This window comes from Camelus dromedarius, chromosome 17 (genome assembly GCF_036321535.1).
Source record: "Camelus dromedarius isolate mCamDro1 chromosome 17, mCamDro1.pat, whole genome shotgun sequence".
In the NCBI taxonomy this organism is placed as follows: Eukaryota; Metazoa; Chordata; class Mammalia; order Artiodactyla; family Camelidae; genus Camelus; species Camelus dromedarius.
In genome coordinates, this window is record NC_087452.1 from 24327 (window position 1) to 82760 (window position 58434).

General features: G+C 50.8%; 1 protein-coding gene and 1 pseudogene across 1 annotated transcript; one reads left to right on the forward strand and one right to left on the reverse strand.

Annotated features, from left to right (window-relative positions):
• Nucleotides 1-10199: 10199 nt before the first annotated feature.
• Nucleotides 10200-11317, forward strand: LOC116158154 (polyadenylate-binding protein-interacting protein 1-like; annotated as a pseudogene).
• A 4355-nt stretch (nucleotides 11318-15672) lies between these two features.
• Nucleotides 15673-49684, reverse strand: CFAP100 (cilia and flagella associated protein 100). The gene is given in 14 exon segments (XM_064496143.1): nucleotides 15673-16697; nucleotides 17440-17533; nucleotides 18440-18645; nucleotides 19700-19835; nucleotides 30229-30380; nucleotides 30457-30505; nucleotides 33911-33974; nucleotides 34092-34390; nucleotides 34785-34865; nucleotides 35026-35189; nucleotides 35262-35329; nucleotides 36984-37170; nucleotides 39023-39123; nucleotides 49585-49684. Coding segments are annotated over 14 exon segments (1803 nt in total). The 5' UTR covers nucleotides 49673-49684; the 3' UTR covers nucleotides 15673-16583.
• Nucleotides 49685-58434: the final 8750 nt, after the last annotated feature.

A 58434-nucleotide genomic window follows, 5' to 3' on the forward strand; every position in this document is an offset into this window, starting at 1 on the left:
GAAAAATTTGTTTTCAACAAGTGGTGCCAGGCAATTGTCTATCCAGTGAATTTTTTTCATTTCCAAGAGAAATGAAATTGGACCCTTCCTTCATACCACTTGCAAAACTAACTCAAGATACAGAAAAAGCTTAAATTTAAAGAGTGGTAAAGTGACAATCAGCCCTCATCTGCTGATTCCACATTTGCAGAATCAGTCACCTTCAGATTAAAAAAATAATAATAATTTGAGAAATTTCCATAAAGAAAAACTTGAATTTGTGGCATGCCAGAAACTATTTAAATAACATTACATTTTCTTCACAATTATTTACATATCATTTACATTGTATTATTTATTATAAGTGATCTAGAGATGATTTTAAGTATACAGGAAGCTGTGCTTAGATTATTTGCAAATACTACACCATGTTATATAATGGACTTGAGCACCGACAGATATTTAGTATCCATGGGGCATCCTGGAACCAATACCTCACAGACAGGGAGGGAAGCTGCATAAACTCTCAAAGAAATAATGGGGATAAGTCACCACGACCTTGGATTTAGCAATTTCTTTAGATCTGATAGCAAACACAAGCAAGGAAAGAAAAAAATAAATTGCCTTTCCTCAAAATTAAAGACTTTGTACATCAAAGATGCTATCCAGAAACTGAAACAACAGCACACAAAATCAAATAAAACATTTGCACATTATATACTTGAAAAAATTTATCAAGAATATATCAAGAACTTTCACAACTCATAAAAAGACAAAACAAATCCATTTTTTAACATGGTAAAGGGACTTAAATGGACCCTTCTCTATATGTAAACAAAAAAAAGTACAGTATATTGTATATATGTATTTACATGCAATATAATTTATATGTGCAGTCAAACAGTAATAATTCTACCTAATAAAATGAAAAAGAAAAACACCAATAAATTTAAAAATTAAATACATTTTTTAAATAGACCCTTCTCCAGACAAGACAAATAGTCGACAAGCACATGAAAAGATGTTAAAAATCAGTCGTGATGGAAATGTAAATGAATACCATAATGCTGTCCCTCCCAAGCACACTGGAAGCCCTACAGTCAGGAAAACTAAAACAACAAATATTGGCAAAAATGTAGAGAAATTGAAACTTTTAAGAATTACTTGAAAAATTGGAAAATGGTGCAGCCCATGTTTCCAGTTTGTCATTTCCTCAAAATGATAAAAACATACAGTTACCTTATGATTCAACAACTCCACTCCTAGATATAGACCCCAAAACTTAAAAAACAGGTGTTCAAACAAAAAAAGGCACACAAATATTCACAGCAGCACTATGAGCAATGGCCCCAAAGGCAGAACAATTGAAATGTCCATCAAAGGCTAAACAGATAAACAAATATGGTGTATCCATAAACTGCCATGTTATTCTCCCATATAAAGGACTAAAATGGTGCAGCCATGGTGGAGAACCAGACAGGAGTTCCTCAAAACCTTACACATGGGGTTGACGTGTGATCCATCAATGCCACTTCAGGATATATGTTCAAAATTGTTGAAAGCAGGAACTGGAATAGAAATGGGTACACCCATATCCATGGCAGCACTAATCACAACAGCAAAAGGTGGAAACAACTCACCTGTCCATCAGCAGGTGAATGGATAAACTACATGTGGTGTACACACAGTGGGATACTGCACAGCCTTAAAAACTAAGGAAATTATGACACATGCTGCAACGTGAATAAATCTTGACATCACTATGCTAAGTGAAATAAGCCAGACACAGAAGGACAAACATTACAGGATTCCCCTTGTATAAGGCATCCAGAGAAGTCAAATGCGGAGATACAAAGAGTGTCACTGCCAGGGGCTGAGGGGAGTTCGTGTTTACTGGACACAGGGCTTCACTTGGGGAAAATGAGTAAGTTCTGGAGATGGACGGTGAGGCATCTGTACAACAATATGGATTTAGTTAATACATAGAACTGCATAGTTAAATGGTTTAAATGGTAAACGTTATCTTCTGTATTTTTAATGACAATGAAAAATGTGAATGAATCACGAATGATTCAACTTGGATAAAGATTGAAAACATTCGAAGTGAAAGGAGACACACAGAAGAGGCCACTCGGATCGTACTCATCTTGTGCGCTTTAAATCCATTAAGGGATGAAAAAGAGGGAAACTCTCAGTAATAGTTTCAGAAAAAGAAAACTGGCACAGAATGGAAAAAGGATTCCTATAAGTTGGGGCAAAGGGGAAGGCTGAAGTGGGTCTATGGCTGGGGTTACAAGGTGAACCATACAACCTCTTCACTTGGGGTTTATGTGCTGGTTCCCTGGGGGAGTATCCCAGAGTTAGGTAAAACCCACTGGAGTGTTCCATGTGAGGGGGCAAATGTGAGTACTGTGTAATGCTATTTAAAGTATTTTATATGCAACTTTATAACAAAACTTTATAAGAAACGTTGTTAGAAACTGTATTACTTTTGAAAACAACCATGTCAACACCACACCAAAAAAGCAGAGAAGACATCAGATTTCCCTATAGAGGCCCACCCTTAACGTGATCCAGTTCACCCAAAGTGCTGATGCTCGTCGCCCTTGCAGGAGTCCACACGTAACTTAGAGGCACTGTGGGAAGATTAGGAGCCGCTGTGTCTCAGGTGCTGTGGATGACCTGGACGGAGTACAAACAGGGTGACTTCTGATTTCTAGTTTTCCACATCAAACTATTAAAAAAAACTCTTAGAACTAATGAATCATTTCAGTAAAGCTACAAGGTACAAAATCAATACACAAAAATCAGTTGCCTTTCTATACATTAATAATGAAACATCAGAAAGAGACTTTTTTAAAATCCCATTTACAATTGCATCCCAAAAAATACCTAGCAATAAACTAAATCAAGGATGTGAAAGACCTGCACACTGAAAATTCTAAGACACTGAGGAAAGAAACTGAACAGACACAAATAAAGGGAAGGATACCCTCTGCTCATGGACAGAAAGAATTAATGTTGCTAAAATGTCCATTCTACCCACAGCAGTGCTCCAACTCAAAGCAAGCCTCGTCAAATCACTGTGCCCTCCACCAGAAAACAACAGAACGCTGTGAACTGGCTACACTTCAATAAAATAAAATGAACTTCAGTGGCATTTTTTCACAGAAACAGAACAAACATTCCTAACCTTCACGTGGAAACACAAAGGACCCTGAACAGCCAAAGAGATTCTACAAAAGGGGAATAGGCTGGAGGCATCTCCCTCCCTGACTTCACATGGAATTACAAAAGCACAGTCACCAAAACTTTGTGGAATTGGCACAACAGGGACATGGACCAGAGAGAGTCTGCAAACAAACCTACGGGGATGTGGTCAGTCAATTCACAAGAAAGGAGCCAGGAACCTGCACCGGGGGAATGACAGTCCCCTCGATGAATGATGCTGGGAAAACTGGACACCACACGGCAAAGGACACAGCACATTGTCTGCACAACACACAGAATCTGTAAAACCCACAGCTTCCCACATCCAGCCATTCCTCCCCCGGGGCCTCTGAGGAGGGCTTCCCCTCAGCCGTCAGCCCCTCACGGGAAGCTTCTCCTCACTTTCCCTCACTTTTCCTTCCTCCTCACCTTCCCTCAGTGCAGCACCTCCTGGTGGGTCCTGAGGAGACTGGGCTCCTGTCAGCGGGGACCTAACCCCCTGTTGTCCCGAAGCCCTGGCAGGTCCAGAGGAGATGCAGCCCCAGGCAGCTGCGCAGGACGCCAGATCCTCGGGCAGAGCGCACGCCCGTTCCCGCCGCAGGTGGGGGAGGCGGGCTCCGGGCCCGGCCAGCCAATGGGGAAGCGCGGGCCCAGCCGCCCTCACTGCCAGTGGAGGCCCCGCCCTGACAGCGGCTCTGCTCAGTCCTTTAAACTGGAAATTCAAACTGAAATAGAGCCAAATATCTGTAAATTCCCCCAGATACTTAGAAACAATCAATTGGAAGCCATATGGAATGAAGTGAATGGGGACACAAACTTTAAACCTTACACTCTTGTTTACTGAGCTTTCATGGTAACCTGCCATAAATGACTTCCTCCCTCCCCGAGGCCTCGCTTTTGTTTTTAGCTGAAGGTGTATTTAAGGTGATGCTTCTGGCCATTTCAGGGAGAGACTCAGTTTTCCTGGGTGTCTCCCCTGTATACAGGAGTATGCAAGTTATTAAACCTGTTTGTTCTTCTCCTGGTAATCTGTCTTATTAGGGGCTGGGAGGTTGCATCCCAGAACCTAGAAGGATAGAGGGAAAGCTGGTTTTCCTCCCATACACACGCAATGGAATTCTTCTCAGCAATAGATATTACACCATCAGCCCAGGGAAAGACACGGGGAAGTCTTACTAGTGATGCAGGACAACAGGTGTGGGGCATGAGGAGGGCCGTGTCCCAGGTCTCACTTGAGCCCCTGGGACATCTCCTGCCAAGTGTGGGTCCTTGGCTTCGCGCAGGAAAGAGTTCAAGAGTGAGCCACAGTTGAGCGAAGGTACATTTATTCAGAGAGATACATTGAAAGGCAAGAGAAAGGCCAAGAGGTGTGGGGCTTTGGTGCTCAGATTAAAATAGGTACACATTCCATAGACAGAATGAGGGCCCTCTCCGAAGAGAGAGAGAGGGGGGGGTAGCCGCAAGGTGCCGTGTTGCTGGTTTTTATGGGCTTGGTGGCTTCATATGCTAACCAGTGGAAGGACCAGTCTAAGGGGAAGGGCCTGGGATTCCCAGGAAGTTGGCCATTTCCCACCCTTTGACCTTTTGTGGCTAGCCTTGGGATGGCCATGGTGCCTGTGGGTGTGTTAATATATTACAATGGGCGTATCATGAAGCTCAGGATCTGTTGGAAGTTAAATCTCTCATCATCCTGAGCCTCAAGGCCTCCTGGGGGTTGAGTCTTCCACCGTGTTGACGTTAACTGCTGTGGCCTTCCTGGAGAGGCTGTGCCCGCCCCTCCCTGTCCCACTTGCATGTTACTAAGGGAAAGAATCCAGTCCGAGGAGGCTGCACACGGTAGGACCCTATTTACGACAATTATGGAAAAGGCAAAACTACGCATGTGAGCAGATCATGGGGTGGGGTCGGGGGGTGAAGTGTTCCATGTGAAACTTCAGCTGGTGTCACTATAAGTATGTCTAAGCCCACACCTTTGCACAGCCCAAAGGTCAATCGTAATCTATTCAAATTTAGCTGTTTAGGGTGTAGCAGCATCACAGGATGGAACATACAGGGTGACAGAATCTAACTGTATTAGAAATGGGTGTAAAAACTCAGTCGGTAGTGGGGCAAAGGGTGCTGACCTAAGTGAACTTTGGAAATGTACAGAATCATTCTGCAAAGGCAGAATGGACCACTGTTAACCTGTGGGCTTTGTATCATAGAGTTCTTTCCGGGGTGTAGTGGCTAACGATTCTGAAACCACTGTGAATGGAACCTGGAAAAGAGAAATGAGTTGATAAAGGGCAGGTGGTGGGAGCCAGGCTCCTCGCTGTGGGAATGGCAAGTCAGAGATGAGCAAGGGGAGGGCCTTGGCCCTCATACTCCTGGATCTGAGTTTCCTAGGTGGATGGCGTGGGGAGTGGACTGGCCAGGGGAAGGCACAGCTCTTTGCCCTGGGAAGGCCCTGCAGATGTAGGAACCTCACACCCCTTTCTTCCCCCCCATACCTGCTGGAAACACCCAGACCTGTGAAATCAGCCAATGCAGCTTTTCAGACATCCTCACCCAGAGGCAGCTAAGGGGACATGAGGGTCTCGCACCACCGCCAAGCTGTCCCAGAATCCAGGCCCTGGAGGGTGGAGCCAGGACGAGGTACCTTGATCTGTGACCAGCAGGTCAGAGCAAGGAAGAAGACCAGTTCTGAGGGCAAGGGTCTCCTGAAGACTGTGAGCCCAGTGCCCTGATGGGTCCATTCCCTATGGGAACCTGGGCGGGGCCTACAGTGGTTCTGTTTTCCACCTGAGCCCCTTGGATGAAGCCAGGGCAGAACTGGACTCAGGGACTTCCTGGTGGTGTTTCAAACTCTGACAAAGTGGCTTTATAAAGGAATAGGAGATTGAAGCTGATCACCTGACAGCCAATCCTCTCTGGTCTGAGCTGCTTCCATCAGGACCACAGTCCCCTGCATGGAGTCTGCTGTAACCCACCAGCCCCCACCTGGGCTCTCCCCTTCCTCCCTGGACCCCTCTCCCAGCCCAGATGCACCTGTCTAGGCACTGCATCCCCCTCTCACCTTGGGGATAACATGTCTGCTGTAACCCACCAGCCCCAACCTGGCCTCTCCTCTTCTTCCCTGGACCCCTCTCCCAGCCCAGATACACCTGTCTAGCCACTTTATCCCCCTCTCACCTTGAGGCTGACAGGCCCCTCACAGGGCTGTGATCCTGCCACTCCCCACACCCCAGGAGGCAGCCCCGCCTTCCCTGGTTGCTGAGCTGAGACACCAGGGGCTTCCCAGTCCCCCACTTTCCTTGTGCCCTGGTGACTGTCAGCTTTTTCTCCCAAAATCCCAGGTGGTGTTTTGCAGAAATTGACAACCAATCTAAAATTCATGTGGAAAAGGCAAGGAGCTCAGAATAGACCAAGGAATCCTGAAAAAGAAGAACAAATTTGGAGGTATGGAAAACCAGGCAGAATCCCATAGTTGGCATAAAGCCACTTTAAGCTGAAGATAACTGAGATTTAATAGATGCAGAAAAAAGCCTTCTTGGCACTCCCCTTATCTGAATAAAAGCAGAAACTTCTGAGGAATGACTACAGCTATCAATTACCTCATCAGAGCGGCTTCTGTTCCCAGGAGAGAGACCAAGAGCCAACCTACCATAAATGCCTTTGGTGGGATGTTCTAGGACCCGGAAGAAGAAGCAAAGATCACTCATCCATGCACAGACACAGATTTCGTGTGCAGACATAATAACATGGGTACAGGACCATGTAGACAACAGATTATGCTGCCATCAAGCCATCAGTCACTGCAGCAGGCCCCTCCCAAAGGTGCGCCCTGAGGGGAATTTAGGATAAAACAAACAAACAAACAAACAAACAGAAACAAAACAGGATACTGACCCTAGACTGTTAAAGTGCATATCAAAGGAATAATTTCAGTGAGCCCAGATTCTTGAATCTTCCCATACACAGAAAAACACTAAAATTCTTAACCTGAGATGTATGTTTTTCATTATTAGCAATAGTGTTTTGATGTTTGAATACTTTTTTTTTTTTTTCAGCGAATCTCTTACATCACCTGGCTCCTCCCTTACCTCTTTGGAACAGTTCCTCAGAGCTACACGAGGAGCTGTTTCCAGGCTATCGTCCTCAGCCATATCCCCAAATAAAACATAATTCCCAACTTCTAGGTTGTGCTTTCTTTCATTAGACACCTACAAACATGAGAATATCGAACGGGGCCTGGGGCTCCTTTCCAACACTTCCCAAACATGGTTCCACAGAGCACACAAGTGGAGAAGTATCGCCATCTGGACCATAATCAGCTTTCATTAACAATAAGAAGTGAGCCTCTCGCGCCTTTCCAGAGCTACGTCTTCCTCAGCCAGCATCCCGGCCCCTACCTTACTTCTGTATTGCCCTGTCCCTTGTGCTCACATTCCAGAGCTAGCACAAGACAGAAAAAGACAGCAGTACTGAGTCATTCACACTTTTCTTAAATTGAAATATAGTCCATCTACAATGTTTTGTCACTCTTGGGGCACAGCGTAATAGTTCAGTCATACATATACACACATATATTCCTTTTCATATTCTTTCCCATGATAGGTGACTGCAGGATATTGAATACAGCTCCCTGTGCTCTACAGTAGAACCTTGTTTTTTCATATATAATAGTTAGTATCTGCAAATCTCGAACTCCCAATTTATCCCTTTCCACCCCCTTTCCCCCACTTCATTTCTGTAAGTTTGTCTTCTATGTCTGTGTCTGTTTTTGTTTTGTAAGTAAGTTCATTTGTCTTTTTAAAAAATATTCCACATATAAGTGATATCATGTGGAATTTTTCTTTCTCTTTCTGACCCACTTCACTTACAATGATAATCTCCAGCTCCATCCCTGTTGCTGCAAATGGCACTATTGTATTTTGTTTGTGGCTGAGTAGTATCCCATTGTATAAATGTACCACAACTTCTTTAACAGCCATCTGTTGATGGACATTTAGGTTGTTTCCATGTCTTGGCTATTGTAAATAGTGCTGTTAAGAACGCTGGTGTGCAGGTGTCTTTTCAAGTTAAAGTTGTCTCTGGATATGTGCCCAGGAGTCATTCACACTTATTGGTGCCTGTAATGCTTGGGCCTGTGTTAGGCAATGGGCAGCCAGAGTCAAATTTTAGATAATTTGTACAATAAAGGGGCAGGTAATTTATATGATAAAGTAGACTATTGCTGCTACTTAACATTGTCTTCCCAAATCTAAGGTGACTCAAAGGTAAATAAGGAAACAAGTGGATGCTTTGGGAATGGAAGCAGAGAGCAAAGTGATATCTTTCTGTTGCTGTCTCTTCTTTTAAGTCAATAATTTCACTTTATAGGTGAGGAAATTGAAGCCAGAGAGAAGAAAATCTGCATGTAAGGTCCAAATCAGTGCGTTGAGATTTCTGATATAACTAGCCTGAGACTAGCCCATTGCCATCAGCAACTAGAAAGACGACCAAACATATGAAGCAAATGTTCTCAGAAACTGCACAGCAGGCAGAAAGGACTGTGACCCTTGAGGGGAGAGATATAAAATGGTCCTGCTGTGATGGTTTACATAGGCCCGCAAATTCCTTGATCATTTCTTCAAGAGGGAGAGCCTAATTCCTCTACCCTTGAGTGTGGGCTGCATTTGGAGTTTTGTATTTAGCAAACAAAAGCTCACATGACATAGCCAGAAATAGAAAGGAAAATGCTATATGATATCGCTTATATGTGGAATCTGGAAAAAAAAAGGGGGGGGGAGGGACACAAATGAACTTAATGACAAAACAGAAACAGGCTCACAGACATACACACAGAACAAACTTATGGTTACCAGGGGGTAAACGGGGTGGGAAGGGATAAATCAGGAGTTCAAAATCTGCACTTCTTGGGGAGTGATGGAAATGTTAGCTATCTTGACTGTAGTGGTGGTTTCGTGGGTGTGCACATCTATCAAAATTCATCAGACTGTACATTTGAAATATGTGTAGTTTGCTGTACAGGAACCATAGCACAGTCAAGGTGTTAAAAACTAAAAATAAAATAAATATTAAAAAGCATGTGATGTTTGAACTTTGGAGAACATGTCTAAGGCACAAGATATGCCTCCTTGCTGTCTCTCTCAGTTCACAGACTCTGGGGGATGCCTGGAGCCACACGCTGTGAGCACACTCAAGCAAACGCATGCAGGGAACCAGGAGGAACTGCCTTCCACCAGCAATAATGTACCAGGCAAAGGAGTAACACTCACCTTAGAGGCAGATCCTCCAGCACCAGATGATAATGATGACGATGACCTGGCTGCAACTTCATAAGAGGTAGTGGGTCAGAATCACCCAGCTAACCCCCTCCTGGATACTGAACCCACAGAAACTGTGAGAGAACATAGTGTTTGCTAAGTTGATAAACTGCATGGTAATTTGCTATGCAGCATTACATAATTCATACAAATTTTGGTACCCATAGCAGTGGGCTATTATAACTTAAAAACCTAAAATGTGAGAGTGGCTTTGATATCAGGCAGCGGGAGAAAGCGAAAAGGATTTCAGAAGCGTTAGTGAAAGCTTGACTTGGTGTGAACATACTATTAATAGAAGTCCATATTTTGAGGAGGCTGTTGTTGAGGACCTAAAGGAGAGTATCAAAAATTCTGACTACAAACTAGAGGAAAGAGGACCTTTGTTATGCAGTGTCAGAAAGTTTAGTAACACTGTTCCTACAGTAAGGTGGAAAGTTCAAAATGAGCCCAAGCATTGGGTGAACTAGCTAAGATTTCCAGAAAGTACTGAGTGTCTCCTAGTTGCTTCTTCCTTGCTGCTTAAACTAAATGGCAAAAAGGAGAGAGAGAGCTAAAAGAAGGACTATTGAACAAAGGGGGGGCCAGGGGATGTTTGGGGAATTCTCTGTCTCTCCAGATAACATAAAATGCTAAAATTTAGAAATGGACTATAAGCACTTCTCTCCAAGAACCACCTTGTAGGGGAGCCCTCCTGGGAGCAAGATGAGTTCACAGGTTGACACCTCACTGCAGAGCTCGGGGTCAGCACTGGCTAAGCCCCGGGTGGTTGTGGCTCCTTACTCGTGTCGAAGCAATTTGTCCCTCTGATTATACGGAATCCTATGAGGGTGGTTGTGAGGATTGTCCCACTCTATATGAATATGCCCAGGAATTTTTGAATCATCTTACAAACCATTTCATAGATTTGGAAACTGAAACTGAATGGTTTGCACAGACAGTGAATGGCTGTGTTACAACAGATGATGTTTTGCAAGAACACGGGGAAGTCATGTATCAACAGGCCATGTCTGTCTCAAATCCTCTTACATGAGAGCTAGCAATTGGCAACTTCCGGAGAGTGGCCGTTTCCACCAATTGCTACTTTAAAGATACCAGAATTAATATGAAGTTAAGGAACAAGCTGCAAAAAGAATGAGGTAACTCGACTGTACTCTTTTGTACTCTTCCTGGTAGAACTTTATCTTAACCTGGAGATCAAGGGAGCAAATGGACCAGGTTATGAGGCTGGTCTTCTTCAGGCTGCCTTCAGGGGTTGTTGGGTGTTCTTTTTTTCTAACCCTCTGCACAACAACTTAAATTGTGCAGTGCTGTTACTGAAGTTGACAGGGTCAGTTTGGAAGATGCTGGAAGGAAAAAGGAAAGACTGGCATGCAAGAAACTGAAAATGCCATCCTAGATGCAAATGGCCAGAGAGAGAAATCAGACACTCATGAAGCTTGCAGAACGCTGGTCGGGTAACTGGGGTGGAGCCCATGCACCTCAGCAGAGAAGCGGCACCTGAAGGTGAGACTATGCTATGCGTGAAGCGATGTTCTGCACATTTGGTGGCTCTCCTTTCCCTGAAGTTCATCCAGCTTGTCGGGAGAAATACTGAGAATGACTTGAAAGAGAAGACTTTTTTCCAGATTATGAAGAAAATGGAACAGATTTATCAGGGGCTGGTGATCCACACTTGGGTGATACTGATGATGAGATGGACTCAGAGATCGAAGAAACTTATGAACAGCTTGGCTTGGCATCAGAGCACAAGCAAAAACAGTAAAGCTAAATTTCAGCATATCAGTTTCATAAAGCTATTTAGCTTGTGGTGACTTAACAGAACACAGGAAAGCAAGAACATGTGTTACTCTCATACCAAGTCAAGGATGTTGAGTTATGTTGCTAATGCACACAACTTTAATTTTGTTTAACAGTATCTCCCCAAATAACCTTTATTACCTCCCCCTGAAAAAAGAACTCTAAACAAAGATGAAATGCAGGGCATGGTCAGGAAAACGTTTGAGTGGAAAGTCCTTTGTTAAGACAGCATACATATCAGAGTGGTGCCTTACAAAACACAGTCAGACAGAAAGCTCCTTTCACATAAGGAGTCCTAAGTAGCTAGTGAATATTTGTAAAGACTGTAGACTGTCAAGTTGATTTTAAAAACACATGCAATTCTGATTTTTTTCACAGCTATACGACTTCAGGACTTTTCATACAACAGGAAAGGCACAGGGAACATCAAAATGTCAAAATACCAGACTCGGTTGCCCCACGTTCATACCCCTGCCCCTCCCTCGAGCGGAACCCAATTACTCTGATCTAAGTTTCAGGAGGAAGCTGCATTGAGAAAAACACAAAGACTGATTACAACCAACTAGGCCCAAGACTACAGAGGATCTGACTTCCAGGCGACCTTGAGCCTTATTACACGCTCACTGTGATATAATAGCATGCTAACTGACACACCCAGCAGCACTGGGACAGTTGACAATTGCCATGACAACAACCCAAAACCCACACAAGGAGTGAAAAGGAGTTGCATCAGTGTCGAGTCCAACCACATCCCTGTTAAGTTACAAATACTCCTCCCACTCTTTCCAATCTCCACCCACCCAACCCTGAACAGACCCCAAGCTGTGCCCCTTCGCTTCAACCCTCCTATATATATTTGGTGTCTGCAACCGAATTGGGCTGAGAAGCTGATCTGCGAGCTGGGTTACCACTTTGCCAGTCTCTGGCCACTGAGTAAAGCTTGTGCTGCTCCTGTCTCAGCACCTGTCTCATTATTGGCTGCATGAACCTGATCAGAGAAAGAACCTCCCCGGCTGAGGGAGGTCCTGGCCCCCACTAGGACCAAGGCACAGGTCCAGTCAACCAATTCAGTAACAAACTGGAGGGAGAAGCAAGAGGGTGCCAGGCTGGAAAGGCCTTCCCACTCAGCAGAAGGGCTCTCAAGCCCTGGGGCTGGCAGGGAAGTCACAGAGGTTCAAAGATTAGGCTGGACAGAAACCTGGGGTTGAGACGCAAATGCCTCTGGCACCAGGTGGCCATCACTGACATGAGACCCCGGATGCCAGGGGAAAGGACTCAAGGCCCAACAGGAGCACACAGAGACAGTCTAGCCAGCAACTGGGGGAGTCCCCCAGCCTCAGTCTGCCCTGTGGAAACTGGGGACCAGCCCATGGCAAACGATTTGCCCAGACCACTGCAGGCCCGTGCTCCCACGTCCCGGTTTCCCACCTTCGAGGGAAAAAACGAGAGCAGGAAATGGTGGCGCCAGATTGGCCACCAACCAGGTAACAAACTACAGGCTCGGAAAAGACGCCTCCGCTACCAATGAACCAGGTTGGAATAGTGTGGTCCCTGGCTGCCTGGAAAACTCTGGGCATTGCAGTACAAGGCAGCGCTGAGGATTCTGGGTGCTATAGTCCAAGGATGGGGGCATGCCAAGGATTGTGGGTATGTAGCCCCCAGATGGGCGGGCACGCCGAGGATTCTGGGTACGTATTCCCTGGATGGGCGGGCATGCCAAGGATTCTGGATGCTGTAGTACCACGAAAAGGGACGCTGAGGATTCTGGGTGCTGTAGTACCAGGAAAAGGGAGGCCGAGGATTCTGGGTGCTGTTGTTGAGGGAGGACATTGAGGATTCTGGGTGCTGTAGTCCAAGGATGGGGGGGACACTGAGCATTCTGGGTGTGTAGTCCCTGGATGGGCGGGCACGCTGGGAATTCTGGGTCCTGTAGTCCCAGGAAGGGGGTGGGCGATACTGGGAATATACCAAGTGTCCTGCGTGCTGTAGTACCAGGATGGGCCACAGTGGGGAGCAGGTAACCTACCTAGACCTCTGGGTACTGCATCCCCAGGATGGGGCTGGGGCACCGAGGACTCTGGGTAGTGTAGTCCCAGGCCATGCATGGGATTCTGGGTGTTGCGCTCCCGGGCCCCTGGAAGCACTTTAGTCACCGGCCCTGTTTCCTGTCTGTTGCGCTGAGAAGCAGGACTCCTGACTCCTCTCTCCTGCGTGCTTTTCCTGCGGGGAAGGAGGGCTGTGCGAGGCTGACCCCGTGGCTGCGTGGGCGAGGCCTGGTGGGGTGGGAAGCGCTTGCAGGCCTCAGGCCCAGTATTTCTGCTGGGGCGGGGACAAGACTCCAAGAGCACACCAGGGAAAGGCGATGGGGTTGGCCACCACCGAGGGCCCCAGGTCAGAGGGCCACCCAGGCTCTATGTCCCCTGGCGGGGTGGAGGTGTGCAGCTGGGGAAGTCAGCGCTTGCGTTTTCTAGGACTGCTGAGGAACTGAGGCCCCTAGTGTGTTGCAGTAGCAGCTTCGCCTCAGGTGGGGGCGGAGGGTCCATTTGAAACCAGAAGTGGGCAGGGCACAGCCATTCAAGGAATGCCACAGCAATTAACATCAAAATGGCGCCTATCCCTCTTTGGAGACGGCCCACATTCTCTCTATGGAATGTGTACCTACTTTTAATCTGAGCACCCAACCCCCACACCTCATGGCCTTTCTCTTGCCTTTCAGTGTATCTCTCTGGATAAATCTACCTTCACTCAACTGTGGCTCGCTCTTGAATTCTTTCCTGCGTGAAGCCAAGGACCCACACTTGGCGGGGCACGTCCCAAGGGCTGAGCCGAAGCCTGGGACACAGCCCTTCTCATGCCCCACATCCCTTTTTCCTGCATCACATTGGCTACAGGTGGAGTGGACTAGGGCCAGAGCAATACCAGAGGGAGAGGGCGTTTACATCCCTGAGACCTGGGGACTGGATACGATTCAGCTTCCCTCTGGCTCTGAGGCTGCACATTTTGTTGTGGGACAAGGGGTTGTAACAGAGCAGGACACTATGGGGTGTTCTGGGGACAGACCCCCCCCAAACACACACACCCTCTGCTTTCCCTCCTCTCGGAAGTACCCAGATAATAGTGTCTGATGAACGTTCCTGAGTTATTTTAGAGATGCTGAAACCCCCAGCAAGTGGGAGAAGTAAACTACTTGATGACCATGAGCATGTAGCCGCCAGACCTACTGGCACCCAAAGAGTGATAATATTAACCCCTGTGACACAGTCCTGTTACCTGACCATCAACAAATCAGAATTGTGCACGAGCTGATCACAAACCCTGGGACTCCTCTCAAAAAAAAAAAAAAAAGAGAGACAGCCCAATCAAAAAATGGGCAGAAGACCTAAATAGACATTTCTCTAAAGAAGACTTACAGATGGCCAACAGACACATGAAAAAATGCTCAATATCGCTAATACCAGAGAAACGCAAATCAAAACCACAATGAGGTATCACCTTACACCAGTCAGAATGGCCGTCATTCAAAAGTCCACAAACAATAATTGCTAGGGAGGATGTGCAGAAAAGGGAACCCTGCTACACTGCTGGTGGGAAGGTAGTTTGGTGCAGCCACTGTGGAGGACTGTATGGAGGACCCTCAAAAAACTAAAAATAGATTTACCCTATGATCCAGCAATCCCACTCCTGGGCATATATCCAGAGGGAACTCTACTTAGAAAAGATACATGCACCCCAGTGTTCATAGCAGCACTATTTACAAGACATGGAAGCAACCTAAGTGTTCATTTACAGATGACTGGATAAAGAAGTTGTGGTATATTTATATAATGGAATACTACTCTGCCATAAATAAAAATGAAATAATGCCATTTGCTGCAACATGGATGGACCTAGAGATTATCATACTCAGTGAAGTCGGACAGAGAAAGACAAATATCATATGGTGTCACTTATATGTGGAACCAAAAAAAAAAAAATGATACAAACCAAAAACAAACTCATTTTCTTTACTGACATAGAAAACAAACTATGGTTACCAAAGGGGAAATGGCAGGGAGGGATAAATTAGGGGTTGGGGATTAACACACACACATTACTATATTTAAAATAGATAACAAGTTTCTACTGTACAGCACAGGGAACTATATTCAATTTCTTGCAATAGCATATAATGGAAAAGAATCTGAAAAGGAAATATATATATGTATGTATACAAAGAACTGAATCACTTTGCTGGACACCTGAAACTAACATTGTAAATCAACTACACATCAATGAAAGTTTTGATTTTTTTTTTAATGTGACAATACTGTAGAATAAGAGAAACATACTGCATCAAACTGGAAACCCAGAGGAAATGGTGATTTCTCAGTAAGAGCACACATTAACACAATGGACCCTAAAATAACATTACGCAAGCAGGCCTATGTGCCACCCAGGGACCTCTCCCCTAAGGGTTCTCCTCTCAGAGTTCTGGGTGTCCCTTCCTGGGGGAAAGACACAGGGACAGGGCTGTTCTGCAGATCCCCTGAGGTCCAGCCCCACCTGGTGTCCTCCTGTTCCCCAGCCATTCTCGCCCAGTGAGGACGCCATGCCAGATGGAGTCTCGGACTCTGTGCACGCACTGTGGGTTCTTCAACAACCACTCTTCCCACCTCCACTCTGCCACCCAGCCTCCACACCCCACCACTCACTCAACACCGTTCAGCTGTGCCTCCTGTGTGCACGTGACCACCACTGTTGACAGACGATGTGTGCAAAGGACCAGCCTCTCATAGACACTCTTTCTGAACAATCCGACTCCCACGCTTCAGAAGCACGTTCTCTAACACGTTCACTCTGGCACACTCACGGTCTGCAATTAATACTCCGCAGACACGTGTTCTGCTCCATTCGACTTACAGTTCTCACTCACCGTCTCTGAGCTACTCAAACATCCTCCCAAGAAGATGGAACTGGGGCCTGGCTGGAAGTGGGGCAGATTCCGACCTCACCTGGGGTAGAAATGTGATCTGTGCCCAGCTGGCTTTCGTCTCGGCAGCTGTTTGCGGGAAGGCCCACGGTGGCCCACCCCTCGGCGTCTGCTGGGCTCGAATGACCCATGGAAGGCTGATACACGGAGACTGGGCTCCTCCTTAGACAGGCTTCATGGCAGCGGGGAGACAGGGAGTTTATTTCACGAGCGAAGGCACAAGCAGTACGATGTGTGGGGGCGAAGCGATGGCCCGACCGGGGCCTATCTCTGCATCCCCACGGTCTGCCCTTCCAGGCAGCTGGGCTGGCAGCTGCAGGCTAAGTGAAGAAATACAGCTGCTCCTCCTCCTCCTTGTCCATCAGCCCGTGCTCAGACTTCTCCGCACTTCTCAGGGCGGGTGGCCGGGAGCGGCTCACCAGTCTCCTGCCTCTCTGCCAAAGGCGAGCCCGGTGAGCCTGCGCTCTGCTCTGGACACCCTGCCCCGAGCGTGCTGGGAGGCCGGGACTGGTGCTGTGGGGCCCCGTGAACCATCCCAGCCTCTCTGGTCACTCCTGCTCAGGCCGGGGCTGGGGCCAGAGCTGCGGTGCAGTGCTGGGGCATGTGTCTGTCAGGCCCGTAGAGCCTGCTCCTGGGTGCTGGCCCTGCACGAGTGTGTGTGAGGCAGGGGTGGCGCCTGGGAACACAGAAGGGGAACGTCAGGGCCCATCTCTCACCGTGGGGGTTATGGGGAGGAACCTGCAGTGTCCTTAATTTGTCCTCTGCGCCTGTGTTCAGGCTCAGGCCTGCCAGGGGCCAGCAGGCAAGTTGTGGAGTGGAGGCTTCAGGACACAGCAGTCAGGGGTCCCCTAGTGAGGGCAGTGAGCTTGGCCTGGGGTCTGCCTGGAGTGTAGGTGGGACTCGGGGGGGTGGGCTGACCCGCTGGTGCCGGCTCTCTGAGCGGAGGGCTCACATCTTGGCAGGGCTGGGAGGGCCCCCGGAAGGAGTAGGTCCTCAGGAGCCAGTGGGGGTGGCAAGCCCAGGAATGGGAGACGCTGCCCTACCCTGGCCTTGCTCTGATGGCCCCACCGGTCCCCAGAACCTCAGTAGTAGCACCTGCAGAGGAGGTGAGCCAGGCTCGGCTGCAGGCTGCCAGCCCCTCCCATCCCCTGTGCCTCCTCAGGCCACCCTGCCCACCTTCTTCTTGACCTCGGCCTGGGCCCGGGCCTGTGCCCGCTGCAAACGCTCCTCCTGCAGCTGCTTCTGCAACTTGACCTTCTCTTCCCGGAGCCTGGGTGGCAGTGGTGACAAAAGACAGATTAAGGGCTGGAGGCCCAGCGAAGGCTACCAACTCCACGGCTCCTTCCCACACAGCCCTCAGGCCATGGCCCTCCCCGCTCCCCTGCCAGGTCAGGGCCTTGCTTCTGACCCTGTTCCTTGGGGGTCCTGGCTCTGGGCTCATACCCCCAGGAGGCCCAAGTTCCTAGACCCCCATCCCTGGTCACTTGCTCTGGCTCCCCCATCATCGCCCTTGAAGGCCCGGCCCCTCCAAGGTCAGTAGTCCTGTGTCCTTCCCGTCTGTACTTGCGGGGTCCGAGGACACAGAGGAAGAGCCCTTGTGCATGTGGGACAGACATGGCTGTCTGTAGATGACCATGTCTCGGGACTCCGCTCGGACTAATGAGCCAGGCGGCCAGGAACTCGCCTGGGCCGCACTGGGCCTGTGGGGCTCCCCAGGCCTCCCCTCAGAGCCAGACCCCCACTGCTGACCTCGCCTCCCCTCAGCTGCTCCCTCCAGAGTGTGCACCTTCGCCCCCTCCCGGCCCTGGCAGTGCAGCCCCTCTCCCGCCCCACTCCAGCCGGGAGAGTGCCCGTTGCTGTCGCCTGTCCCAGGTGAGGCTGGCTCACTTTGGCTCCTGGGGTCCCTGGCACCACGTCAGGCCACACTCCAGAAGAGGGGCTTTCTCCACGGGGCTGAGTCTGGGCTCCCCAGTTGCCCCCAGACCCCTGGACTCTGCCTCTCATCATGGAGCACCAGGTTCCTGTCTCCAGTTGGGGAACTCTGAGGGCAGGACCACACTTGACCTCTGACCTCAGTGCCAGCCCAGAGCTGGGGCAGGGGTGTGGAGGGCACCTCACCCTCAGGGCCCTCCCACTGTGAGAAGCTGTGTGACCGGCAGGGCTGGCAGGGCCTCACCTCATACGCCGCTCCTTCTCCTTGGCCTTCTCTGCCTGCTCGATCCTGACCTGGGGCACTCGCTCCAGGCTCTCGAGCAGCTCATCCAGCTGGTGCTCAATGGTGGCCAGCATCTGCACGGTGCCCAGCCTGGACTCCTGCTGGCTGTCGACACAGTGCCGGTACACGTCCAGCACCTTGTGGTTCAGACTCTCCAGCAGCTTGTCCTGTGAGGCGGGCAGGCCTCCCTCCAGCGGGGCCGCGCAGGCCTGTGCCACCCCCACATCACAGCCTGCCGGAGCCCTCATGACAACTCGCCTGACCTCCCAGGGCCCTGCCCAGCACACAGTGGGCACTCGGAAAGTGTAGGGGAAATGACTCGGACACCTAGACTCTTCTTGACCAGAGTGTCTGACCCCTGGCCCTCTCACAGCCAGCCAGATCCTGGGTTCCAGCAAACCCACCGAAGCCCAGTCCCCTATTCTTTGGAGCCTTCTTTGTCCTGCCCCTGCACTGACCTCAGCTCCCCACAGGACCACGTGCTGTGACTGCTTTCTGTGTGGCCCTGGGCCCTGGGAGCTCCCCTCCCTCAGCCTGCTGTGACATTCAGAAAATACTTAACCCCACCTGTCCCACAGACTGGGCATGAGGATTACAAGACGAACGGCCGGCACAAAGGTTTGACAGGCACAGGGCACAGACAGTGCCCACTGACTTCTGCAGGAGGCAGGGGTGTGCTGGCCTGCTTTTAGGGCATCCCATGCACCTGGCCCTGTGCCCAGCACACAGCAGGTGCTCAGTAGGAATTTGAGTGAATTAGGAAGCTGGGTCCACCCCCTTGGCCCTCGGTGTGCTGCCCAGTCCTGGTCCTACTGCCCAGGACACATCCCCGGTCTCTGTGCCCTCAGAATTCTTTCACCTCCCAGCCTGGCTGAGGCTGTGCCTGCCTTCCTCCCGCCAGTCACTTCTGGACACACTGCGTGCGTTTAAGAAGCAGACGTGTTTGTTGAAGGGAGGGAGGAGGTGTGTCGGAGGGCTGCCTGTCCACAGAGCATGAATATATGGCTGGCTCTGTTTTGGGGCCAAGGGTCAGGCCCAGAGCCCGGACGGTGTTGAGGCACCATGTGCCTCGGGCCTTACTCTCCCACTGTCCGGGCTCTGTGCACTGGGGCTCCTCCTAGCAGGTGCCTGTGAGTGCCTCCCACCCTGCCCTGTGGCACCACATGCCCTCCACACCCACTGCCCACCAGCTACCATCCGCCTGTCTGTCTGGGGCCCTACCTCCTGATCGCCTTTGTACTCGCCAAAATGGAAGACACGGGCTTTGAGCTCCAGCTCGGCAGCTGTCTCCTCCTCCTTGGCGATGGCCGTCATCAGGGTGGTGATCCACTGCCTCAGCTGGTTGACCTCCCTGTCCCTGGATGGGGGACCAGCACTCTCTGAGCCTGCCGGCCCCAGCCGCATGCACGGGGGGGCAGAGGACTGGTGAGATGAGGCAGGACTGAAATGTAAGGTCTTTAACAATCCACACTAAAAAGAAAAACCCACTTTATCGAGGTGTATAATTCACCATAAAATTGTTTTAAAATGTACAATTCAGTCATTTTTAGTATATTCACCAGGTTGCACCATGATCTAACTTCAGAACATTTTCATCACCTGGAGAGAAACTCAGACTGGTTACTGGTCGGTCCCACTCTTCCCTCTCTTGTGTGTCTCTTCTGGACACCCCATAAGCCCAGAGCTACATGACACTGGTCCTTTTGTGTCTGGCTCTTTCCTTCAGCATAATGTTTTCAGGTCTGTCCACGCTGAAGTATGTGTCAGAGCGTCCTTCCTTTCTACGACCACATGACAGTCCACTGTACGGAGAGACCCCCTCAGCTGATAGACTCAACCATCAATGGACATTTGGGTGGTTTCTACCTTTTGGCTCTTGGGAATAATGCGCTATGGACACTTAGAGGCCGGCTTTTGTGAGGACATTTTCAATTCTCTTGGGTATATATTTAGGAATAGAATTGCAACAATCAATTTTTAAATGAAATAAAATATTAAAAGAATTTTTAAAAAATGTTTTCGCAATCATGGCAGACACTGACCATTGCATGTTGGGGCTTCCAGAGCAGGATTCCTGGCTCCTAGGGTTGGCATGGGTCCGTCCATGCGAGCAGCTGCATGCAAGCCCTGGCCAGAGTGAGCAGGGCATCGGCCACTCAGCTGGCAGTGCCTGGGAGGCCTCGAGGCGCCGGTCTCCCCAGCAGTGATTCTGGGGCTCTGCCCTTTGGCTGATGGAACCTACTGACATTTTCTCACTCTTAGGCATAGTGCCACAGGCTGCTGCTCCTTTGCCCACAGGGGCCCAGGGCCTGTCATATGCACTGCCACAGGGGTGCAGGCCTCAGCCCCACACCAGCTCCCCAGCGCAGGTCTCAGACTGTGGGGCCAAGGCTGGTCTGGCCAGCCCTCCTGAGCTCTCAGAGGTGGGTGGCCAGAGAGGCTACATGCTGCTCACAACCCCCTCACCCAGGCCTGGGCCTCTGGAGGGTGCATGCAGGTTGCCTGGACCAGTAACAGAGACCTGACCTCCCTCCAGCCCTGAGCACCCACCACAGGGGTGATGTGCTTGGGGTCAGCAGTGCATCTCCTAAGGGTAACAGGACTGAATTCAGCTCTCACTGAATTCCTCCATGACCAGTGCCTGGACTCGCCAGTGACCTTGTAGCTGACAGCTCGTTACCTGGACCAGGTTGGGGGGGGGGGTTAGATCATTGTCCTATTTCTTCTTCAATAACTGGGATAAAAAGATCACTTTTTCCCCACTAGTTCTCTTTAAATGTCAAATTGTTGGGTCACAGACTTTTCTCCTCAACCAGATCTCACTGCCAACCTGCAGGGCATGAAGAACACACTGCCCAGCACTGGTGCTCAGACCAGGGTCCACACCACCTGCATGTTTGTCAGAAAGCAGAATTCAGGCCTCACCCAGGACCTGACCAGGTAGAGACTTCACTTAACAAAACCCCCGGGGGCCCAGTGCACAGCATCTGAGGGGCACCCTGCTGCCAGAAAAGTGACGACACAGGGAGAAAACCTACAGGTTGAACGGGATTTAAAGACACGACCGACTGCAGAGTGTGATCTTATTTCAATTCTAATTCAGACTAATGGTTTAAAAACTCTAACCATTTATGGAATATGGACATTCAACATTAAGAATTACTTTTTAATGTGATGATGGTATTATGGCTAAGTTAAAGAGCCCTATTCTTTTTAGAGACACCTATTGAAATAATTAAAGACTAAATGACACAGTGCCTGGACTTTGTTTCAGAATAATAGGAAGATGGGGGAGTGGGTGGGTCAAGGGGAAAGACTGGCCATGGGTTGGTCACTGGTGAAGCTGGTGACTTTACACCACCTTCTCTACTTTTGTTTATGTTTATGTGTTTGAAATTTTCTTAGAGTTACTAGGCTGAATTGGAGAAGTTATAAATAGTTTTTTAAAAGGTAACAAGAAAGAGGATCCCTTCCTAAATACCTGGAGACATATAATCAGAAAGTTTACTGGACTAGTATTAAAAAAAGAGAGAGAAAAGCAAGCACCACCAAATGTGAATAAATAAAGGTCATTCAAAGACCAAGCTAAAGAGAAAGAGTTACCATATTCCTGCAGAAATAGCAGCAAAAAGGACAAAAATAAAGTATTTTGAGATAGAGGAAAATGGTGTAGTAGGAAGCACCAGAAATCTGTCTCCACACCTAGAAAACAGTTGCACTGGCAGAATCTGTGACGGAACTATTCTGTAGCTCTGGAGTCTGCTAAGGTTGTTCACAACTTCTAGGGAAGGACCTGGACATCAAATTGTGTTCATTTCTTTCCACTCCAGCTCTGAGCACAGTAACAGCCACCCATCCCCCAACTCCATCCCCATGGCAGCACCTGTGCGTATGTTCCTGGAACACCTCGCACACAGCTCACAGGAACCAGGGTGGGCCAAAAGGACCCTGTTCTCCAAATACTGGGATCTACGCTCTGATGGTTGACTGCTGCTTCTGGTCACAGAGGTGCAAAGAGACAGAGGTCATTGCTTCACCTATCTCCTTTGCTATAAGCCCCGCCCATTCTGGTGGACTTCACTTCCAGCGTATTTAAAGGACCAGAGCTCTCCCACAACACTTAATTTTTAGTCTTTTCCCTTTTTGAGAGCTAGACATTAAAGACCATGGACTTTCAAAAACAACTGTGTATATGGGAAAAATTAGAAAGTGACCATACAAGCCAAAGAAAAGTCTCAGAAAAGACCTGAGAAGACCTTAATTTCACACCTCAGGTTGATTCTCAGCATAAAGACTGCCTACAACAATTAAAAATAAATAAATACATAAACAAAAGTAACAACAAACAGAAAACTGGGGAAGAGACAGAGTCTGATCTCCAAAGCTACCACATTATTAGCTTCAAATATTCCGTGTTCACCAAAAATGCACAAAGAACACACAGAAACAAGAAAGCATGGCCTATTTACAGGAAACACAAACTGTTCCTAAAAATTAATATGGCAAGTATAGCACAAAGATTTTTTTAAAAACTGTGTTTAAAGATGCTCAAAGGGTTAAAGGAAGATGTGGAGAAAGTCAAGAAAATACTGTGTGAACAAAATGGAGATATCCATAAAGAGATAGAAAACTTAAAAGGAAATCAAAAAAGAAAATCTGGAGCTAAAAAGCACAATAATTGAAATAAAAAATTCCCTGGAGGGATTCAAAGGCAAATTTGAGCAGGGAGGAAAAACAATCAGTGATCTTGAAGACAGGATGATGGAAACTATGGAGGCTGGGGAACAGAAAGAAAAAGACTGAAGAAAAGCAAACAAAGCCTAAAGAACTTGTGGGACAACAACCCAAAGGACCAACATACACATTGTGGGAGTCCCAGAAGAAGAGAAAGATGTAGAGAAGATATTCGAAGAAATAATGGCTGAAAACTTTGCAAACTGGATGAATATAAACATTCAAGAAGCTCAAGGTACTCCAAGTATGAGGAAATCAAAGAGAACTATACCAAGACATATTATAACAAACTACCACAGGATATTCAAAAGCCAAAGAATCTTGAAAGCAGCAAGAGGAAAGCAAATCACCACAAAAAAAGGATCTCCAATAAGATTTTCAGCAGATTTCCCAGAAATTTTGGAGGCCCGAAGACAGCAGGCCAATATATTCAAAGTGCTCAAAGGAAAAAAAAGAAAAAAAGAAAAAACTCAACCATGAATCCTACATCTGGCAAAAGTGTCCTTTAAAAGTGAGGGAGAAATCAAGACATTCCTAGATAAGCAAAAGCTGAGGGAGTTCATGACCACTAGACCTGTCTTGCAAGAAGGGCCCAGGGGAGACCTGCCAGGTGAAATGAAAGGACACTAGATAGTAACTTTAGCATATGGAGAAATAAAGATCTCAATAAAGGTAAATACATGGGCAAGAACAAAAGCCAGTATTATTGTTAACAGTGGCTTGTAGTTGTACTTTTTGTTATCTACATGATTTAACAGACTAATACACTTAAAGAAAAAAAAAATAATTAGCATAAAAGCTAGTATTACTGTAACTTTTGGTTTGTAACTCCAAATCTTGCTTTCTACATAATTTAAGAGATGAATGCATATAAAAGAATTATTAATTTATGTTTTGGGGCACACAATGCATGAAAACATCAGCGACCAGAAGGGGTAGGGATAGAGCTGGAAAGGAGCAGGTTTGTATGTTACCGAAGCTAGGCTGGTATAGATTCAAATTTGAGTGTTATACCTTTGGGATGTTAAATGTAATCCCCACGGTAACCACAAAAAATAGCTATAGAACATACACAAAATGAAATGAGAAAAATTTAAATATTTCACTACAAAAAAATCAACTAAACACAAAGAAGACAGCAATGCTGGAAATGAGACCCCAAAAAAGTGATAAGGCATACAGAACACAAATAGCATGATGACAGAAGTAAGCCTTTCCTTATCAGTCATTTCTTTAAATTTGAATGGATTAAACTCTCTAATCAGAAGACAGAGATTGGCAGAAGGGATAAAAACACATGACCCGCTTTTGCACAGCTAAGGATACCATCAACAAAAAGAAAAGACAACTTACAGAATGGGAGAAAGTATTTGCAAATGAGGTGACTGACAAGAGACTAATTTCCAAAATATACAAATAGCTCATACACCTTAATATCAAAGAAACAAGCAACCCAATCCAAAAATGGGCAGACGACCTAAACAAGCAATTCTCCAATGAAGACATACAAATGGCCAACAGGCACATGAAAAAATGCTCAGCACTGCTATTGTCAGAGAAATGCAGATCAAAACTACAATGAGGTATCACCTCACATCAGCCAGAATGGCCATCACTGAAAGTCTATAAATGATAGATGCTGGAGAGGGTGTGGAGAACAGGGAACCCTCCTACGCTGTTGGTGGGAATGTACATTGGTGCAGCCACTATGGAGGTTCCGCTAAAAAAGTGAAAATAGACTTACCGCACGATCCAGCAATCCCACTCCTGGGCATATATCCAGAGAAAAATAAAATTCAAAAAGACACGTGCTCCCCAACGTTCACAGCAGCACTATTTACGATAGCCAAGACATGGAAACAACCCAAATGTCCATCAACAGATGACTGGATAAAGAAAATGTGTTACATTTATGCAATGGAACACTACCCAGCCATAAAAAATAATAAAATAATGCCATTTGCAGCAATATGGATGGACCTGAAGACTGTCATTCAAAGTGAAGTGGGCCAGAAAGAGAAAGAAAAATGCCATCATTTATATGAAGAATCTAAAAAATGGTAACATTAATAATGACACAAATGAGCTAATTATTATTTTGATTTCTTGAATATGTGTAAGCACACTTGACTGTCCTTTATGATTGGATTACCGCATTCTGTTGATTATTTTGTAGTTGGCTTTATTCCTTTGATAACTATGCAAGTTTAAAAAGCCAAAGATCTAACCTGTTCTTAGAAACAATAATTAGTACATATATGAAAACTAAAAAAGTACAGTATACTGCTTATATGTATTTACATGCAATATAATGTGTATGTGCAGTTGAACTGTAATCATTCCACATAATAAAACTGGAAGAAAAAAAAAAAAAAAACGACCCAACTAGATGCTATCTACTAGAGACTCACTTGAGGTCCAAAGACACAAGCAGGTTGAAAGTGAAAGGATGAAAAAGATATTCCATGCAAATACAAACAAGAGAACAGGAGCAGCTATACTAATACCAGACAGACTTTAAATCAGAAATGGTTATGAGAGACAAAGAAGAACATTATATATTAATACAAGGTTCACTACAGCAAGGAGACATAACAATAATAAACACTTACTTCCCTAATGACAGTCAAAATATATGAAGGAAAAAATGACGATACGGAAGGGAGAAACAGTTCTACAATAATCGTTGGAGACCTCAATACCTGCCTTGCAATAATTGCTGGAACAAGCAGACAGAAGATGAGTAAGGAAATAGAAGACTTAAGTAACACAAGAAACCAATAACACCTAACAGATATATACAGCAGAGGACACCTAATCAGAGTGGTGTGGGCAGGCCACACCGTGCATCCCCTCACCTGCTGCACAGGGTGTGTCCAGCCCTTGGCTGCTGTGCACAACTCTGCCGTGAATGCTCCTGAGTTCAGGGGCACTGTCTCTAATACAGCCCCTCTTGCTTCCAGTGTGGGAACAGACTGCTCATTTGCGATTGTATATATATATTTTAAATAGAGACTTCATATTTTAGAGAAGTTTTACGTTCACAGCAAAACTGAGTGGCAGGTACAGAGATTTCCCACACATCCTCTGCTCTCGGTCACCTCCCCCACTATGGACATTCTGTACCAGGGCGGTCCATTTGTCACAATGAACCTACACAGACACGTCATTGTCATCCAGAGTCCACAGTTTACACTGGGGTGCACTCTTGGTGCTGTACATCCTGAGGGTCTGGACAAGAGTATAATGACATGTATCCACCATCGGGGTATCAGAGAGAGTACTGTCACTGTCCCCAGATCATCTACTCCCCTAGTCCTCCCTCTCTCCTCCTAACTCCTGGCAACCACTCATCTTTTCACTGTCTCCATAGTTTTGCCTTTTCTAGAGTGTCATGTAGCTAGAATCATATAGCCTTTTCAGACTGGCTTCTTTCACTCAACAACATGCATTTAAATTTCCTCCATGTCTTTTCCTGGCTCAATAGCTCATTTCTTTTTAGCACCAAATAATATTCCACTGTCTGGATGTATCTACTGAAGGTCATCTTGGTTGCCTTCAGGTTTTGAATACATTATGAATAAAGCTGCTATAAATATCCATATGCAGGCTTTTATGTAGACGTAAGGTTTTTACTCCTTTGGGTAAATACCAATGGGTGCAACTGCTGGTTCTGTGTTAAGCATATGATTAGTTTTGTGAGAAACTGCCCAGCTGTCTTCCAAAGTGGCTGCACCCTTCTGCGTTCCCACCAGTACTGATGAGAGTTCCTGTTGCGCCACATCCTCACCAGCACCAGGTGTTATCAGTGCTCTGGGTTTTGGCCATTATGACAGGTGTGCAGTGATATCTCTTTATTGTCTTAATTTGCATTTCCCTGAGGACGTATGAGGCTGAGCATCTTTCCATGTGCTTGTTTGTCTTCTGACTATTTTCTTTGAAGAAGTGTCTGTTTAGGTCGTTGGCCCATTTTTAAAATCAGGCTGTTCACTTCTTATTATTAAATTTTAAGAGTTCTTTATACATTCTGGATACCATCCTTTATCAGATATTTTGTAAATATCTTCTCCACTTCTGTGGCTTGTCATCTCATTCTCTTGACAGTGCCTTTCATAAAGCAGAATTTTAACATTTTTAAAAGTCCAGCTTATCAGCTCTTTCCTTCATGGATTGTTTCTTTGGTGTTGTGTCTAAAAAGTCATCACCATACCCAAAGTCTTGTAGGTTTCACCTATTTTTCTTCTACAAGTTTCATAGTTTTGTGTTTCAGATTTAGGTCTGCGATCCATTTTGAGTTAGTTTTTGTGAAGGGTTTAAAATCTACGTCTAAATTCTTTTTTTTCCTTTTTGCATCTGGATGTCCAGATGTTCCAGCACAATTTGTTGAAAAGACTGTCTCTGCTCCATCATATTCCCTTTGTCTCTTTGTTAATGGTCAGTTGTTCACATTTATGTGGGTTTGTTTCTGGGCTCTCTATTCTGTTCCATTGATCTATTTGTCGACTGTCTTGCCACTTGTCTTGAAGTCAGGCAGTGTCAGTCCTCCAACTTCGATCTTTTCCTTCAATAGTGAATCGGCTATTCCGGGTCTTTTGACTCCATATAAATTTTAGAATCAGTTTGCCAATATTCACAAAATAACTTGCTGGGGGCTTGATTGGGATTGCATTGAATCTCCAGATCAAGTTGGGAAGCACTGATATTTTGACAATATTGACTCTTCCTACCCATAAACATGGCATCTCTCTCTGTTTGGTTCTCTCATCTCTTTCATCAGAATTTTGAAGTTTTCCTGTCATGTAGATCTTGTACAGATTTTGCTTCATTGTATTTTAACCTTCGTTGTATTTTAACCTTGTATTCTATAATCTTGATATAATGGTTTGCTAGTTCCAGGAGGTTTTGTTTGTTTGTTTGTTTTTAGGGGGCAGGTAATTAGGTTTACTTATTTAGTTTTAGAGGAGCTACTGGGGATTGAACCCAGGACCTTGTGTACACTAAGCATGTGCTCTACCACTTGAGCTACACCCTCCCACGTTCCAGGAGTTTTTTTGTTGATATTTTCTACATACGTGACCATCTGTTCTGCAACAAAGGTTTTTTCCTCCTTCCCAGCCTAACACCTTTTATTTCCTTCCCTTGTCGTACTGAATTAGCTAGGACTTCTAGTTTGATGTTGAAAAGAAGTGGTGACAGGAACTCCTTGCTCTGTTTCTGATCTTAGCAAGAAAGCTTTAAGTATGATGTTAGACGTATGGTTTTGTTGGTGTCCTTTATCAAGTTCAAAAAGCTCCCCTCTATTCCTAGTTTGTTGGGAATTTTTATGAGTGGGTGTTAGATTTTATCAAATGATTTTTCTGCATCTGTTGATTTTTCTTCTTTAGCTTTGTTGATGTGACAGATTGCAGTAATTGATTCTCAAATGTTAAATGAGCCTTATATACCTGGGGAAAAACCCCGGTCATGGAATAACTGGTCGTGGTGTTTAATTCTTTTCATATATTGTTGAATTTAATTTGCTAATATTCTGTTGATGATTCTTACATCTATGGTCATGAGAGATACTGGTCTGCAGTTTTCATATAATGCCTTTGTCTGCTTTCGGTACTAGGCAGGTTAATGCTGGTCTTACAGAATGAGTTAGGAAGTGTTCCCTCTGTTTCTATCTGGAAGAGATTGTAGAGAATTTTATTTCTTCCTTATATGTTTGGTAGAATTCACCAGTGAACCCATCTGGGCCTGGTGTTTTCTGTTTGGAACATTAATAATAATATTCATTCAATCTCCTTAATAGATAGGCCTGTTCAAATTGTTTATCTGTTGTATTTTTTAAAGCCTCCCCCCACCCCAAGAAAAAATGGTTGAGTTCATGGAACTTAAATGCACGTGGGCTGTGATTCCCCTGGAAATACACTGTTGGTGCTCTTGGGGGCGGCTCAGCTTCTGAAGTGGCTCAGCTGGCGAAAGACCAGCTTCCAGGCAGCACCCCAGGGTTCTGCTGTGAGGTGTGCAGGGGCGTGTGTACGTCCTCACCAGGTTCTTGGAGTCTGGGAGGCTGCCTGCCTCTCCCCAGCTCCTCTCGCTTTGTGCCCACCAACTCCCAGGTTCCAGGAGACACCATCTTTCCTAAGAACTGATATTTTCATGTTATGCTGGAGACTCCCCGCAGGAAATTCTCCAAGGCAAGGCATAGGCCAACAGGACACGGGCACTCCAAGAACATGGGAACCAAGAACATGGTTCCGCTGGGACAGCAAAAGCAAAGCCTTGGGCTGGCTCCCACCTCAGGGCTTTTGCACTGCGTTCCCTCTGCCTGCAGCTCTCTTCCCCCAAATCTCCACGTGGCTACCCATTGCTCAGGAAGTACCTGGTTCAAAAGACACCTTGCGCTGGAAACCTCCCCTACCTGCTCCCATCAGCTGCCACCCTCCACTTCAGCCCCTTCTTGTATCACTCTTCATATTCCTCCGAGCATGTATTACTACCCACAAGTCAAACCTGTGGACCTCTAAGTCTGCCAGCTCACAAGGCAGGGCCTTGCTTTATCCCTGGAGGGCCTAGACCCTGGCCTGATCCAGAACAGCTGCTTGGTCAGTGTTTGGAAGCAAATGGAGGACTCTCTGCTCCTAACAGGCCTGACCTGCTGCCTCAGCCTGACTCTGCCCAGCCAAGCTCTGCAGGACCTGGTGTCAGCAAAAACCTCCTGGGCAGGAGGTCCTTGGAGATATCCCCCTCGGACTGCAGGCTGCTCCAGAGTGGGGAGGGGCCAGCCCCGCTTGAATCCACCCACCTGACCTACTCCCACCCCCAACCCCCTACCCAAGAGAACACACTCTCTCCCCAGAGCCAGGCCTTAAGTGTTCAAATGGAACTTTCCAGAAAACTGAAGCCAGGACAGGGGCAGGGTTATGATAAGGGGGGAGTGCACAGCCCATCTCCCAGTGACCGTGGAGGGTTCCAGCATGACCACCAGTGACAGAGCCCCTTCACCACCAAGGCACCTGTGCGAGACCTACATGCGAATCTGAGTGTTTTTCAGGGTGAAGTTCAGTTCCTCCAATGTCTCCTCCATCTCCTGGGTGTTCTGGACCAATGAGAGGTTCTGCTCCTCCAGCTTCATGAAGACATCCAGGAGTTGCTGGGGCTCTGTGAAGTACAGCTCCAGCTCCTGCAACCAGAGCCATGTGTGGGCACTGGGTGGTGAGGGCCTGGCTTCTGCAGCCCCTACCCAGAAGGGCACTGACCTCCCCATCACTGTCTGGGTCCTCCTGCACAGGGAGGGCAGAGCTGGACCTGCGGAGACAAGGGGTCAGGGCACACAGCTAACCTGGGGGCAGAGTCCTGAGGGCCATCTCACTCAGGCCAGTGCCTGGCGTGGCCAGGGCACCTCCCCATCCCCACTCGCACCCTTCAGAAGTTGCTGAGGTAGTGGTACCAGCCTCCTCTTGGCCCCCCAGCTGCCACACAGCAGGGGAGAGTTTCAAGATGCAATTAGCTCATCTGACTCCAGTTAGAATAAAGCTTGGCCTCCTCCTGAGGGCCTGGGGTCCCACCACTGAAGGCTGCTCCTGCCCCACCAGCTCCTCCTGCTCTCCGGGTACCAATCTTACCTCAGCATCTTTGCACCTGCGGCTCCAGGTGCCAGGCTGCCCCTCCCCACTTACCATTCTTTTTCTAAGAGCCACTTCTGGGGCCTCTCCCACCCGACCTGTCAGATTCAGCCCTGGCACTTGTCCTTGATGGCCCCACTCACAACTTTTTGTGACACTCATGCTGCTTCCAACGGACCCTGACCCCCAACGGGGCAGGGACCACGCTGAGCTGTGAGGGCTGCAAGCACTGCATGGGGACTAGACTGACACCAAACCTGCCCCACTGACCTGCTCCAGCCTGGGCCCTGCCTGGATGAGCAGGTTCTGCTGGCCCAGGAGCCGTCAAGGCCAGCTTGCAGCTAGGGGAAGCTGAGCAGAGGCCCGAGAGACTCCAGGCCCTGATCTTCTTGAAGTGGAGACACGACAGCGCAGGGCCTGTGGGAGGACCCGTGCTGGCAGCTCACCCACTTGCCAAGCCTGTGCCCACCCTGTGTGCACACTGATGTCCACTCAGCAAGTGAGAAACATGCCGTTCAGAGAGCCAGTCACCTACCCAAGGTCACCTCCAGGGAACTGCTGGCCCAGAAGGTGCCTTTCTGAGAATCTGCCCTCCAGGTGGACATAGCAGGGGGGAGGGGCTGGACTTCACCCCTACCTGTCCTCTCCGCTGAATGCCTTATGCAGCCCACAACCTGCCCAACTGTACTCAGCAGCCCTGGTCCCAAGGCTAGTAGACAGAGGACCTCTGTTCTCAGGGACTGTCCCCACATGAGCCTGATAGTAGGTGCTCCAGGGCTGAGCGAGGGCAAGCTAGGCAGAGGAAGCCTGCATACCTGGCTCCTGAACTGGAAATAACGGTGCCCCACCGGCAGGGGTTACAGGGACCAGAGTTAACCCCACTGCATGGACCTGGCATGTGCATTTTGAGGTATGTCAGTAACACTTCAATATCGGGGGAAGTAAAAGAAGACCGATGTCTGATCACTGGAACTTCCCAGCCTCTGCAGGCCCTGGACCTGAGGGTGGGTGCTGGGCCAAAGCCTGGGCTCCAGCTCCACCTGGCTGCTAGGTATCCCAGCTCCCTCCCCGACATGTGGGCGGCCCTCCAGGAGGGCTGGGGCTTGGGGTGCCTGAGCAAGAGCAGCAAGGGGGTGGGGAAGAGACAGTGGGGCAAGAGGTCTGTCCTGGGGTCACTTGTCACAGCTGGAGGACTGTGGGTATAGGCGGGTGTCAGGGCACTGTAGGAAGAGATCCAGGAGGTGTTTGAGAGGTGCTTGGTGGCCCTGGAGGTGGGTGTTAGAGGCGTACGGGGCAAGTCACTGGGGCTGGAACTTGTCCCCGGAAAGAGGCCTGGCCTTCAGCTGGAGCATAAGGGACTGATGGAGCTGTCAGACATTGAAACAGTTCTGCACGGCCTGCAGACCCACCCCTGAGCCCCCAGTGACAGTGGACTTTTTGTGTCACTTGGGGTAGGTCAAACATTATTCTAGATGTTTCTGGGCAGATGACCCCATGACCCTTCATTGGTGAGTGGGCCTCATCCAATCAGCCAAAGGCCTGGACAGAAGAGTGACCTCCCTGAAGAAGAGGGGACTGCCAGCTAAGCCTTGGACTCAAGCTGGAGTAGCAGCCCTTTCCTGGGCCTCCAGCCTGCTGTCCTGCCCTGCACAGTGGCCTCCCTCCACTCGCAACAGCCAATCCATCGCCCTCACTTCTGCTGGGGCTCTTGCCCACCAGTCACCCGCCCTGCTCCCCCTACAGCTCTCCAGTTCCTTGTCCCTCTGGCCAAAGGGGTCCAGACGCCATATGACAGGACAGCACCTTGGCAGTGGCCCTGGTAGTGTGAAAGCAAACACCTGATGACCACCCAAGGCTGTGATCGGTGTCCCGCATGTCCACATACTGTGAATGTCACCCAGCCAGGTCAGTACCCTCGATAACCACATACTTTGAATGTCACCTGGCCAGCCCCAAGAGGTCACTGGACAGGCCACTGGGGGAAGCTGGAGCCCTGGCTGAGGACGCCACCTCTGGAAACACCCCTGACTGCAGTACTAACAGAGACAGAGAAGTGGGAAGGGTCGGCTCTCTACCGAGAAGGATACACAGAAGGAAACCACCCTTGCTTGTATTTACACTGAATCCTAAGGACATCCCAGGGCTCTCTGTATCCACAGAACAGCAACCTCAGGGACGGCTGGATGGAGGCTGTGCAGAGGGAGGCCAACAGCCAGGTGGGGAGGGGCTGGAAGGAGGTGAGCTCAGGGGAGCAGGGAATTCTCACACTTAGAGAGCTGTGGTTTCCTATCAAAGATTAAACATTTTTTTCAGTGAGAGGAGGAGTAACTAGGGGTGACCGGCAGCTCTGGTCTTGCAGATAGAGGCGTTTTTTAACAAAGTACGGGGACAGCTGTGCACTGACCCACGAATCTGTTTGTGGTTTCTGTCTGTCTCTTATCGTGTTTTTTAAAAGACTTGAAAATAACTGTCACACTTTAATTTGGGGAAATTTTATGTGAAAACCCACACTCCCAGCTTCTCTGAAAAGGCTCGAGGACTCTGTCCCTGCAGCCAGCACTCCTGCCACAGAGGGCATGAGCAGGTGTGTCCTGTCCCAAGTGCCCACATGGCTGCCTTATCCACGCACGTGTGACTGCTCCACCAGGGCCAAGTGGGCTACCACAGGCTCAAGTTCACCAAATCAAGACAGAAACAAACCTTTGCTAGGAAAACATCTTGTTTTCAGGCCTAAGTCCGACTCTAGAGCCTCTGGGCTGGGAACAGCCCCTCCTAATGCTCTCCCCTTGAGGGAGGCTGGGCCGGTCTGGGGGTCCCCTGGCCAGAGCCACTGGGGGCCACTCCCCAGCAGGCCGGCCACCTCTACAGCCCCCAAAGCCCACTCACCTTTTGGGGTCCAGGCTGCCAGACACGCTGGGCTGGTTGCCCTGCTGGAGGTTGACGGTATTGGACAGGACCTGCCTCAGCCGCACCACCTGCAGAAGCCTGGGGGGCTTCTTTGGGACTTGCCCCTCTGGAGGAAGCAGAGGAAGGGTGTCCTCCTGCCCAGCCAGGGACAGGGCCCCTCCAGCCGGGGGCAGCCACTTACCTCTGGAGTCCGTCTTGCCCTTAACCCCTAGTCCTACGGAAAGCAAGAGAGGGGTCCCAGATGGCTCAGGGGCACAGGGTTCCAAGACTCCCCACTGTCTCCCTTCAGCTGCAGGACGGTTTGCTTTGAGAGCCGACCCCCTCTCCTGGGAGTGAGTGTGGGGGCTGAGCCCGGGTGGCACAGGGTGGCCATGGCCAGGCTGGGACTCTGCAAGGAATGGAAGGGGCGGAGCCTGTGGCCCAGACGCCAGCTGGACGCAGGGCCTGGGGGGACCCGGGCATGCCCTCTTTCCTGCTACCTTTGTCCCTGAGCTTGGAGAATAGCAAGTTCTCCTTGAAGGCTGTGACCACCTCCTTGGCCTTTTTGAGAGCCGAGCGCTTCCTCTCCTGTTCTTCCAGCCACTCCTTGGGTGACAGCTTGTACAGGAAATCCTTGTAGACCTTGTAACGCTGCAGAGTGTCTTCAGATTTGGAGATTTCACTAGATCCGGGAGGGGTCAGTCAAGGTCAGGCTCTGCCCCTGGGGCCCCTCAGAAGGGAGGCCAGGCCCGGTGCTCCAGGTCCTCCTGGAGGACAGGCCCAGGTGCACTGGGTACTAGAGAAGGAGGCCGCCCTCCTGGGGACCAGTGTCTGAGACCCACAAAGCTGCAGCCACCCTCTCAGGGTGAGCTGGGGGCCTCAGAGCCACGCGAGCCCTGCCCCGGTGGTGTGGTTTCAAGAAGGTCACCTCATCTGAAAAATGGGCAGCAGCCCATGGGGCTTTGGATCCCTGAGACAGTCAGGACTCAGAGGTGTCTATGATCCAGAGCACCCTCCAGCTCTGGGAGACATGCCTGCAGGGGTGGCCCAGGTCCCAGTTTGCCCTCTGACCTCACCTTTTGATGTCCATAATCTGGGTGGTCAGGTCGCGGACCTGGACAATCTTCTCCATTTTTGCTTTGGACTCCTTCTCTGCCCTGGGGGTTGGGTGGGGAGGGAGCCAACGGCCAGGTAGTCAAGAGGGGCCTCCAGGCTGCCTGCAGTCGGGGCTGGAGGTGGGGGAGCTCCAGGGACAGGTCTGGTGGGGTTGGGGGTGGGTCCAGGGACGCCTATGGGCGGCTGGGCCTGGCGACTCACAGCCTCAGGGCCTGCACAGAGCCGTGGTCGTTCTCCCTGAGGAACTCGTCAAACAGAGCAGCGTCCTTCTCCAGGAGCCTCTCTGCCCGTTTCAGCTCGGCCTCCTCCCTGGTTGCCAGCCTCTCCAGCCGCTGGATCTCATTCCGCTTCACATCCAGGGCATACTGAGGGTGCGCGAGCGGGAGTCACGCACCTCACCGCACAAGGTGGCCCGGCCCGCGGGGCAGCCAGCCTACCTGGATGAGGAACATTTGCCGCTTCTGGTTTATGTAGCTGTTTATGTTTTCAGGCTCCGTCTTCCTTTCTGCAATGAGAGGCACAAAGCATGAGGGGGCGGGTGGGCAGTTGGAGAGAGATCCAAGTCTACTGCCCAGGATGGGCAAAGCCAGGCAGCATGGGGTCAGCTAACTGCTCTAGGAGCCACGCCCTGCTGTGAGGTCCAGATTACTACAGGGACTGCGGGAGATTGAGCTCTGTCTCCAGCAAAAGGAGAGCAGACTCTACCAATACAGTACTGTCTCCATGGGCAGGTGGGAAGTCCTTCAGTATGTCTGACTTGAGCCTCTCTTGCTGTAGGACCCCTCTCACCGGGAATGAGGCTCTGGACACCCCCGCACTGGAAGTTTGACCTGGCTGGACTTAACAATGAAAGGCCTATTGGCCAGGACCTGAAAAGGGGCGGTGAGAGAAAAATGGGGCAGCATGATGTCTACTTGGAGTACCCTAAGTCTCCAGGGCCTGATTTGGGCAGCAGCTAAGTCTACATCGGCCAACTGGGAGGAAATGAAGGTTGGGCATCAGGACCATCCTCCAGAATGCAGGCGGAGAGGCAGGGTAGCTGGGGCCAAGGCCCAGGGGGCTTCTTTCCATGCCCTTCTGGAGAGGAAGGCCTGAATGCTTCCCAGCTTTGGACAGACCCTGTGGCTCTCTGCCTTACCCTCAAATCCTTCCTTTCCAGAAGCACCTGGGGTGGTGCAGGAGTCCTGTTTTAAGTCTAGGTGCCTGGCAGAGAGCCTGGCTCAGCCTCAGCCTCTCTGAACTACTTCAGGGTAAGGCCTTGCCCTCAAGGAGACCCAGCTCCTCTCTGGAAGTCAAAGCTGGAGCCCCAATGAGTCTTGCGCCGAAACCTGCTGGGTCCAGCCCTCCCCATCCAGATGCCACCTGTTGCTCCCAGGTCTTAGAAATGGAGGGTGGAGGCAGAAACAACACACACAGTGCTGCTCGTCGGGTGCAGAGCTCCACACACAGAACGTCAACACAAGCTCAGGGCTTCCATCCAAGATAACAAGCCTCCAAGGTTCATTCTAGCGTCTCCAGGGGTGGAGACTTGGAGTCTGTTTACATCTTCATATTCAGGGTCCCTGCAGTCCCACTGGGTTCCAGGACTTTCTGCTCTCAACTGCTTCTAGTTTAGAGACTTATACTTCACTGGTAGAATATTGATGCATATTCAGTACTTCAGACTTCTACTAGGTCAAAAAAATAATAGCTCAGGTACACATAGCTCTTTCTCACTATGTGCAGTGTCTTAAGACGCTGAATCCCACGACGCACGAGGCTGGTACTGTCATCAGCTGGGAGAGGAAGTTGTGAGGCATAGCTGATTTGCCCAGGACCGACAAACTATTAAATGCTGAGCCTCAGTTCTGAACCCAGGAAATGGAGTTGCCCTTTACCAGAGACGCTGTTTACCAAGTTAAATGCCTGTATTTTACACATCGTAAAGCCTGCATTCACTGTGCACAGCCAGCATTTGGAATACATGCAGTATTGGAACTCAAAGGCTTTCAGATTAAAAGTCCATCTGGGAATGATTTTTGCGACGTGGGAGACAGAGGTCAGGCACAGAGAAGACCCCATCCCTCCCCAAGGCACCGCAGCACCGCATCTCCAAGCCCTTTTAAAGCACTGCTCATACAGTAAGGACAAAGACTTTACTTCGGGGACGGGGGCGGCACCTTGGGTCATGGAGAGCTTCCAGGCCGTGTGGTCGTGGAAGGTGCGCAGCTGCTCGGCACGCGCCTCCTGGTCCTCCGTCTCGTCCTCCAGCTGCAGCTGGCGCCACAAGCCGGTGTGCTTGGCCGACATTTTGGACGAGTAGGTCATTTTTTCGTGCACTCGCAGAGTCTTCTTCGGCTCCCGATCCTGCGGGGCGGGGTCAGGTGGGGTTGGGCGGGGCCAGCCCTCCCTCTGCCGGGGACGGGGTTGGGGGTGGGGGCTTCGCGGGGCCGCCCCCGCTCTCGGCCGCGGGCGAGGTGCACACGAGCGGCGCGGTGCGCAAAGACTGCGGGGCTGTGTGCCTGTGCGAAGCGCTCTGCGGTCCGGGGCACAACTGCCCAGGGGTTGTCAGCGAAGCTGGCAGGACGCGCCTCATGGGAACCGGGGCGCCAGATGCTGGTCAGATGTGCATTCCAGATCAACAGTGCAGGGTTCAGACTCAATAAAAGGTGACTCCTCATTTATCTGAAACTCAACCTTAAAGTGAGTGTCTTGTCATTTGCCACATCTGACAAACTAAAGTTCAGGGAAACTAGATCTTCGGGGTTTCCGAAAGAAACTGGAAATTCCGAGTTTGATCTGCAAGCTCCCTAGTCACTGTGGGCAGCCCCTCCCCACCTATTCTCCAGCCTCCCACCTGACGCCCCCTGGGCTGCATGCTGCCCCAGCCCTTCACTTTCCAGGACAGGGTGGGGATCCTCTTCCCTGAGGCCTATGCAGGAGTGCCCAGCCCCTTACTCGGTCCAGGCCCTGGGGGTTCTCCACATCCCTTGCAGACACGCCCTCACGGGGGCTCTTCACATGGCTCCTCCTGGTCAAAGTCTACTTCCTGCTGGCCCCATAGGGTGCAACACCACTTCCACCTCTAAAGAACCTGACATCTGTGCCAGGATCCAGCCTGAAGCCACTACTTTGCACACCCATGTATAACAAAGTCAGGAAAATGTCGTCTGCTAGAACCCCAGTGGCAGAAGGTCTGTGATTAGAAGATGCTGGGGTGACTGCTTGGGGTCAGCGTGAGGAGCCAGGAGCTCCGCTGCTGCGGGGAGGAGTGTGAGATCGGGGGTGAGGGCAGTCTGGAAGGCAGGCAGAGGCTCCCGGAGCTGGGCCAGGCGGGGAGAGGAAAGCCCAGGCAGCTCCAGGGAAGGAAGGGGAAGCTGTGTGTGTGTTGCCGTGGGTGCTGCTCAGAGTGGCTGTGTCCCTCCTCCCACCGCCTAGAATCCTAGGCAGGTCTGGGGTGGAGCTGGAGGGCCTGCATGTCCCTGGGTAAGGTCACAGAAGGAGCCACTGCTCTAAGGACTCTCAGTTGCTGAGCCCTGAGTTGGGGTGACCAGAGTCATCCCAGGAGGGAGCCAGATTCTAGCCATGCCTGTGCCTCTGAGAGTGTCCCAGAAACAAGGCCCAGCTGGCCACTTCCTAGTGGAGATGCCCACTGGGCGAGTCCCCCAACCTGGCAGGGGTGCAGTCCAACCGTGCTGCAGGGGTAGTGGGTTATCTGGGCACAGGGGCTCTTGGGATGGTGATGCAAGAGAGACTACACAAGGGTACAGTCAGGGCTGACCCTGGGACTCCCAGGCGCTGCCGACGGGCATGCGTCTCTGTGCGTGTCTGGCCTCCAAGAATTCCAGTGAGAGGGGACTGTGCAAGGCTGGAGCAGGCAGGGGGGTTTCCTAGGGCCTTGAAGGAAGGGAGAGTCTCAGGAGCAGACAGCATCTCCGCAAAGGACAGCAGAAGCTAAGGCACATTAGCTGAGACCGTGGACCGTGGCCACAGCAGCTACAAAGAGCCCTCCCTGACAAAGGCCCAGGCACAGTGGAGATGAGCCTGGTAAGGCAGTGGGATAGGTCTCTGACCTGAGGGCCAGGCATTTTCAAGTTGATTTCATAGGAAATGGTAAGCCATCGACTATTCTAGAGTGAGTAACCTGAGGAAAGTGCAATCTGGCTGCTGCTGTGTGAGGGAGGGAAGAGCTGCAGGCAGCCTTCTCCTGGATACTCACTGAGAGAGACTTATTCCGCTCCTGATCTCTGAGCAAGAAGAAATCCACGTCCCCAGACATGTGGAAAGGGTTAGCCAAATGGTCAGGAACAATCACAGACACTGGGGAGGGAGACACCTTGTTGGAGAAAAGAGCCAGCTTTGCCAAAGCAGTGATCAGCACCTCTGGGGCTCCAGTACCCTCCCAGCCCAGCAAGAGAGCTTCTGCAAAAGTATGAGTGAGTAGCGAATGTTCTTGGGGATCCAGCCATGCTTGAAGTCCACCCCTGGGCCTTCCAGCTCCATAAACTTAACTGTCTGGCTTAACCTACTTGACTTGGGCTTCTGTCCCTGGCATCTGAAAGAGACCTTATGAACATAGACCCTCCTGTATCTCAGACATCTGTTATGTCCCTGGCCTTCTGTCCTCTCTGATTTAAAGTCTCAGGAACCCCCACACTCCACAGAGGAGAGAAGCCCCGCCTGCCATTTCTAAGTGATGGAACTGGCTGACCCTGGAGCTGAGCACCTGTCTGCAGGGGACAGGAGGATTCCAGGTGAACATGCTTTGTCCTCAGGGGAAGGCTGGGCTTGGGAGCCGGTGATGGCAGAGTGCCTGAAGTCTGAGGAGGCAGGGCAGGGATTTGGGAGGCGGGGGCTGCCAAGGACCCGAATTCTGCTGCCCACCCCCCAGGAGTAAGGGAGAGGTTCCCACAGGGCAGCTCAGCAGATGTCAGAGAGGACAGAACCCAGAGGGCACCAAACTAAGGGCTTAAAAATATGTTTGCTTTCCCCTCTGCCCATGATTTAGAAGAAACAGAGTTCATTTTAAACAAACAAACAAACAAAAACTTGAAAGTACAAGAGAATGTCGTATTTTAAAAGAGACCCCTGCATTTTAAACCAGTGCTGCTAACACATCTGGGGTTCTTCCCAGTACTTTTCAATAGACACTTTTAATAGTTCCGTATTTTCCTTGAAAAAACACTTTACCATCAGCAGTTCCCTGTAAAATTACTGATTATTGAGAACCTCATAAGCAAATAATAAGGGCTGCGGCCACGTGCTGCTTCACCAGGCACACCCGCCAAGGCGTCTGTGCGGTGTCCATGGCGCCACCTGGACACCCCGAGCCCATCACTGTGCTGGCACTGCCTGGCCCCTGGAAGTGATTTTCCCAAGGGAGACTAGAAGGCTGTGAGCAATTTCCAGGCTCTGGAGACTTATGTTGACCTGCCTTCCCAGGGGTCTGTCCAATTCTACACCCTCACCAGCAGAAAGAGGATGCCGTTAAAGGGATTTCAAGTTATGCTTTGATACTCTCAAAGTATCAAGGTGCACACAGGACACTTGTCAATTACCACGGGGAAAAGAGCTTACAACAGAGAAGCCTGCAGACTCCATGTTTGCATCCTTACCGCATGGTCCCCACACATCACCTTCCTGCCCCGATGCTTCATCTGCATCCCTCATGAGGAGGGCCAGAGAAGCCCAAGCATGGGCATGCTACAAAATCTTTTACTATTCCTTCAACTTTTCTGTATGGATTAGATCCTGTCAAAATAGATCTAAAAACTGAGTTGTGCTCAGAGCAAGCAAAATAGAAAAAACTGATCTGCTCCTTGCCCAGCCCATGGGAAGGACTCAGCAGGGGCTCTGTCAATTCCTAGCCTGGCTTCTGGTGGTGGGGGAGATGGCTCGCTACAGAGAGAGGGACATGGGCATGTGCCCTGAGGTCCATGAGGGACCTGTGGACGTGAGGGAGCTGGGGGCAGGGGCTCAGGCAGGACCGGAGAGACAGGAGACTGTTACAGGGGCTCCTGCAGGTTTGGTTTGAAGGGTGGAGTCTTGCCTCACGCCTATTACGTGCTGACTCTGATTCTAACAGAGATTCCAGGAGAGATCGCCAGAGGACCTTCTGCCAGCCTCGGGGGACCAGGGAGAAGACGGAGAACTGGGCACGTGGCTACTCCCCCCCTAGGCCCATCCAACCCCCGGGAATGACATAACATAAATTTAGGAACCAGAAAAGCTGTGGAGGAGAAGGGCTGGCAGCTCTGGAAGGGAAGGAGCCAGGATGGGGTTTGGGGGGATCACAGCCCACACAGCTGCAGGAGGGCATGGCGGGGGCGGGGGGTGGACGCCTGGACAGGACTGCACAGCCAGTGCCCTCCCCACGTCCACACCTCACTCTCTCGCTCCCTGCTCCTGGCCAGCCACCCAGGGCCACAGCATTACCCTAAATTCAGAAGAGCAAGGACAGAGCCTGGGCCAGGGAGGCGGGGGCAGTAAGAGTCTCTATGCTCCCAAACTGGCCCCCAGCGCCTGCAGGCGTCACATCCAGATTCCACGGCAAAGGCTAACTGTGGTGGCAGCAAGCACTGGGCACTGCTGGGGACTTCACTAGACTTAATGTGTAGAACAACCCTACGACGTGGGAACCACTGCAACGCCCAGTGAGGAGACAGAGGCACTGAGAGGGAAGGAGCCCCCAAGGCCACGCAGCTGTAGGTAACTCTGCGGAGACCAGCTTCCAAAACAGAAACTGCATGTGCAGTCAGGTAAGAAGCAAATGTTCAGCATTAATGTGAGAGAGGAGAGAGGAGGGGAGAGAGAGGAGAGGAGAGAGAGCAGAGGTAATCAACATGCTAATGAGACAATGAGCCCACAACCCAGAATGGCAATCTTCTGAAGCAAAGTGTTCCAGAAATACAGTTGGTTTAACATTTATAAACCAAGCAATGTACTACACCCCGTTAACAGAAAGAAAGTTTTATGATCATTTCAATAGATGCAGCCAAAGTATTTTATAAGATCCAAAACCTATTTTGAATAAAATTCTTAGCAACCTAGGAATAGAAGGGGACTTCCCAGATCTGATGAAAGGAAGTGTGAACTGAGTAACAGCTCCCAAAGACGTCTGCTCCCTAATCCCCCCACCTCAGTGACTGTGCTCCCTTATAGGAAAAGAGGATTGTCCTCGATTATCCAATATAATCACAAGAGTCCTGGTAAGAGGGAGGCTGGCAGGTCAGCAGCAGCAGGAGGAGGTGCTCAGGGCCACAGAGGTCGGAAGATGCCGGCCGCCCGTGGGGGAGGAGAGGGTGGCCGGGAGACCAGGCACCTCCAGAAGTTGGAAAAGGCAGGAAGCAAATTCTCCCCTGGAGCCCCCAGAAGGAACCAGGTCCGGGGGGCACCTTGATTCCAGTCCTGTGATACTCATTTCGGACTTCTAACCTCTAGAACGCCAATATATTTGTGTTGTCTTAGACCACGCAGTCTGTGGTCATTTGTTACAGCAGCAATGGGAAACAGGTATCCACGAGGAACCCCTAGGTGAAATATTTCCTTGGAAACAAGGCATGGATGCCTCTCTTAGCACTTCTATTCCGTGTTGTGATGAGGGTCCTCACCGTGTGGTAAGACAAGAAAAAGAAACAAAAGGAATAAGATAAGCGTTGAAAACAAAGGGAAAATAGTGTTATTCAAGGTGATGTTAGTGTAGAGCAGAAAATCCAAAAAGTCTGCAAACAAAATGGCTATAAGTAGGTCAATCAGAGAAGGTCTGTAGATCTTATTGTGAAATGAAAACAAAATGTGTAGAAGATCAATAAACCAGTATCTTCATGATCTTCGGGGTCAGCAAAGAGGTTTAAAACTGGGCACAAAAAGTACAAAAAGAAGTCTTTGGTGAATCAAACTACATTAAAAACAGGAACTTTTGTTGATTAAAAGGCACCACCAAGAGCGAGAAAAGGCAGTTCACAGAGTGAAGGAAGGTATTTGCAATGCTTAGAACTGGTGCATGATTTGCAAATAGAATATGTGAAGAGTTTCTAGGAATCATTAACATACAGAGATAGACAACCCAATAGAAAAGCAGGTGAAAGGCAGGAGCAGGAGCACCACAGGGAAAGGTAGTCACCCTCGCTGCTCACAGGGAACATGAGATACTAACACACCCCCAAAGGACCAGGTAATATTAAAGGAATGGACGTGTGCCCAGTGCTGGAACGCTCACACCTGCTGGTGTGCTGTGAACTGCTACAGTTGCTCTGGAAGACAGTCCAGTGGCAGCTACTGAAGTTTAGTACATAGTCAGCAATTCCACTCCTTCTGATACACCCAGGGGAGATGTCCCCAGAATGGCACACACAAGAACGTTTGCAGCAGTATCATTAGCTAACAATTGGAAATGACACAAATGTTCAACTGCAGAAGAATGCACCCTGTTGGCGTACGTACACAGCAGAACACACTCCACAGCAGCAGAGGACTCCCGCTACGTGCACCTCAGATGTGATGCTAGGAAAGAAGCCAGAAGTAAAGGAGCCAAGGGTGTGATTTCACGTGTTCAAGAGCAGACAAAAGGATGCCACGGTGACAGCAGAGACCTGCTGTCCTTGGGGGAGAGGGAATTTCTGGACAGAGGGAGATGTTCTAGATGGTGAATCAGGTGGAGATTATACACAAAGTGGGAGACATTTGTCAAAACTTATCAAACTATAACCTTGAGATTTGTGCATTTCATTGTATACGAATTATACCTCAGTGAAGAAACAAAGACAAACCACAGCTCGGACCCTCGCCCTTAATGTAATGCTCAGTTCAGTGCAAGCACCTGGTGTGAGAAGACAGTATTGGATGAACAGCTGGTGGGGTCTGCGAAGCAGGTCAGGGCATCACGCCTGAACCCGGCCAGTCTCAGTGTGACCCACGGGAAGGCTGCTGGAAGCACACAGCCCACCCAGGAAGGAGTCTGTGGCATCCTGGGTTAATGTCCAACCAAAGGAAATGTGGGTCACAGAGAACCAGCTTCAGTGACACCACCAGAAAGCAAACAGACCCATTCGTCAGGGGGACAGTCTACAGGATAATTAGCCCTGTTCCCCACCAGTCAAGCACAGAAAAGGGAAAGACATGGGGGTGGGCTCTGCTTGATTAAAAGAGCCTGAGGATGCGTAGATCTCATCTGAATCCCAGTTGGAATGAATCTTCTATGGGAAGACGTTGCTGAGGTAGCTGGGTAAATCTGAGAACGGTCTGGTTAACTGCATTGTGGACTTGTAAGAAAAGACCCCTATGTTTGGAAAATGTGCACTGTAGGGATGAAACAATGTGACTGGAATTCACTCTAAAACATTCTGGCAAAGACAAAAAAGAAAAGTAGAAAAAGGACAGATGAAGTAAACGGGCAAAATCCTGTCTGCTTCCAGCAGGTGATGAGCACATGAGCTCCCTGGTCTCCAGTCTCTACCTCTGATTTTGATAATTACAAGAAAGAGGCAGTGGGGCGGGGCGGGGTAGGCTGAGGGTGGGGGGCTCGGCCTGCTGGGGAGGACGGGCTCAAGGACGTGCTTGCACATGCACATCTCTGCAGGAGGGTCAGGGGACCTATAAGCCCGGGTTGGGGTGGGGACAGCGAAGGAGCCAGGAAGGAGTCCAGACAGCCAAGACTGGAGAACAGAGCAGGGGCTCAGAGGGCAAGGCACATGCAGCCGGCTGACTCCCCTTCCTTCTCCTGACAGGTGGCAACCATGTGCCTAGTTGAAAAGCTACACCTGTAGATACAGATGGCCTCAGGACAAATGGAGTGTAGGCAGAAATTGTTGGGTGGGGCTTCTGGGAAGAGATTTTCCCAGTAAGGCTGAGTTGGCAGGTGGGCATTTTGCCTCTCCTTTTGCTCCTTCTCCCTGTCTGGAATCAGATGTGATGGCCGGAACTGCAGCAGCCATTTTGTGACCGTGTGACAACTTTGTGGTTGAGAGCCCTGAGGATAAAGATGGTGGAGCAGAAAGACTTGGTGCCTGGTCACCTGGAAGATTTTGTAGAACTGCCATTGGTGGAGCTCCACAGAGCCCTGGTCTGCCTCGCACTATTTCTCATTACTGGAGGAAAAATAAATCCTACTTTATGTTCCTGTTATTTCAGGTCTCAGTAACCCAATTCTTAATGGACAGAGAAGCATTTCCCTCTGTCCTTCAAACCAGAAACTAGGTCTGAAGGCATCTGCGGTCTAAGTTTGCCTCCCACCAACCGGGACTTCAGCTCCCAGTTCCAAATTTACCTTTGTCTTTTCTCACATGTTTCTTTTTCTCTTCAATAATTGAAGAAGAACTATTGTCCATGGACTCTGGGCTGTTCTCTGGGGAGACACAAAAGTGAGGGCCATAGCAAGAGACTCCTCAGCTTGTGAGGCCAGCAAGGCTCCAGACACACTAGGGCTCAGCCCCAGCATCTCACCTGCTGGCGCACCCTCAGTTTGCACATCTGAGAGAGATGATCATGCTGACTCTGCCAGGAAGTTGTGACAATTGTGCAAGAAATGACCACAAAAGTCCCCAGCATGCTGCCTGGTGCACAGGAGGCATTTTGTGCCCTCTCTGGCCTTTCTCCATTGCTCTTAAGGTAGAGCAGGACCACTTTCCAGGGACTCCATGGCCCCAAGCCTTTGAGGTCTGCCCAGCCAGCCCTTTTGCTGCGAGCTTCTGAGGTGGCGGTGGAGGACGCTGAGAATCCCTTTCTTGGCTGTGCTCTTGTCAGCTGACACCATAGCACCAGAGGCAGGCAGGCAGTGAAGGCACAGGCTGGGTCAAGGGGATGAGTACGTGGGGTGCCATGGTGCCACCTGCTTGTCATTTTGGTCTGCTGAGGACCCCCACATCAGCACTGAATTCTCCCAAAGCTCCACGGCTCACCAGGCACCCCCAGGAGGTACCACAGGCACCCGCAGCTCAGCACAAACGATGCCACGAGCTTCCCCCAGACCTGCCCTCGGGGGCCCCTGCCACTCCATTCCCCTCCTGTCCCTCACCCAGCCTCCTCTACACCCCATGCCCCGCCTGACCCTCAGGGCCCAGCCTGGTACCGGGGGCCTCTGGGTGTGGCTTCTCTCCCTCTCTCGCTAACATGGCCCACACTACCCCCTCCCCACTTATGCCTTCCTCAGGATTCTTCCCAGTGTCTCCCCCTCTGCCTGCCGAGTCCAGCCGCCCTCCCTTCTGCAGGAGCCTACGCTGCCCTGTGCCTCCTTGGGCTCAGCTCCCGACTGGTTGCCACCCCAAGTCCCCACAAAACACAGGAGATCCACGCTGCTGTCAGAACAGAGGAAACCGAGACACGTAAAGGTTCAGTGAAACCCATCGCCCAACACCTGACTGCCCTGAACCGCTGGGCACTGCTGCCCTCTGGAGACTCCTGGGGCCCAGGTACCACAGGAGAGAGGTTTGGATCTGTGCTCCCCAATGGGGCTGTGAACTGGGTCAGGCTCAGTTCCTCCCTGTCCTCGGGCTGGGACTCCAGAGGGAGCAGGGACCAGGGCAAGGCCCTAGAGGTGGGCAGGCGCTGCTGTTGGCACCCAGCTCCACTCTCTCTCCCAGCAAAACAAGAGATGAGGACTGCACTCCTGGTCCTCCCACTACCCCAGTGCCACCCTGAGCCCTGCTTTCCAGGTGCTGTTCCAAGCAGCCAGCCTGGGTCCTGAGCATGGTCTCCCCAGACAGTCGCTGAGCCTGGTCTCTGTCCCAGAGACACGTGGAAAACGCATGTGCAGGAGCCCCAGAGATGGAGGGGCCAGGTTCATGCCGCGTCTCCCGGAGCAGCCCTGACCGGGGACCCCGGGGTCCCCTCTGGCTCTGCCGGCTCCTCTTCCTGGCCAAGGTCTCCATCAGGTGTCCTCTACACCAGGGGTCTTACTGGACTCTCTGCCTGAGGGGAAGGGAATGGCGCCTCCATTGCAAAGTCATAAAAACCAAACGCTGAGCTGTCCCCTGCTAAAACCCTTCCCACCGTCCCAACAGCGCCAAACGGTCCTCCCCAGGCCCACAAGGTCCCACACGCTGGTCCACGCTGGTCTTCTGTCTCTCCCTTCAACACCTCAAGCTTGTTCCCACCTCAAGGCCTTTGCTGGGTCTTCTGCACTTTCCCCTCATTCATCCTTCACTAGATATTGGATGTCACTTCGCTCCAAGAGTCCTCCCCTGCCCACCCCCCTGACTGTCGCAGATACAGTCTGGTTGTCTTCCTTCCAACATCTGCCTCCCTCGCCACAGCCTGAGTCTCACAGGGGTGATTCCATCAGTTTTTCTGACCCCAAATCCCCAGTGCCTAGGATGCGTGCCCGCATACAGCTGGCGCTTAATGAGCATTTGAATGAAGAACACACCAAGAACCCGTTCCTCTGATGTCCAGTCCCAGCTATGTCTTTGCCTGGCCCTGCCCACCTCATCCTGCAGTGATCGGGCTCCAAGCACTCTGCACTCTGAGGGCAGCCTCGGCCCTGGAGGTGGGGTGGGAGGTGCAGACACCAGTACTAGCGACAGTGACGAGCCTGCAGTCCACAACACCAAGTGTGCCGGCAACACGCCAAGCCTCCACCTGTGTCTCCTCTCCCCTCCACCTCACAGCAACCCTAGGGAAAAGGGGCTGCTCCCATTCCACGGGTGGGGTAGCTGAGGCTCTCAGAGGTGAAACATGCAACCAGGTGTGTCCAACTCTAGTGCCCCTGCCCTCGGACTCTGGCTGGGGCTGGAGTCCAGATGCCCCACCTGCACCTGGCCCAGGCTCAGAGTTCTCCTGGCCCCCACTGTAGTCCCCAGCTCCTGTGGCTGAACCCAGGAGGTCGGGCTCGGCAATCTTCCTGGGTTGAGGTCAACTTCCCTCATCTGCCTGCTCTACACCCTGGCCCAGCCTGGCCAGCTGATGCCCTGGGTCTGTTTGTTAGCTTGGCCATGACAGCCTGGCCTGGTTTCCTCCCAAATGCATGGACCTCAACCCAAACCAGGCCACTCAGCTCACGGAGGCCTCCTGGTTGCTTGTCACTTCCAGGATAGGTGATACGCAACCCAATCTCAGGATCACAGGGTACCTACCCATCTAGCCAGTCCCTGGTACCATAGGATCAATCAGCATAGTTTATAAAGCTTTCAATTGTCTTGTGATAGCACAATTACGTTGCATTGTTTTGGGAGTATACATTTAGAGTTAAGTTGTTATCTATAAACATTTCAAACCGCTCTTTTTTTGGTAATCCCATTTCAGCCTTTCTTCATTTTTCAATTTACTGTGGAGCAGAGCAAGTGAAAGAAACCTAAAGCACACAGTGTAACAGTGGGGCAGCAGCTGTTGACAGCAGCCCACATTTTGAAACAAGCTAAACACCCACTAACAGAGGACTGGTTAAAGCACATTGCTACATTCATTCCACTGGAAACAGCAAAGGTACAAGGAAACTCAATGTGTTGACAAGGAAGTCTCCACGACATCTGGGTCAATGGGAAATTAAGGCCTAGGGAGTGTTTTTATTGTGTGGCCGTTTGTGTGAGAAAAGGGCAGGCTGTCTCTGCGTGCATTTGCTTGTACCTGCACAAAGTGTGAGCATGGCATGTGTCTCACTTGGAAGGAGAGAGGGACTCACCAGCCACCTTGAGCAGGGACCTGGGTGTTGGGGGACGGGTGGGGCTTTCCACAAGGGAGGCTCTGAACACATTTTTGAATTTTGAAATTTTCACCTATTCAAAAACAAATTGGGGGAAAGGGTACAGCTCAAGTGGTAGAGATCACGCTTAGCATGCATGAGGTTCTGGGCTAAATCCTCAGTACCCCCTCTAGAAATAGAGAAAGAAATAAACCTAATTACCTCCCCCAACCCCACCAAAAAACAAACAAAAAAACCCAAACAATAAAATCATTGGGTTGAAAATTTAAACAACAGCAACGAAAATTAGATTAAAAGCTGAAGGCCTGGAGAGTACGCAGACAACAGTGGACGGTGCTGCTCGCCCTGACCCCTCAGCCCAAGCAGCTTCACACGTGCCACCCAGTGGGAGCCCTGGCAGCGAGCCTGTGACTCCGGAGGGGTGCAGTGTTTCACATGAGGGCGTGGCCGGCCGGCACCTCCTCTGCACTCAGCCCAGTAGCCAGGGCTACAGGAGAGCTGGGAGAAGCACACGTCCACTGTGCACCTTCCTCAAGGCCTGTTGTGGGGTGAATTGTGTTTCCCCAAATGAATGCTTTTGAAGATCTGAAATCCTAGCTCCCAGCACCTCAAAATGTAGCCCTGTTGGAAATAGGGTGGCTGCAGGCGTGAGGTCATGTTGGGTAGTGTGCATAGCTAATCTCATATGACTCCCGTCCTTAACAAAAAGGGGGAAATCTGGAACAGACACACATACACAGGTCGAACACCAAGTGAAGATGAAGGTAGAGACTGAGGTGGTGCTTCCACAAGCCACGGACACCAAAGATGCCAGCAAACCCCCAGCAGCTGGGAGAAGACCTGGGACAGAGTCCCCCTCTTGGCCTCAGAGAGGAACCAGCCCTGCCCATGACACCTTGACTGTGGACTTTCAGCCCCCAGAACTGTGAAACCTTAAACCTGTTACTGAAGCCCCCAGCCTGGAGTGGGAGTTTGCTAGAGCAGCCTTAGGAAATAAAACAGAGTTTCTAGGGAGTCCGGTAGACCTGTGACTCCTGCCTCCCGGCCTGATTCGGAGTCATCACGCCCTGAGTTCCACGTAGACCTCACTGCGCCAGCTCCCAGGGTGGCCTCCGAGGCAGAGAGCGCCCACCCCACACGGTACTTACTACTGTAAGTCACGCCCTTGGAGACCTTAGTAGGCAAGATCCTGGACATCAGGGTAGAGGAGGAAGTGCTCACTGCAAACCTTGACATTGGCTAGAGAATTCTGACCTGTGGAGCAACGACACACTGCCTGAGTCAGGTGGTCCCCTGCTCCCTGCTCCCTGCCCCCTGCCCCCAGGGCAGCTGAAAGCAGCTGCTGTTTACTGAGGGCTCAGCTAGTGGGCAACGTCTGCAGCTCCTTGCCTCCATCCTCTCTCACGTCCTTGACTGTTTCCACCCGCCCTGCCCAGTCTTTCTGCTCCCAGAGCTCCCACACCCAGATCAGAGCTGAAGCGTCACCCCTTCAGAGAAACATTTTCTCGAGCCACAGCCGCTCCCATGTGACCTCACTTTGTTTTCTTCTCTGCAATTACTAATATTTGATTTATCACTTAAAAAAAATCAGTTTATTGCCTGTCTCCCCCTAGAACGTAAGCTCCGTGAGAATGGGGGCGGGGGGAGTGGGAAGGACGGTGCGTGATGCACTGATTAGCAGCCACGCGCTTATCAAGCGCCCATCGCCACCTTGGCACTTAACTATTTGCTTAGAACAGGCGCTTTCACTTTACATAGGAAGAAGCAAAGCAGAGATTCAGCGAGCTGCGCAAAGACACACAGCCAGAAAGGGCCGAGGTTGAGACTCCAGCCCAAGATTCCTTGACTCTAAAGTTTGCACCCTTCCAGCCGCATTCCTTCTGCAGCCTCCACGGAGAGGAATCGGGTACCGGGAGGCACGGGCTAGCAGGGCGGGGGCCTCCTAACACCCCCAGCTGCATGGACCTGGAGGGCTGGGGGGGATGGCTAGATGGATGGGTAAGTGACACAGCCCGTACAGTGCGAGTAAGGAAGGGGGGAGCCTTGCAAAGGGGGCTTGGAGGGGCGCCTGAGGGGTCCCCCCTCGACCCCGCGCGCCACACACAACCCCAGGCCGACCCCGCGCGCACCCACCGGCCCCGCGCTCCTGTGCTTCGCTCGAAGCCTCCGCGCCGGGCCTTCGGTTTACGTCGCCGTGGCAACCGTTCTCCGCCGGCCGGGCTGCGACGTCACAACGGCTGTCAGAGCTCCGGAACGAAGTGCTGGGCCGGGCTCTGTTAACCAGTGGCTGAGGCAGGAGAGCGCACGGTTTTGAGAGGGTTTTCCTCGGACACCACGAGTTCTAACGCGGCTTGGGGAATCCGGAAAATAGGCGAGAAAAGCCAGTACCTTGTTATCAGCAGGTGAGCTTATGAACCGTCGGGAGATTTCCGTGAAGCCTCGCAGAGCAGAGCGTTTCTGTGCTTTGCACAAATGCGCCCACCTCCTGCGGCCGCCGGGCTTCACACGGAGTCACGGCAGAGCCGGGGGCAGAGCTGACAGGCAGGGACGCTGTCTTCGCTTGACTAGCACACACTGCCTCTCACTGGGAATTGTCTTATAATTTTGTGCAATTATCCAAAACAATGATGCATACTCTGAAAAAAGGCCCAGGAATGACAGAGGCTGACCTCTGCGTGTGTTCTGGTCTCTGCTTCCGCTGCGAAAGAAGGAAAACCCTCCTGAAAGCCTGGCCTGCTTTGGAACTCTCAGTCTCAGCCTAACCCATCTAACCGGATGAAAAGTGTGGATGAAAAACATCTCCTGCCATTAAGCAAAGGATGTTTTGGCCATAGAGCCATCAGCCACTGCAGCCCCCTGAAGGGTCTCAGGATGGGAAGGAAAACCAGGACACTGGCCCTAGACAGCCGAGGTGCACATCAAAGGAATGATTTTAATGAGCCCAGACTCTTGCATCTTCCCATACATAGAATAGCGCTAAATTCAGTAACTTGAGATGTCTGGTTTTCTTGAGTTAACAGTAATCTTTGGATGTTCCGTTGTGCTGCTCTGTGTGGTCACAGTCTGCATCCTCTGGGTCCATCTGCCAACACTTCCTAGCCCTGCGCCCCTGGATCCTGGGTAGGTCCAGTGGGTGAGAGAGTGGAGGGCGGGAGACATGGGGGAGCCGGGGCATCTATCCCCTTCCTCTGCTTCCGATGGCTCCTCGCCATGGCTGCCTCAGTGGGCCTGCCATGGTTCCAGCCTGGCCGGGAGCCCTGGCTCCTGGGCCAGAAACATCACCTCCTCCCTGGGCCTGCTGCCTGCTCTTGCTAATTTCTGATGGCTTCACCGTTCAGTCCAATTTTGACAACTAGTTACTCCCACCATGAGTGTAGCCAGTGCCCTGTATTAAATCCCCAAGGATTTCTGTTTTCCAGATTGAAGCCTGACTGACACCCATGGGACAGAGGCAGGAGACCTTGGTGGCCCAGGGCGTAGGGTGGGACATCAGTCCAAGCTGCCTCCGAATCCTAGCTCTGTCCCTCACTGGCTGTGTGACCTTGGGCAGTTTCCTTTAGTGCTCTGAGCCTCTGTTTCTCCATCTAAAAAGTGGGAACAATAATAATGACCTGGGAGGAATGTTGTACAGTTAGTGCAGAACCCAGCACCTAGTTGGGCCTCATAAATGCTGATCTGCCTGTGTCACAGTATGGTCTGAGGCGTGTGTGACTGGGGAGGTCTACAGGCATCCCAGCAGGGTGGCCGTGGTCTCTGTGAGGAAGCTGGGGGTCAGAGACATGAAGCTGTTTGCCCACAACTACAACCCATAGGAGGCAGACCGGGATTCAAACCTAGGCAGTCTGACTCCACAGCCCAGCCTGTTAACTACCATGCGTGCCTCTTCCCACCTGCCTGGGGAGAGACAGTGCTCAGGTGGCTAGGGAGGGCCAGATCATGGGGCCTCGCTGGAGAGGGACTCTGTCGGTTGCTCAGCCAGGCAGCGTCCCTCCCCAGCCCTCCCTGTGTTTGTTGGCCTCTGGTGGCCTGACATCTGGGCCCACATAACTCAAGCTGACTTTAGAACCCTCTCCCAGTTGTGTGCAGCTCACGGAAGCAGATGTGGATGGCCCTGGACACATCCACTGATACCCCTTGGATGTCCAGGGGCTTACAGTGGAAGCAAGAAGGAACAGCCTGCAGCCAGCGGACATGCGGGAGAGTTCTCAGGGACTCCCACTCAGGGCTGGACAGGCACTGAGGTGGTCAGACGCCTCGCTCACCCAGGCCTCTTGCGTCCAGTTCTCCTTTTTCTCCTCCCTCAGCTCCAAGGTTGCAGGACATAAGGAAAGTCTACCCCATGGTGTGCTGTGCTTTTCGTGGGCCACACGGACCACGCATGCCGCTTCTGAGTCACCTACTACGCGTGGCCGTTGGCCACCATTCCAGCTGTGGTCTCCCTGTCTCCGACTGCTGGTGCCGGGGAAGTGGTCAAGTCCTGGAAGGGAGTCTGAAACACCATCCTACCTCCCTCTCAGGGCCCCTCCCCCTCCCACCCCAGTGCCCTCATGGGCCCTTGCAGGGCTCTGGCCTGGCATGATTTTTATGTCACCATTATCAGACTGCTTTCCTGACAGCTCAGGTGGACAGCTCATTTGATTGGCCTCTGGGGAGAGCGCAGGGTGAATAGCGTTAAGGTCTTGGGGCCCAGAGTCAATTCAGTTGCATCACAGAGCATCACGAAGGGTGCACAGGTCTGAACAGGGCCGCAGGGGAGTCGGAGGAGCAGGAAACTGTGAGCCTGAGTACCATCTGTGGCTGGGTGCGGAGTGTGTGGTGGCGAAGGCGCTGGCTTGTGGAGGAGGACCCAGGTGGCCCCAGGTGGCCCCAGGAAGAGGCAGGCAGGTGGAGGCCAGGTCACAGAGGGCTGGTCAACCGTCATGGGGGCCTTTCATCACTCGCAGGGATCACAAAGAAGGTAAAACCCGATCAGATCTGCTGGGACGAGGGGATGGCTGGTGCACAGACCGGGTAGGTGTTAGGTGTGGGCGGAGTACAAGTGGGCAAAGCAGCGGGTGCGCGCTGCCTAAGCCACCACTAGGTGTCGTCCTGCACCAGTTTGAGTACCAGTCCCTGGTGAATGCCCTTTCAGCCCAAGAAGACTCACAGGAGGGAACCTTTTGTCCCAGGCAGCGGCGAAATGTTCCGGGTGACGCAGGCTGGTAAACAAGTTCAAGAGAAGCTGCGCCCAGAGCGCACGTCAAGGTGGGAGCGCGCAAACGCGACCTTGGCACGGGGCGAGCCAGGTCCCCGCGGTTCTCCACTCTTGGCCCCGGGGGTGGGAGCGCAGCGCAGGGGTCCCGCTCGCCTACTGCGCCCCGCGGATGAGGACGCGGCCACCATGGGCTCTGTGTCCAGCGGGGGACCCCAGGGCGCCCCTCCGGACCGCTGCGGACTGCTGCAGACTGCTGGGGGGAGAACGTCGGCGTCTGTGCGGCCCCTTCACGCAGATGCGAACGCCCTCACTCTCCTGCCGCCTAGCTAGCCTGTTGGGAAATCAGAAGCTAGTCTCCAACTCCAGCCCCAGCCCAGCGTCCCAGCCTTGGCTCCTCCAATCACTTTTATTCCCAGTCCTGTGTCAGGCTCACATTTTAACTCCATCCTCCCCACACGCTAACCGGAGGCATTTTTACCCCAACTCTGCTGAGCCTTTTAGTGATAACCTCATTTCTAACGCCAAATCCTCATCTTCTGACTCTAGTCAGAGCACCTCTTAAACCAACAGCAATAAAACCTAACCCAACCCCAATCTGAACCAACTCCAAACCCAGCCCTGGACTCGTAGACACTTAAAACACAGAAGAAAAAAAAAAAAACAGACAAAAAATTCACAAGTACGTTGTGAGTGTAGAAAGCCCAGTGACACCAGTGAAGGAGGTCAAAGTGGAGGCTGTGGTGTCCGCCCCATCCTGCATCCCTCAGGGACCCTCAGCTCTGCAGCAGGCAGGCATCCTTTGGGAGATGGGATCATCACACCCACACTTGGATGGGACTTGCTGTTCCAGCAGCCTGTGGAGAGACTGCTTGCTCCTCTCCCAGCCTGGCCATGCCCAGCGGAGCTAGGAGACTTTCCCTCGCAGGCTGAGGAAGCAGTGGCCACGCGTGTCTGTGTGGAAGAGCAGGTCCACTGGAGACTCTGCCCCGCTGCTCCCGGTTTCCCTCTGCCCTTCTGCACACACCTGTACGGAGTGGTCATCTCTATTCAAATCCAGATCGGTGCTGCTGAGTTGCCCTCTGGTTGTGTTTTTTGTTTGTTTGTTTCGGTTTTGTTTGCTGTGCCAATCTCACCTCCACCGATGGTGTAGGAAAATGTTAACTTCTTCCACATTTACCGGCACTGAGTATTATCAGTCTTTCTCATTTTTGCCCATTTGATGGGGGAAAAAAATCCCAAGTATCATTTTAATACACATTTCTCAAGGACCTATCTGCATCCTCCCCAACAACTATTAAGTGTTTATTCACCAACTGTTTATTTACACCATATAATAAAAAATCAGCACTTCCCTGCCCCCTTCCCAAATTCTTCTGGGTGCTTCTTCCAGTATCTTTCTTCATATTTCTAAACAATATGTTTAAACTTTGAGTTCTCGATGTATCGGTTTTAGATACACATCAGTCCACTCCCTACTATGGGGGAGATCTCATTTCCAGGCACAACCCGGGAGGTTCTATTCATCAGCCTCCCACTATCATTGATTCAGGGTTTGGGGTCAGTCTTTACTTCACCTTGTTCTGACTACATCAGTATGGGTCCCTTCTGAGACGTCCTTGTACTTTTTCTGTTTTTCCTGAAATTAAACACACCATTTTCCACCTTCATCTTTCCTTTTTTTTGAATTATGAAATATGGAAATTACACAGAAGGCTGTATAAATATTATGTACAATTCAAAGAATAACAATTTTAAAAAGAACAAATATCCAGGTTACAAACCAGACTGCTGCCAGTTCCTCAGAAATCCCCTGGTGTCCCCGTTCTGACCTTTGAGACGTGTGTCCCCTGGCTTTCAGTGTTGTCATCCATGTGTGTATTCTGAGAGAATGTGTAGTCTTGCCTGGCACCTGGCAGGTGCACGTTGTGGGAACCAAGCGTTTGCCCTTATTCTGGGGACCAGCCCTGCCGCTCAGCACTGGGAGGTTTGCCTCCACGGACGCTTGTGCCTGTGGCTCACCCACTTCCATCCCCTCGTGGTAGCATTTCATCCTACGGATACAGCACAGTTTATTGATCTGCTTCATCTGGATTTTGTTCGTTACAAACAACACTCCTAAAACCAACTTTGCTGTGTCTCCTGAGGCACAGATAAGAGAGTTTGTCTTGACTGAGTGAAGCTGCGTGGTCAGAAGACACGTGTCTGTTCTGCTTTCCTGGCTGGTCCTAGACTGTTTCCACGGTGGTTGTGCCAGTGTGTACTTCACCAACACGGATTTTAAGTTCTGTGGGGTCGACGGCCTTGCCAGCGCTCCGGGTTGTCTTGCTGTAATTTCTGCAGGTCTGATGGGACCCCCATCTCACTGTGGGTTTAGTTTGCATGAACCCTTTCCATATGCTTCTTGGTGCTCAGCCTCCCTGTTCCATGAGGTGTCTCTGGAAGTCCTGACTCTTCTTACGGAGCCGCTGTCTTCTCCCTGTCGACTTACAGGAGTTCTCTGTACTGTGGACACTCATCCCTTGTCATATTTGTGTGTGACCAACATCTTCGTTCTCTAAAGACGTTGCAGAGTTGCCTTCACCACATTTTTTGTCTCTAATCCACCTGGAAATTACTCGTGTGCACAGTGTGAGCTGGAGGCTTGATTTCGCTTCCCCCCCACTGGCTAGTGGATTACTGCGGGACCATGTTATTAAAGTCTGTCCTTCCCCCATCTGCACTGTGATCGCAGCCGTGTATGAAGTGTCTATCTATACATACGCCTCCGTCCAGGCCCTGTTCTATTCCGTTGGTCTCATTGCATCCGTTTCATTGAAATGTCATGATCATTCGTTCTTACAGCTGCTCTAAATATCGTTTCCTCGGGGCACAAGATACTCCAGCAGTGCCTTAGGTGTGGGTGTTTCCCTGCGTCGATCCCTCCGGGAACTGCCCGCTCTCCCGCTCTTATCCTGATCTCTCGGCCTCCTGGGTAGTTCTCACGTTAGGACTGCCTTTCCTTCTTCCAGGCAAGAAAATGTCTTCTGCTTCCCTGATCTTTCTGGTTTTGGTGGAAGATTCTTCTAGTGGATTTCTGAGAGAAAGTCGCAGGAGGTAAACTTTAGAGAACTTGCATTTCCAAACAGTCACCTGATTGACAGCTTAGCTGAGTGCAGAATTCCTGAGAGAAGTAACTTTTCTCCTTGGATGTTGAAGGCCTTTTGCAGCCCCCCATGACACATAATATGTCCCACCCCTGATGCTCTTCCAGAGCCTTCCTGCTCTCTGTCAGGACAACCGACCCCTGAACCTCGGCGGGCCTTGGGGACTGCCTTGACGGACAGAAGGTGGCAGAAGTCAGGTTGTAGGACCTCCCAGGGTAGGTCAAGAGCCATGGTAGGGTTTCCTCCTGGCTCTCAGCCCTGGGAACCAGGCTCTGTGCTGCGAGGAAGCCCCGGCCACGTGGAGAGGCTGTGAGTGGGTGTCCAGCTGGTCACCCCAGCTGAGACCTCAGCCAAGACTCAGCATCAGCCCCAGGTGTGAGTGACCAATCTTTCAGGTAATTTCAGCTCCCAGACTTCAAATCATCCAGCTGAGCAGAAGTGTACCGTCCCCGCTGAGCCTACTCAATTGAAGATTTGTGGGCAAAATAAATGTTGTCACTGTTATGAGTCACTAAGGTGTGGGTATTTGTTTCATAGCCTGTGCGACTGCCCCCGACTCCCAGTGCTTCATGCCAGCGACTTGCTAAGCAGCCTTGAGGCTGTGCCGAGGAGTCTGCGTTCCCTGCCCCTGAGGAGATCATGATCTAGTCGGTCAGTTTAAATGAACTTTAAGCTGATGTGAAAGAGGGTGAGTATCCCACACGTTCCCGGCGCCCTGACATCTGTTTGTTTCCAGCAGCACACTTGGATTCGGAGCTCTCCCGAAGGATGGAGGACCAGTGGTGAGTCTGCTTCTCTAGGCAAGTTCGGTCGGATTTGGCTAGTGACCTGGAGGTGACTGGGGGTGGAGGGCAAAGCCCTGGGAGGCCTGTGCTGGCCCCGAGATGTGCTGCAGCCTCCCATGCCCGCCTCACCTCTGCCTACTCGCGCCTGGCACTGGGCGCCCCAAGGAATGCAACCTCTTTCTTCCTCAGCTCGGGCTGGGGCTGTAACTTAGGGAACATTTGTTGAGCTGAGCTGAAGAGCCAGCTCCTGAGACTTCAGGAGACAAGGTCCAGACATAGGGGCCTGGCAGAGCCGTTGGGCTCTGGAACCTTCACAGCTTGGTGACAACCAGAAGTGCAGCTGTAGCTGTGTGGTCAACATGGACCCAGATGAAGCAGGAAGAGGAGGTCACCCAGGGAGGAGCGGGTACTGTGCAGAAGCCCTAGGGAACCCAGAACCGGGCCCAGCCGGGTCCCTGTCTGCCCTGGCGTGAGTCTGAGCCGGTGCTGCTGTTGGTGCCGAGGAGGTGAAGCTTCAGAATGCCTCCTGAGGTTGGGCCCCTGCCCGAGTAGGGTGGGATTACTCCCTGGCCTTCAAGAAAGAATCCTTGAGCACTCGCCAGCAGCTGGGCATGCCTAGAATGCAGCCAATAACAAAAGAGGCAGAAACCCCTCCCCTCAAAGAGCTAACCTTCACTTGGAGAGAGATGGTGGGCAGCCGTCAGGAGAAGAGGTGGCGGGGAAGCCAGGCCTGACAAGCGCTGGGAGGGTGGGTGGGTGTGGATTAGTTCTGGAGGGGAAGGTGCCTTTGGGACAGAGACCATGGGGGTGAGGGCGTGAGCCCACCTCCTCCAGGAGAAGAGGACCAGGCAGAGGGCGCCTCCTGAGGGGAGACGG